Raw genomic sequence first — 72089 nt, forward strand, 5'->3', positions numbered from 1 at the left:
CAAGAACAGTCTGCTTACCTCCGCGCGGAAAACGAGAGGACCTATATTCAATTGTTGATGATCTTTAGTAACAATTAAAAGAAGATGAATCGACACCAACATTTACATCAAAGAGAAGTTATCCCCTTAAATGCATTTTGCACTTGTGAATTGAGACAATCTAAGAATTTGAGAAGGAATAAAGAAAGCATCATAAACGAAGAAAGAATGCTTTGGAAAAAAAAAAAACTTAAGACTGAAGTAAATAACATAATTAAATCTGCATTTTATTTGTCTTGATTTGGGATGGGGAGGCAGTCTACTTGACACATTTACATTTTACCAAAATCACCAGAAAGCCAAAAAGCATGATATTATGTTTAATTGAAAAGAAAGATACAACAATGTCTACAACGCTGCTGAAGTTACATAAAAGAAGGAAGCAACTTATTAAGACTGCATTTACTCTTTGTTTAGAACTTTGGGAACTTTGATATAAGGTTCTTCATAGCTTGGAATAGCTGCGACCGCAGCTTCCCTGTTCAAAGCACAATAGAAATTAACTTTATACCTAATTTTATTTCAGGAAACAATTCATAATCACTAATCCTTCCTTGCCTTTTCTCGTATGGTTGGGGAATATCATCACGCAAGTTCTCACCTTCGGTATCTGTAAATTCAACAATGCAACTTTGCATGACTAAAATAGCAAAAAGTTTAATGCCCATTTATATAATTGAACTGAAGTTAATTATTCAAGCAATATAAAGATTGATAATTTAAATTTTGAAGATGAATTAAATAAACCTTAACAAATGCATATTTTTAAAGATTGCTTATGCAATTGGAGCTGAAGTCAATTATTTAAGCAATATAAGAGTTGATAGTTTAAATCGATTTTTCTAATAGATACAAATATGCTCTAGTTGAGGTTTATTTAATGCACTTCAAAAGAAAATTACAATTTTAATAATAAATGGATCTTGCTAATATGAAAAATAAGCATTTGTTATTAAAATTGTAGTTTCCTACTAACATATTAATCTTATAGGTGCATTAAATGAACTTTAATAGGTGTAAAGGATGTAATATATTAATCTTTTGTTTTTTTAAATAAGGGATGGAGGATTGCAAATTCAACCTTGAACCAGGCCAAAGTTCAACTTAATGCACTTATCACCAAGCCAAATCCGTGAGTGCACGTATAATATTAATTTTAACAAATCCATAATTGCATTTATTAAAAAAACTAAATTTAAATAAATATTTACTATTTTATCAACCAACAAAAAATACTCACAAATGTGATTGGAGGCTTTCCTATTATGAGTGCATATCAATGGCCAAAGTAGGTTCTCATTAAATTTTCAATGTTCGATCCCATCTCCCTGTTCAATTCAAAAACCCATACCCACTGTGCTCTATAACCAACAAACGAAAAATTACTGAATAAATATGGAGGGATCGTTCTAAAGAACCTGCTCGAATTGCAGGATCAACACTACTAAGATCAACCGCTTGAAGTTGTCCAAACCTAGCAAATGAAGAATTGATAATCAACCACCCAACAAAAAAAAAATATTAAAATTAAAAAAATAGCTGCATTGAGAGAGAAGCAAATACCAATCAATGACTTGTCGAATTTTGGGAGCGAATTCTTCAACCTGAATAGTTCTCAGAAAGCAAATGGGATAAGAGAAGAAAACTAATAAATAAAGTTCTATATGGGATTTCCAAAATAGGATAGTAAGACCTCATCTGGGGTAAGAGAAATTCGAGCAGTTTCAGCCAAACGAGGCAAATTTGGGGGTTCAAGAGAGGATCCATATGTTGCTTTCGTGAAGCATCTTCGAGTCCTATAACAATTGTAACGACTGAGTAGCTCTGAAGCAGAGCTCAATTTTCTGTTGTTGAAAGATGAGAGCGGCCTCGCTGGTGCTGGTAATTTGAGCAGTAACAGTGCTCTGCTTCCCATTTTGATTCTGCTTCTTCAATCAAAATCGCCTCCTCAGTCCTTTCCTCCTCCTATCCTCAAATACTAGAAACAGACTTCAATATTAACTGCGGCCCGCCACTGTATGGCAATACCTCTACTGCTGCCATCACTTGCGGTTTTGAAATAATTAAGAGCAAATATAAAAAGTAAATCATAAAAAATACAAATTTTGATAAACACATCCAATAAATCTCGGAAATCAACACAAAAATCTCAGAAATCTCAGGAACACATTCAGTATATAATATATCAACACAAAAACAAATTTCAACACACAAATCTCAGAAATCAATTTTTAATAAAAGCATCAGTAAATCCTAACACAGCATCCATGAAAAAATATATCAACACAGATCTCAGATCTCATTCCAGATACTAACAATATATCAACAATACACACAGATAAGCATGTGCAATATATAAACAATATATCAAAAAAATACTAACAAAAGAAACACTGTCAACAAAAGAAACAATGTAGTACCAGATTCTGGAGGTGAACGGCTGGAGACGAAGACGGCAGAAAGCAGCAACGCGGAGTTCTGAGGATGGGACGAGAGAGAGGCGGCGGCTGTGTAAGTTATCGGCTTTCAAATGTTCTCTTTTTGTTTAAAAAGGTGTGGATAAGGTTTTGAATATCTTTTTCTATTTAAGAAAATTATTCTTTTATTTTTATAGCATTAAAAATATTCTATATGAGATGTGTATTAATTTACTAAATTTTATATATAATAAAATTATTTATGGTTTTAATATTTATAATAAATAAAAATTTATTAATCTTGTGGATATGAATATATTAAAGTATTTTTAAAATAATTTTTTAAAATAAAAAATTAATCAAATCATTTAACCTCAAATAAATGGCCAAAGAACATTACCTTTATCGGCAACTTTTTCGATCTGCGATGGATCCTCAATCTCGATAATGGTGTGATCTTCAAAGTTTTTACCTGTATCTTGCGGTGTTTCCAGTGCAACTAGAGAAGCCACGTTGAGTTCAGTTTTTTATTTAATTTAATTTAATTTTTAATTTTAAAAATTTTAATTATATCTATTTGATTTAATTTTAAATAAAAAAATTAAATCATAATTAATATATTATTTTTAATAATATAAAGTGATTAAATTATATTAAAATTAAAAATATTTTAATTAAATTTTAAAATATTAAAAATAAAATATAAAAAAAAAAAATTATTAAAAATTCAAATTAATTAAATCGAATCAAATTAAACCGAATCAATCTAATTTAATTTAATTTAATTTTTGATCAAAATCAATTCATTTTATAAACACTAAAATTTTAATTTTTAAATTTATTTAATTCAATTTAATTTTAAATTCGATTCAATTTTAAATTAAATCACCAAATGCTCACGTTTTACCAAACAGGTTTACAAGCTGCTCTTGCCCTGGATCTGAGTTTCTTTAGGGCTTTTTGATAAAGTTTTAGGCAAACATTTATTCCGCCATAAATAAAAGTCTGGAAAGAATTCAATCATGCATACCTAAACAGGAGAAGATTAATTACATTTTTTCTATTTACAGAACTTGCTACAGACTAGCAAATTCAATCATGTATCCAATTGCTTTCCTTCTAACAAAATCTCTTTTGGAAATAATACACAAGACATTTTCTACAACAAATTTGTTCAATTTCTAGCCGTTCGGTCAGCCCCTGTTCTGATCTTCTCCATGCACTGTGGAACTCCTTTCAGCAAGTGTGGCATTAACAGGGTTTAGCTGAGAAGAAGCAACCAAGTTCTTTTGGTTTTCACCAGAAGTTGGTGAAGGATTTGTGCTTTGCGTGTTCTCGTTCTCGGACAACGAGACAGATGTCGTTACTGACATAGGAGCTGTTGTCAAAACAGTATCTGGTTCGATGCCTCCACCGTGATTTGCGCCGTCTTTCGCACTACCTACAGCCCATATAAATAAACCATCAACATGCGCAAGCATGAGAAACCCATCAATTTCTCAATAAGAAAGGTGAATAGATAATTAGGAAGAACAACCTGTATGAACTGCAGCAGTAGCAGGCGAACTAGTATTTGAAGGCGTGGATGAAGTTGAAGCTCCCTTTTTCATCTTTGACTGCAAAACACATCCACAATCCCATGATGCAACAATCAAACTTTGATTTTACAGTCAATCAATGATCAGCAGATGAATGTTTTCCTTCTTTACAAGAAAAACACAAGTTTTTTGTTGTTTGTGATTTTCTTTTCATGCGAAAATGACTGCTAGAGATCTTAAAGAATGAACAGTGTATTTTGGCAGTGTCAATGGGCCTTCGATCGGTCAAGGGACATTAAAAATGAAAATTTAGACAAGTCATGACATAACAGCTATTGTTTCTTTATCAAGAAAGCTATCCACAGCTATTGTTTGTTTTTCAAGAAAGCAACTAGAACTTGTTTTTTGCAAGCCAGGCAATCCTTCACTTTTGATGAAAGTTTCATACCTTGATATTTTCTTCACAATGTTTCAGTACCACAGAGATGTTCGCATAACGGCCATGCAATAGCGTGTAAGCCCATAAGAGGAGCTTCCTTGGAATGCTCAGATCGAGAATTTCAACCCCATTTATGAGAGGCTGAAGTTGTGTTTCCTTAGATAGCCGAGTTGGCACCAAATACAAGTTGAGACCAGATGGAAGCAAAACACAGGAACTCTCCCGGAAGAAATTATAAGAGCTTCTAAGCAAGGAATTGGCTGTCTCAAAATTTTCATCTGAAGCCCTTTCTACAATGATGTTCTTAATTTTACCCAACACTGGATTCCATTTTGTTTCAAGATTTTCCAAATGGATAGAATCCTCAAATGCTGAATTCCAGAACTCATTTGTTTTCAGATCAACACAAAGCAAGGGGTTAGTTTCCAGACTGTTATCTGATGGGTTAAGGCTCGGCATCTCAATTGGAGTTCCAGGTCGTAATGGACTGATCAATGCTAAATTAATTACAAGAGAACGACACCAAGCAACAGACGCATGCCTGCAAACTTTTGCACAGTTACTATTTGACAACTTGGGATTCTTAAAACGCTTCCGGATCTTCTCATTTATTGCTTCAAGTGTCTCCAGCTTGCCATTTCTTTCTAGTGATGCAATATATCTGTGGAGGTAGCTGCAACAAGCAGCGAATGTTTGGACATAAACAACTGGAGGAGTAAAAAACAGGCAACGCATGTGCTTAACATATATGCAAAAACAAGAATGACTTTTAAATCTTTCCATGAATTAGCACACTGGCATTTCAGGATTGAGACATTAAAGTTATAAAAAATAAAAGATTTAAGAATTTGATAAAGGTTTCACGAACTAGTTGGCCTTCAACTGAAAGTTTCAGAACTTAATAAAAAGGAATTTTAGAGAAGAGGAAGTTGCTTAATTTAAATTAGTGGAAAAAGGCATATAATGCCAAGCTTATGCAATTCATAATAAGATACTTCCACAAGTAATTGCCTAATTGGAAACAAAATTTTCATGGATGACTCACAAGCATATTTAAAAATTTGGCCACTCAAGTAGTTTGGACTTTGGAGGGGGAGGGGTGGTTTCAGTAGACATCTAAATTTTGAACTGTAGTGCTCTCATTTGTATGATGAAAATAGATGATGATGATATCTCCATATATCAAAATGTAATACTAAAGTTGAATGGAATTTACGTGTACAAGCTTGCTTCTGATATTTCTGGGCTTCTGATCTCAGGCAAGGTGAATATTTCTGGCCATAAGTTTCCCTGTTCCATGAATAACGAGAACATCTTCTCCAGTTGATGCTCAGAGCTGCCCAGTGCACCAGAGCCAGCTTGATGCATGGATGATACAAGGGCCTTGATGAACCTCCCCAGGGCAACTGGTACAAGATCCTCAATGCACAATGAAAACTGGATTAAAATTGAAGTTAGATCAAAACTGTATACCAGAAAGTTGGATGAGTGGCAAGAGAAATTGACATAATAATGGATAGACATATCGAGTCAGCATAAAGTAACATTAGAGGCTTATGCACATCCCTCTTTGCAATAAATAAATGTACTACCTGTCAGTGAGAATTCCTTTTCAATCACCCAACACCATCAAAAGTGGGGGAAAACAAAGATTAAACAGTGGAAAACAATTAATTACAGTTGACTTATTTGCTAATCCTAACTTATTCTAGGAATATGATTTGATTTGAATTGGTTAGGATCCTTAATTATCTATATAATTATTATTTGATTATTTGCTTCTTATTTAGATATAATTCTTTGTGTATAAATAGTTATATAAATCAATTGTAAAGATTAAGAGTGAAATACAAGAATTCTCTAAATTTTCTCAAAATTCATCATGGTATCAGAGCCTTTTCCTGATTTTAGGGTTCAAATTTAATTTTTTCCTCTTTAAGGGTTTCAAAACCCTAGATCTACCTTTTTTGGTACTAACCTATCTAAGAGCCTTTCCTCCTCTCACCGCCGGCACCAGGACTGTTGCCGGTCGATCGCCCAGCTCCGACGCCGAAAAAGCCCGCACGTGAGGCTCACGCGCCTCCCTTTCCCGGCTCGTGACCAATCGCCTGATGTTGCTTCGCAGCTTCGATCACTTCGGCGACGATTCTGACCATCTTTCCGGCCTTCCCATGCCGCTACCCGGTCTTTTGGTGAATCGACTGGGCTCTCTTGTATGTACAACCTTGGGTACCTCCTATTCTTTCACGGTTTACAAATCTTTACCATGGCAGAAGGTAAAACGGTCTCGATTCCTAACTCTGATTCCTCGTCCTCCGGTGCTATATCTAACTTTGTAAAGTCAGGTAATGCTTCCTCTCTTAATAATGTTCCATGGATTATCAATTCTGGTGCGAATAGACACATGACAGGCTCTTCTAAAGGCTTTCTCAATTATTTTCCTTCTCTAACCAAAGATAGTGTCAGAATTGCTGATGGCTCTTTTACTCCCATATCCGGAACAGGTTCTTTTATTTGCACATCCAACATTAAATTATCATCTATCCTTCATGTTCCCCACTTTTCTATCAACTTTTTATCTGTCAGTACTATTACCAATGCCCTTAATTGTAAAATTGAATTCTTTCCTGATCATTGTGTTATTCAGGATCTTCACACAGGAAAAAGGATTGACAATGGTAGGCTGCATAATGGCTTATATATGTTGGAGGGTGATCCAGGTTCTTCGATATTTCAAACCTGTTTTAGAGAAAATAAGGATGTCAATCAGGAAATAATACAATGGCACAGACGGTTAGGGCATCCATCATTTTTTGCCTTAGAAAAACTTTATCCTAATTTGTTTGCTAGAAGTCAGTTTGATTCTCTATTTTGTGATGCTTGTGAGTATGCTAAACACACTAGAACATCCTATCCTTTGAGTCATAATAAAAGTCAAATTCCTTTTGTAACTATTCATTCTGATGTTTGGGGGCCTACTCAAACTGTTTCCTTGTCTAGTAATCGATGGTTTGCCACCTTTATTGATTGTTGCACTCAAATGACTTGAGTCTATTTCATTAAAGCTAAAAGTGATGTATTTTCTTGTTTTCAATTCTTTCATAAGATGGTTTGTACTTAATTTGATACTAAGGTGAAAATTTTGAAAATGGACAATGAAAGAGAATACATGAATAGTAGCTTTTCTGCTTATTTGAAGAGTAATGGGATAGTACACCAGACTAGTTATCCTTATACTAGTGCTCAAACTGGCGTTGTTGAGAGGAAAAATAGGCATCTATTGGAGGTAGCTCGATCTCTTATGTTCACCATGAATCTACCCAAAGCATATTGGGGAAATGCAATCTCAAGACCCTTGATTTTATGAGTCTTTTGGCGGTTCTACAAGGGAAGAATTCATACGTTGTTCCACCAAAAGTATTTGGGTGTGTTTGCTTTGTCCATACTAGGACGGCAGGAAAATTGGATCCCAAGGCCCTTAAATGTGTGTTTGTTGGGTATTCTCCAACACAGAAAGGATACAAGTGTTATTATCCTCCCTCTAGGAAATACTTAGTCAGTATGGATGTTACCTTCTGAGAAACTGAACCCTACTTCAGTACCACCCACTCACCTCTTCAGAGGGAGAATAATGAGCAAGAATAGGTGATCCCGAATTCTGTGATTCTGATTGATATGGTTCAACTAGAAAGTTTGAGTTCTAGTAGACAGGGGGAGATGTCCAATCAGGAAGAGAGAACTGGTTGTTTGGACAAGCCAGATTTGAGAAGGTATTCGAGGAGAACTAAGGCAGAAGAAGCCATTATGCAGTCTACTCAGAGTTAAGAATCTTCTCCTGGTGAGTTACCCAGTCATGAATCTTCTTCTGGTGAGTTACCCACAACTCTTTCTTCTGGTGAGTTACCCACAACTCTTAAATGTTTCAATGACTTAGATAAACCTATTGCACAAAGAAAATGGGTCAGATCTTGTACTAAACACCATATTTCTAACTTTGTTTCTTATGAATCTTTATCTCCTTCCTATAGAGCCTTTGCCTTGTCTATTTCCTCTGTGTCTATTCTACAGGATTGGAAGAAAGCTCTTGCAGATCCTAAATGGAAGAAAGCAATGATTGAAGAGATGAAAGCATTGGCTAAAAATGAGACTTGGGAGCTTGTCACTCTCCCACCTGGGAAAAAACTCGTTGGCTATAAATGAGTGTTCACAGTGAAACACAAAGCTGATGGCACAATTGAACGGTTTAAGGCCATATTGGTTGCTAAAGGATTCACCCAAACCTATGGAGTGGATTACCAAAAGACATTTGCCCCAGTTGCAAAAATGAACTCAATCAGAATTTTGTTATCCTGCGCAGCCAACTTGGACTGGGACTTACAACAGTTTGATGTGAAGAATGCTTTCCTCCATGGAGATTTAGAGGAAGAAGTGTTCATGGAAATTCCTCCTGGGTTCGCTGATGAGAAGATACAAGGAAAGGTGTGCAGGTTAAAAAAGACTTTGTATGGGCTAAAACAATCTCCTAGTGCTTGGTTTGACAGGTTTAGCAGAGCCATGATATCCTTTGGTTACCAACAAAGCAATGCTAGCACACTCTGTTTATCAAACATCACAAGGGTAATATCACCCTTCTTATTGTTTATGTTGATGATATGGTGGTGACAGGCAATGACAAAGAGGAAATGACTCAACTAAAGAGATTGTTAGCTTAGGAATTTGAAATCAAAGATCTAGGAAAACTGCAATATTTCCTAGGTATTGAGGTGGCTAGATCAGAAAAATGAATTTTCATCTCCCAAAGAAAGTACATTCTAGATCTGTTGGAAGAAGGAACTGGTGAGTCCGTGGATATTAGAAGATACCAGAGATTGGTAGGAATATTGATTTATCTCTCACACACTCGACCGGATATAGTTTATGCTGTTAGCTTAGTCAGCCAATTCATGTATGGCCCTCGCGAGACTCATATGCAAGCTATACTTCGCATCTTAAGATACCTAAAGTCTGCGCCAGGGAAAGGGCTTCTTTACTCCAAACATGGTCACCTCCGAGTTGAAACTTTTACAGATGCAGATTGAGCAGGATCTCTTGATGACAGGAAATCCACCTCTGGCTAATGCACAGTTGTGGGAGGAAACCCTGTCACCTGGAGAAGCAAAAAACAAAGTGTTGTTGCTCGGTCAAGTGTTGAAGCAGAATACAGAGCAATGACCCAAGGTGTGTGTGAACTCTTATGGTTACAGAAGTTATTGGAGGAGTTGAGATTGCTCGAGAGAGACAAGATAACTTTATATTGTGACAATAAAACTGCTATAAGTATAGCACAAAATCCAGTCCAACATGACCGGACGAAGCACATTGAAATTGATCAGCACTTCATTAAAGAAAAATTAACCGACGGTATCTTGAGCCTAGTTCATGTGACTTCTACCGGGCAACTTGCGGATGTGTTTACTAAAGGGCTCAACAACAAGATCTACCATAATCTGATTTGCAAGTTGGGCATGTGCGACATCTTTGCACTAACTTGAGGGGGAGTGTTGACTTATTTGCTAATTCTAACTGATTCTAGGGATATGATTTGATCTGATTTGATTAGGATCCTTAATTATCTCTGTAATTATTATTTGATTATTTGCTTCCTATTTAGATATAATTCTTTGTGTTCATATAAATCAATTGTAAAGATCAAGAGTGAAATACAAAAATTCTCTAAATTTTCCCAAAATTCTTCAATTACTATATGAAAGCATATCCAAATCTGCTCATTTAGATCAATTGAAGCATGAACAACTTGCTAGGAAGTGACAGTGGAAATTTAGATTCAGCAAAAATTAAATAATTCCCTCATGCTTATGTACTGATTAAAATGAAGCTAGGCTCTAGAGGATCATTATAAACAATTTTTAATGTCCAAGGATTTGAGACTTTACCCTTTTGTCTGCCCGAAGAGATATAAATGCACGATCCAGGGTACAAATATCTCCGGTTTCCTCCAATAATTTCAAGTAGAACAACACATACTTCCGAATGCAAGTGATAAATTTTCGAGAACTTTCTGGTAAGTTAATTTCAAGGATCTTTTTGTTTCCAGGGAAATTTGATGTTTTCCGCCTGACATACATATAAGAAAAATTAAATTCAAATATAATATGACAAATAATATAACTTTAAAGGAAGCAAGTTACACAGAAATGTTGAGACCTCCCAAGATAGCAGCAATAAAATGACTCTTGTTATAAGGACTCTTGTTATAATGTACACTTGGAACATTTCAACAAGGTCACATGCATGTGGCAGCGTTAGGAGTTCAAACACATTCAGAAACCAACTTCAGAAATGACATTCATCTTTCTTTGAATTTTCCATGTTAAAATTGGATGTCGCTATAAGTCCAATGAAATAAATATATATATAACATAAAATCTGAACCTCTTAGGATATAAGGCCACATTTTCTGCCACGTGATAACCCATCAAAGATCGTGAGAATTAGTAATAGACAGGAATTAGTCATACCTCCCTTTTTTAACCATGCTATCGATCTCCCACATATTTATAGTGAAGGATGAGCGGGATGATTTAAAACAAAAAGAAAGTTCATCCTTGGCCCTCTCCAAATCACCCTTCAAACCCCTTCTATATAGTCCTTGAGCAAGCATATATCTGGCTTTATGAAAATGTTTGAGATCCCCATCAACACAAATTTCCAGAGCAGAAATGCAATCATTGTAAAGCATATTCCACACTTCTTCAATGCGAATAAATTCCTCGTGCTTTCTCTGCAGGGAATCTTCTTGAGTGCTTCTGTCCTTCGTATCATCCGGCAAATGTGGCATTTCAAGAGCTAATTCACCAAGGATTTTCATAGCAGCTTCCTTTATTGATAGATTAAAGGAATATCCAGATAGGACCTGGATAAAAGAAAACTACAATATATCATGACATACATAAATATATCAATTATATAAATTTGTGACTGCAAAAACCCTCATGCTTTATTTGGATATGTGGAAAAGAGGAGGATAGAAAATAAACCGAGGAAAATACCAAGGGAAAACACTTTTCACTGTTTGGAAAGGTGGTGGAAAATAAACTAAGGAAGGAAAATACATGTTATTTTCCATCAGTTATTTTCTCTCCCAAACTGAGAGAAAGTAGGAAAATCAAAGTGAAAACTGTCTTGTTACTTGTGAAATGACATGCATATCCCTTAATTTTTTTTTTTATTATTTTTTCAAATTCTATGCCTTTACTTGTAGCTGTCTGAGTATAGAGATTTTAGCTCGATAATATATTAATAGATTTGCATTATTAAAAAATAAAAAATATGTCTTAAAAATTTTATGAATGTTATTATTACATGGTTAATTTTATAGCAACTTTTTTATTTTGGTTATACAATAAAAATATAATTTATAAAATTTTGATGGATTTGAGAATATGTTATTATTTTATAATAATTTTGTCCTATAGTGATTTTTATTATATGAATTTTGTGGTACAATAAAAAAAATCTACAAAGGTGATAAGTGTAAAATGATAATTTTAATAAGGTATTATTATTTTATTGTTATCATACTTTTCTCATGTCTTATTTTATTTTCTATCCATCCAAACAAATGGATGGAAAATAAAGGGTGTAAAATAAAAAATATTTTCCTTTTGTTTATTTTCCTTCCTCTCCAATGATTTATCCAAACATGCTGTAAGATGATAAATGTCAAAACACAAGGTTATTAAGGGGGTCACAAACATGCCACGTCAAAATTATAACGTGATATGTAAAGGAAGTTCAAACTAATAAACAAATATTGAGCAATTATAAAGAGATTCCTGTTCTTTTTCTTTAATTTGTATGTGGTTAGAGCAGGGAAGGGAAACCTTTAAAAGGGCCAGATTCTGCTTTCCATAGAAGCAAAGTAACTTCAAGCGTGAAGCATGCATCCTATAGACAGGATCCACGGCCGATGGATTCAAAGCAATAGCCTTATCATAATATGATAATGATGTCCCATATGAGTATCCAAGCTTCTCACAGAGTTTTCCCATATAGAATGCATGTGACCAGTCCTGCCTGTAACATAAATAAGCAATGTGTATTTTTCATCTGTTAAAGCATAAAAGAAGAATATCAATTAAGAACAGCAAGCATACTTGTGCAAGGAAGCTTTTCTAAAATATCAATTAAGAACAGCAAGCATACTTGTGCAAGGAAGCTTTTCTAAAATGCTTCAGTGAGTTCTCACAATGTGCAACCCATGCTGCATCCTTCGCAGGCACAACAGATCGCTGGTCATAAAATGGTACCACATTCTGAAGGCTGTCATAGTATACCAATGCCAGTAACTCGTGTATCTCACACTACAGCCACAGAGATTTTCACACTTGATATGAAGTTATCATACAAATATAAATGCTGAAAGCAGGAAAAATCACACAATTGGTGCTCCTTCATAACCACAATCATTCCAAGGAGGAAAGAAAAGCTAAAGTCACTACTATTGAGTCTATTAAAAAAGGACACAATGTTAATGAAAATAATAGTCTAAGGGCTCAATGCAGCACAATAGAAATACAGGGGCCTAACTGAAAAAACCTGATAAGTAGAGGGCCTCCTGATGCTTTTAGCCTAAAAAAAAGTATCTGAAACTATTCATACAGTTACTAAATCGATCTAGTCATCCTTGGATGATTCCAATAAAGAAACGCCCAGTAGGAACTTGTACTGTTTGACACCTTCTTTCTAGCAAGCTACCTTTACCAGAACTAAGGTGCTTTATATATTATCATGGGATGAGATTTAAAATACGCCCCAGACTAACCTAAGGAAATAGTACCAGTCCAAATGAAACCAAAAAGGAAAAAAAAGAAAAGAAAAAAACCAGATCCACATGTCACACAGATAAAAGAAGAAAAGATGAACCTGCTGAACTGATGTCTTCGCCAAAGCCAAACTCACTAATAGACAACGCCTGCTCCTCCTTCGACTTGTCTCAACTCTCTGAGGCAAAGTAGTATTCTTTCTCCATCCTGCTACATTTATGTGCTTACTTCCATCATTTAACAACAAATCAACCTCCTGTTTCAATGAAACCAAAAGAAAAAAATTCTGATGAAGTCAAGCATGGTCAGAAAAAATTCGCAAACCTCAGCAAAGTAAGGATGTCTTAATTTCTATAGCACTGTAGTTGTAAATGGCGGACAAAATAAAATAAATCTTACCTCATCATAAATATTTGCAAGCCGTTGCCAACTCTCAAACCGTAAAGGGTTGTACAGAAGATCGTACTTGAAGAGATTTGCATTCTGCTGTACAAACTCTTCACCTTCCTTGGTAAGTACAAAGCCTGGCCACTTATCAGTTGCACTCATTTCCTCTGACAGAGCTAGAAAATAATATAAGTTGCAATATACATCCAAATATGGCTCAGAGCTGCAACAAGTAAATTATTCGTACTGTGAGCTTATTCCTAAAGAACTTAAATATCAACAATCTCAGTCACCAATCAAAAGAAATGAAATAGATTATGTAACAAATAAAATACCTTCCAACCATCATTGACCTATGCTGTTTGACAGTTTCCACATCAGGAAATACCATCTTTGTTATGGTCTCAAGATACCCTTCGGAACCTGCTTCCTCTGAGAGTTTGTCTTCACATAAATTAAGATCATCTAAGAACCTATCAATTGCATTTCCAATCAAAACATCTTCAGGTGGTTGTGGAAAGTGTTTGCGAATGGCTCTTAACACTCTGCGAAGTTTTACCAATCCAGTTCTCTGAAATTTACAATGTGTGGCCAAGTCAAAAGGAAGTAGAAATTCATTCACAGACACACACACACACACACATGGGTGAGACAGACAGAAAGCACTCACAGAAGAAGCCTTTGCATAGGGCAATATATATTGAAAAACATCAGCACATTGTTCCTTGGTCTGATAATCTCCACGACTAGTATTTTTGTGCATGGCTAGGTCATCCTCATAGGATGAATCAGATCTAATATTGAGACCATATAAGCAGAAAAAGCATTGATCCAGAGCACCATCGATTATTAACTCAAGTTCCTCCCCTTCATCTTCAGTAAGTTCATTTCTAGATTCCGTAGATCGTTCAGTGGTTTTTCCTCCTTTGTTCTTGTCCTCATCACTGACTTGCATTTCACATCCTACACCTGCATTGTCTTTCTCTGGGCCAAAAAGAGAATGAATGCTTGCAGAAGTAATTCCTCCCACAGCATCATTCCCTACAGCACTTGTTTCATCAATTTCAGTCCCCCCCATCACCACATCCAGCGTATCAGATTTTAATTCCTTTTTAGATATTTTGTTTTGAGAGTGAGGGGAAAGCTGCTTATCATGCTGAGTTGATTCTCTGCTTGATGAGTTTAGATTGGACTTGAGCTTCATGTCCAGGGCTAAGAGGTGCTTTATTGCAAATCTAAGAAATGTTCCTTCCTCCCCTTTGCCCCCCTCACCCACACAGCATAGTCCATACTCAGCAAGCAAGTCATGGATTGCCACAATTAATGCAACCTAAGATCAGAAATCATAAACTGTTAGAAATCTATGAGACCAGATCATATCCAAAATCCGCTTTCCTCGATGGACGGGTAAGACTCACTTGGGTTTTGACAGGGACAGTAGGGATGAGATGTTGAAGTTTGCAGAATGCAATACCGGCATCAACAAAGCAGAATTCTTGCTTTTGTTCACTTTCATCAGCAGAAGATCTCTTACAGAGGCAGTTTATTGCAACATGGCACATGACTGCCAGGAGCAAAGTTTGAATATCTGTGATGATGCCCATTGGAGTTACTACACAATTCTGCAAGCACAAAATATTCACATCCTTTATTGCTAATATGGTATTTAAGAGTATGTTGAAGAAAAAGGATTGAAAAGAAGTAATATTGCATGCAGTAAACCTATCGATCACAAGCTTCATTAACATCTGAAAGGTGAGCAAATGAGTTAAACTACTTCTAGGCTGCATGAGCTTGACTTGCAAACTTCTTGGATTTGACAGTAATTAAGGTGAACAGGATCTCAAGAGTAACTCATATAAGGAATCAATTCCAGCTTGAGTATTACAACACTTAACTCACATAGCTTGTAACCCTACTTGACCATTAAATATTATATATATAATTATACATCATGTTGAAACAATAACTTAAGGAATTTATTTGAGTTTAGTTGGACTTAATTCCTGGTCAGTTAAAAACTGGAATTCAATTTGTTACAGTAATTGAGTCGAGTCATACTCAGCTCACGCAAGTACTGTATTGAAGCATGTTTGAGCATTAAAAAAAAGAGTTCAATCGAGGGTGACCTTCAACCCTTGAGTTTTTAGTTGATTTAGTTTAATGGTGCATTATATTGACTTCATTTAGCTTGATTATACACAAGTAAGACACAAACTATCTGCACATTACAACAACCAAAAAAAAAAGTCTATTGAATAAAATAATCCAATGTTTATGTTAATTCACATTTACATTCAAAACTCTAAATTTTGGATAATAACGCCAATTTTTTCAATTTGTCACAATTATAGCCAAGAGGATTAAAGTAAATCTAAAAAATTTAATGGTAAATTACAATATTACAATATAGTCTCTAAAGTTTTATATTAATAAAACATATAATCCTTTAATTTAAATTTTGTATTAAAAGTAAATATATTTTATATTTATCATATGTAATCTTAAATATATTATATTAAATAAATATTTATTACAAATAAATTCCAATTACATAAAATATCACATATAAGTATTATATATTAAAGTATTTCATTAAATGCTTATGCTCAACATTATAAATTACATGCATATTTTTTATATATGGAAAACTCTAGTTCATATTAATAATATTAAATAAAATGAAATATATATTTAGCCTATAAAGTTTTATTTTTCACATTTTAAATTTTTATTAATCTATATATAGAGAGAGAAGTGGGAATGAGAGTAAACAATGGGATTGACAAAAAAAAATACATTATTCAAATAAAAATATATATTTTAAAGACTATTTATTAGTCAAAAAAACTTTAGAGACTATATTGTAATTTACTGATAATTTTCAAATTTTAATTCAGTACTCTGGTAATCGTGACAAATTAAAAAAGTTTGATTTTATTATCCAAAATTTAAAATTTTGATATAAATGTAAATTACCTCAAATGTTCGGATTTTTTTTACCCAATAGGCCAAAAAAAAGCCTATCCATGCTTTATAAATTCATGATGTATTGATGTAGCAGAAGTTTTATCTTTAACCTAAAATATAAGCATAAATAACATTCAATTTTTAAAATCTACAAGGACTCACAGAATTAAGTGAAGAATCCATCTTCAATTGTGACACACAATGTGAAATTGCTTTCACCTCCTCCATCACCAACTCCAACCCATGATTTCCTGGATTTTCTTTTGGGGTGATATCAGAGGCAGAAAGTGCATTTAACCCATATTTCTGACGGAGAGTTCCATATTCATCAATACCAGCTGCTTGCATTAGTATTTGCAGCTTTCTCCGGTGGCAATTCAAATGTACCTCAATGTCCATTGGCTTTGTCTTTTCACATGCTTGAATTAATAAATCTATTGCTGATAATTCAATGCATGCAAGTCCTTCACCTTTACTATTAGAAGCATGTGACGGTAGTACATCAACGTGAACATTTTCTGTAGAAAATAGAAGTGGAGCAAGCAAGTTTATGCACTCCACGTACATTTCTTTCTCAATCATCTCGCCTACAGTCTTCTCAAGCAAGAAATCAACCTTTAATAAATTAATTTCATGAAGAATCCTGTTTACAGTTAACTCTTTATTGAGCTTCAGGTGTGGAAGTTGAACTGAACAGGGAGCATCATTCACTTTTTCTTTCTTCACCAAAAGGGACAAAGAAATACAGAACTCTTCATGAGCTTTAGACTTGTTGCCGTCATAGATAGACAATTTTCCACTCAACCAGAAGTATCGAACCCAAAAGGAACTTTTATCATTCACTAACAAATTATTAAAAAATGAATCCTGTAAACTAGAGTCTTTGGCAAACATTTCACTATTTTCTTGAGAATTCTTCAGAAAAGAGCAGCTTTCATTACCAGATATATGGTTCGAGTGAAAAGGATAATCCAAAGCAACTGATTCTATTATTTTGCAAAGATGATACGATACCTCTGACATGAATTCTGGCAACTTCAGAGAATTTGAAGGCAGAGACCCTAGGTCATGATATAATTCAGCAAGAAAAAGACTACATTCAGGGGTCCTATCCTGGCCCCAATGCCTTGTCAGCCTCTCCAACTCCAGAAATTTGATAAATGCATCTTGATATGCAAAACTCCGAGTTGCAGCATGGTCTAAAAGCAAGTGGCACATATGATATGCACCATAATTTGTTGAAGTTTCTTCTACAAATGTGGAAACATCCTTATATTCTGTATCCAAAGTAGGCTGATGAGGACATGATACAGAACAACTAGCTTCTTGATCAGAACCTTTACTTCTAAGCCTGCAGACAATAAAAGGTTCTAGTAACTGAAGTACACCTTTGGCCAGATCCTTGCTGGCAGCAAAATCCAATTCTTCTTTTCCTGGTTTACGACTCCTAAGCCTCTCAAGGCGAGTGCTCCGCCTCTCATGAGGGTGTTCTTCAAAAGTATTTGCTTCTCTTTCTTTAACAAGGTTGGATCTTTCAGAGTTATAATCAGCAGCACACAGACTTTCACTAGATATTGGATTCAGCACTTTATTTTCATTAGAAGACATAACAACATCCAAATGAGAAGGTAAACGGACAGTTAAAGTAACATCCCCAGATCTATAGTCTTTCTCAGACCTCGTCTCAGAAACACCACCTTTTAATGGAAGTAAAATTTCCAGAAGAGCATCAGCAAGAGCAGCCCATGAAGACTCAGGCAGGCATAATTCTATATTCTTCTTCAACTTCTTACAGGAAATACCCTTGCCTTCATCAATATTTTCATCTGTTGCTTTTCTCTTGTCAAGGAATTTAAGCCGCACATGCTTAGGTTCCAGCTTGTCTATACCTCTAGGAGCAAATGGAACTAGCTCAGACTCTTCAATAGTACTTTTGACAAGCAAAGCACGGGAATGTGAAGGCCAGTGGCTCAAAATCAACTCTGCAACAGAGAGACAGGCAACCTCATCACGAATGGCAATAAGAACTTCCAAAAGTTTCTCCATGCAATTCCCTGCATGCATTAAACACAGAGAAAATAAAATTTGTGTACCATAAAAAGATATATATTATAAAGCTTCTAAAGGAGGCAATATTACACAAAGCCCAGTAAGGTTTTGCACAAACATAACTATGCAAAGGAGCACCAATTAAGTAACTGAATAAGTTGGTGTATACTTAAATTAGATAATAAAAGCTTACAATTATTAGGGCTGCAAAGAAGCCCCTGCTCAAATGCCCAACGGGAAATACTTAGCAACCCCATCGAGCATGATAATGTTCCCAGCTGATTCCAGATAACTGAATCTTTTGTATCAATCTCTACAGCTTGAAGATAACAGTGAAGAGCATTCTCATAATGAGTTGAACCTTGTTGAAGGAAAACAGTGGCAAGGTTTTTCAGTGCCAGAAATCTGCCCCAAAAAGAAAAAGAAACTAAGTATGACATTGACTAAAATCTTAGAATGAGGATCTAGGTATGAAGTCCCTAAGTTCGTTAATTAATCATTTTAAGTTCATATTGGCAAACTTAGTGGTGGGTCTAATCAAGTTGAAGGTGAAGAAAAACTCATTCAATCTAAACAAGAACGTTGTAATTAATCACTTTAAATATAAGAATCATTCAAACAAAGATGTATAGCAATATCGTCCACATCTGACAATCATTTTTACTATAGAGTTGAATTATTTTTCATTTAAAAGAAGAAAAATAAAATTGAAAAGCTGATGAAAAGTAAAACAACAAAATGGGATAAGAATTAAGAAACCCTATAGAGTTGGCACAAAATTAAAGAAAATTAAGAATGTTATTAGTGGCATTAACAACTAAAATATGAATTTAGGTAGTGAGAAATTAGAAAACTACAAATGCAGACCTGAGCTGCTGAAGATGGCCATCGCTGGCATTACTATCCACCTAAAATAACAAACGCAAACAGAGAATTATATCAGCAAACTACATTAATGAGCAGCAGAAACAAGCAACCCAAACCCAGAAATTAAAAAAGGGAGATACTTGAACATTTGATAATAGAGGATCTTTTAGCACAGATTCTAACAATTGGCGAGCCTTATCATACTCTTTAGCTTGCAACTTGAGAAGCCCATCGTGGTAAGTTTGTGTAAGATGAAATTCCTGAAATTACCATATATAAAACCAACATTACATATCTGCAAACGATACACAAGAAGATTGGCTCTCAATGTCAATAGTATATAAAGAGAAGGAAGAAGAATCTTGCCTGGGCTTCTTTCGTGGGAGCTAAAGGTTCCCATTGCTCTCTAGAGTCAGTATCGTTAATAGCTGCAATTGCAAACTAAAAACGAGGGGAAAAAAATCAAATAAATTTTCACAAAAAATGACTCGTTTAATAACAGCACGTAATGAATCTGAAATCATCCTTACCATTTTTCTCAAACTCCCTAACTAGGGTATCGATTCTTCAATTTCTGGGTGTCAGTTAAGGTTAAGGGCAAGGTTCAGCTTTCAAGCGTTTTTTTATTATTGTTTATTTTCATAGTTTTCCTTTTTTCGGTCGGAAGTTTATTGTTTTTAGGCCGTTGGGGGTTTGGGAAAGGGGGTATACGTGTGCAGAGTGTTAGGGTAGTAGAACTAGGAAGGGAAAGGGATTTTTAATTTTAATTTTAATTTTTACCCTGCAAAATGAATTGCATTAAAAGGTTCAACTTGGCTGCAACTACAAAGCCCATCAAGGACAGAAATACAAAGAAATCAAACCAGCTAAGAGCCCAACCCAAACCAAAATGAAAGCCCAAACCCCACCTTTTAACTTTTTATTTGGGAGAGAATTTTTTAAGATAATAAGAGATTTTTCAAGATTTAAATGCATTTGGACTCGTGTTTGTAGGGGTAAAATTTTTAAAACAAGATTTTTTGAGATTTTTTTTGTTAGAAAGAAAAAAAGCTTAAAGCTTAGTTCATCCATCCTCTGACAAATTCCAACCAACACTGTATCATCGTCAGTGAGGAGTCCAAATTGTGCACTTCCTAAGGGAAAGTTGCAGCTAACTTTGTTAATCTATCAGTGCAAAAATTAGTCTCGCGGTAGACGTGCTTAACACTGATGCTTAGGTTAGGTCTTATCATGCTTCGAATAGACAAAATGAGTTCTCGAAAAATTAGAGGAACAATCTTCTTTCCTTTAACAATTTCAACAATCTCTCTACTGTCACTTTCCACACTCAACTTCCTTATGTCCATAGAGCTTTAGTCCCTCAAAAATGGCTTCTAATTCGGCCCGAATACAGGTATGCAATGAACCCACAAACCACCTCTACAAACCTTTAATTTCAACCCACTAAATTGATGGATTAAGAAGATTTTCTCTTGAAAATCTCTAAATACCTTAAATAACATTATCCTCTTCCTAAATTAAAAAAATAAGATTATTAAGATTTATAAACTATAAAAAATTTATTTTATAAAAGAAAAAAATTACATTTTCGTCTTTGAGATATAGCATAATTAACGGATTTATTCCTCTATTTTTAGAATTCAACACTTTAGTCCCTAAAATTTAATTTCATCAAAATTAAAGGTCTCTATATCCAATAATTTTGTTAAGTTAATGATTTCAGTTTGATCAAAAGAAAGAGACTAAAATATAATTCCAAAAATAACCTTATCAATGATAAAAATTACTTCTACCCTTCCAAATTTCCAAATCCTCTTCATTCATTTTCAAATCCCTGAATCATCTTCATTTTCTTCAAATTTTCAAAAAAATCGATGGCCCAAAAAATCACGGCAAGTGGTGGTCGACGACTAGCAACGAGCAACGGCCAGCGACTCTGAGCGAGCAATGGCCAATGACTAACAACATGAGATGGTGAGCATAGTGCCATGACGATTGACCAAGCTGTATGCGATGGCAACCGACCAAGTCGTGCGAGATGACGATCAATGTGAGCAATGAGAGATGCAAGTGGCAAGTAACGCTGCTCGGCGAGAGATGCAAGCGACAGGCGACACTAAATAGTGGCAAGCAATGGGCGAAAGTGAGCAGTGGCAAGTGGAAAACGACGTAAGTGGCAGGCGATATGAGCGATAGGCAGAGCAATGCAAGCGGTGGAACGACATGAGCAATAGGCAATGGATCGACCAACAAAAGGCAGCAGTGAGCGACAACGAGATTCAGGTGATGGATCAGTCAATAATACACGAAGTAGGCAACAGAAGCAGCAATTATTCTGTTGGGTTTTGATTTTTTGATTTTTGATAATTTGAATTTTACCTATTTTGATTTTTGTTAGATTATTGAGTTTGAATCTTAAATTTTAATTAAGTTTGAGATTTCAGTTGTTGCTTTAATTTGTGAAAGGATTTTTGTTCTATGTTCTTTAACTATGAAAATATGAACATATTAAGTGTAAAGAGAAAGAAGAATAAAAGGATACTTGGATCATTTCTTCATTCACTAACTGTATTTTTTACGGAGAAACTATGGATTTTGATGAAATTAAATTTGGCGGATAAAGTGTTGGGCCTAAAATAAAGGGACAAATCTATTAATTATGCTATACCTTAGGGATGAAAAAATAATTGTCTTTATAAAATCATACTTAAAAAACAAAAGACCTCACTATACTCTACCTCCTATCAAACAGAGTATAAGTCATCTAGAAGCATGTTACTAGAAAATAACATTGAGAACATCATGAAACTAGGGTCATAAAACTACCTAATTGCATCACACCAAAGAAGATGACCAACGTCCAAAAACATGCATGGCACCACTCTGAATAAAACCTAAAGGGATTGTTCAATCTCTTGTATTGCAATGCGGGAACCCTTGTCTATATGTGATACTATGTTGGCCAGTATAGAAGGTTCCTATTTAGGAGGATTTAGAGTTTTGGGATCCTAATTATGCTTGATTATAGTGATTTGATTTTTCTACCTTTATTGTAGATATTCCTAATTAGATGTGTTGTAAATATTTCTAAATTAGATTGATTCTTTATATATAAATACTCAAACTTTATAAAGATCAATTCAATTGGAATAGAATTAAAAAAAAATCCTCCTAAAATTCTTCATAATAGGGAGAAACCCGCCGAACCTGTCTGTGAGGCAAGCCTTTCGACTGCCGAAGCCTGCCCCCAAAAATGAACTTTCGTCTCTGGAGGGCACTTTCGGCCGCCGAAGGTGCCGCCGAACCTGCATGACTTTCGGCTCTGGAGGGACTTTCGGCCGCCGAACCTGTTGCCGAAAGTGCCCTGTTCAGCCCTCCTTTGCATGATTTATGTGATTGTTTTAAGGTGTTTTAGGGGGTTTTTGGGGAGTATTTTAGAGTCATGTTATGTATGTTAGGTCCCTCATTTGAGTCCACCTGTGTAGGTTCGGACCCGAGGAACCGAGGACCCCAGCAGTGAGTTCAGCTGCTTCTGAGTCTGTTAAAGCTTCAGCCAGAGGTGAGTGGAATACCTTATTTCATTTCAAAGTAAATAAATAAATTCTGAGCATGATACACGCATCATGAATGCCATGAGATATACTAGGGTGCTTGCATTAGAATTCACGAATATGTTGCATTGCATATTATGTTGTTGATGTGGATGAATGTTGAATGATCCATTAGCCCTCACACGTTATGACATGATGTTATGATATGGAAGTCCAGGCGTGCCTGCACTACACCCCTGGCACTATGTAAGAGAAAGACCGGGTGAGCCTGCACTACGCCCCCGGCACTATTGGATATGTATGTTATGCTACGGAAGTCCAGGCGTGCCTGCACTACGCCCCTGGCATGGTTAGACTGTATGGAGGGCTAAATGGTGACAAGTTCATCCTTGATGTGAATTGTTTGTGATATGTTGCATTTTATGAAAGCATGAAATTTAAATTGAATAATTAATTATTCTGCTCACTAGGCTTTATAGCTCACCCCTCTCCCTTAACCCCCAGGCTTGCAGGAACAGGGTAGACCAGGAGGTCAGCAGGAGTAGAGTTATGTTGTATGCAATAACTAGATGTGGACATGAATGTGATGTAATGTAAAAGTATAGTATAGAAATGAAATGTAATGATGTCTATTGAGGTTTATAGTTGTGCTTGACCCTAGTATGTTGTTAATCCCTTTGAGTACATGATTTTAATGATGCTTATGTGACCAAACTCAATACATGTTATATCACCCCATTGGGGCATTGATGAGACTCCTAAGAGGGGTTAATGTTTATGATTATGTTATGTATAGTGCATGCACAGGTTGAGTTTGGTGAATGAATGAAAGAATGAATGAATGTAAGGAAAAGTTCAAAATTTTTATGTATGTTGTTGATCATGTATGGGATTAAACAGGTTCACAGGATGAATGTTTGGCTTGCTACGGGTCCCGGCGGTCTTAAGCCGATCTGGATCCTAGCGCCGGTAGCGGTCTGATTTTTGGGTCGTTACAATAATATCAAAGCTTTTGCCTGATTTAGAGTTCCAATTCAATTTTGGACTTTCAAAATCCTTGGCAATCAAATTTGATACTCACCTATCTAGTCCCATTTTTCTTCATAACTGTCTACCCCATTGGAGTTGCAGCCCCTTCACTGGCCATTTACCAACCTCCGATGACCGAGATCTCGGCGCGTGTGACTCGAGTGCCACTCTCTCTCGATGCGTGAGCTTATTTCCCAGCGTAGATCTTCACGCCCAAACCTCATTGTTGCCTTTGGACCTCTCTTTCTGGCTTGTTCTTGCTCTTCCTTGCTAGATTTGGTGTTGATTGGGTGTTTTGTTGGTATGAGCGACTTCCTGTTATAGTTGTTTGGGTGTTCCTTTATAAATAGAATGTTGATTGGGTGTTTGTTTTAGTTGGGCAATCTTTTTTCATTATTGTGTTCACTTTATTGCTATCTTCTAACATGTCATCTCCATGGATTATTGATTCTAGTGTAATCGACCCATGACATGCTCTTCTAAAAACTTTCTTAATTATCTTCTGTCTACAAAAAGATAGTAGATGGATCTTTCACTCCTATCTCTGTAACTGGTTCTATTGTTTGTACTCTAAATATCAAGTTATCTTCTATTCTTTATGTTCTGTTCTTCGTGTTCCTTATTTTCCTGCTAATCTTTTATCTGTTAATGCTCTCACCAAAACACTTAACTATAAAATTAAATTTTTTTTCTAACCATTGTGTTATTCAGAAGCTTCAAATTGGAAAGAGGATTAGCAATGGTAGACTGTATGATAAATTATATATATTGAAAGGGAATCTAAGTTTGAATTTACCTCGGGCTCTTTTTGGAAGAAATTAGGAAGCAAATCATACAGTGATATCGACGATTAGGACACTCATCCTTTTTTGTTTTAGAGAAATTTTATCTTGATTTATTTTCTAAGACTCAATGTGATTCTTTAGTTTGTGATACTTATGAGTATACTAAGCATACAAGAACCTCTTATCTCTCAAGTAACAATAGGAGTACAATCCATTTTGTGACGATCCATTCTGACGTTTGGGGATCTACTTTAACTGTCTCACTATAGTAATTGTTGGTTTGTTACTTTTATTGATTGTTGCACTTGTATCACTTGAGTTTATTTGATAAAGGTAAAGAGTAATGTGTTTTATTACTTTCAATCTTTTCACAAGATGGTTTGTACTCAATTTGATGTTAAAATAAAAATTTTGAGAACTAATAATAGCACAGATGGATGCTCATTTTTCTTCTTATCTGGAGTCTAATGGGATACTATATCAAACTACTTATCCTTACACTAGTGCCCAAAATGTTGTTACTGAAAAAAAAGGCACCTGTTGGAAGTAGTCAGATCTCTCATTTTCACCATGAATTTTCCATAAATCTATTGGGAAGATGCAGTCTTGGTCACAACTTATCTCATTAATAGAGTGACTCTTAAAATTCTTACATTCAAAAGTTATTTAGAGGTGCTACAACGGAAAAATACTTATATTGTTCCACCAAAGGTGTTTGGGTGCACAATGTTTTGTTTATATTAGGATAGGTGGAAAACTTGATTTGATTGCTCTTAAATGTGTATTTATTGGATACTCTCTCACATAAAAGGAATATAAGTATTATCACCCTCCATCTAGAAATAGGGCTGTAAATGAACCAAACTATTCGTGAGTTATTCGAAAATCGACTCTATAAAAACTCGATCGAACTCAATTCGATTTCTAAACGAGCCGAACTCGAGCTTAATTTTTAGACTCTTTTATTAAACGAGCCAAACTTGAGCTCCGTAGTATTCGGCTTGTTAATATTCGTGAGCTGACTCGTTAAGAGGCTCGTGAACAGACTCGTTAAGAGGCTCGTGAATAGACTTGTTAAGATACTCGTCGAGCAGGCTCGTTAAAATACTCATCGAGCAAGCTCGTTAAGAGATTCAACTCGATTCGATTCGATTACACTCCTGCCACTTAATCTATTTACCATATATATTGTTAATTTTTATATTTCTATTCCTTAATTATATAACTATATTATTAATTTATATATTAATTTTTCACTATATATCTTTCTAAATAGACACTTTTTTTAAACTGTTAAAATTTTTAATAAATGATTATTATTATTATTACTTTCATATGTTTATATATATATTTGTATGATTATTTTTCTACTTAATATTATTCACTTAATTTTATAAATTAAATTTTTTATATAATTTAAATATAAATCAATATGATTTTATTGATTATATTTATATTAATATATTTATTTTATATAATATTTTATATTTATATTAAATGTATAGTATTTATTATACAATAAAATAATTTAATATAAATTATATATTTAAATAAAAATAAATAATGATATATAAATAATGAAATGATAACATATAAATAATCAATGATAATATATTAATAAATTTTATATAAAAATATCTATTGATATTAACAATAAAATTATATAAATTTAATTTAAATTATATAATTTAAAAAGAAACTATCTTTAAAATTATACAAATTTAATTAAAATTATGTAATTTAAAAAGAAACTCTCTCTATCACCTATATAGACTATTTATATATATATTTATATATTTATTATATATTTTTTAATTAATTTTTTTTAATATAAATATTTAAAAAAATAATTATTAAATTTAGTATTATATCATTAATCTTATATTAAATATATTTTGTATAATTAATTAAAATTTTATAATTAGTATTTGAATAATAAATATTATTTAATGTTATAAATAAATAAATAAATATTTAAATATTAAAACCTAAATAATAAAAAAATAAAATATTTAAATATTAAAATCTAAATAATAAAAAGAAAAAATTTAACATTTTTTGTTGATTGGAACATAAATCAAAACTTTTGAAAAATCATCTTTTATTAACCACTGGACCACAAACTCATTTTCGTAAATCAATACGCGTTATTTTACATATGAGGTTTCAAAAATTATTGAAACAATATCCCCTATCCCGCCTCGGAAGAAAATTACTGAAACAATATCTCTTATCCCACATCGGAAATTTATAGAGATGGAAGGATAAAACTCCTCTATAAATAAATATTTCACTTTCTATTGTATTTTAAATTAAGGATTTGGTTATAATAGATTTTAATTAAATTATATTTTATTTTATTAAAGTCTCTTTTGATCTTTTAGTTTAAAATTTTAATATTTAAAAATTTAAATTAATTAAGTTTTTAATCGAGCTTTCGAGCTCGATCTTGAATTATACTCTTTATTAGTTTAAACGAACTTTTTAATCGAGCTTTCGAACTCAACTTCAATTAGACTCGTTATTAATTTAAATGAGTTTTTTAATCGAGTTTTCTAGCTCGAGCTTTAATTAGGCTTGTTATTAGTTTAAACGAGTTTTTCACTAGCGGAGCTCGAATCGAGCTTGATTATAGTATTAATTTTTGCGTCGAACTCGAGCTAAATATTAGAGCTCGAGCTCGAACTTATAAAATTTTTTAATAAACGAGCCTGAACTTTACAAAACTTGGCTCGATTTGATTACACCCCTATATAGAAAATACTTTATCATTGTAGATATTACATTTAGAGAGACTGAATTTTACTTCAGTACTACCACATCACCTCTTTAAGGGAAGGATAGTGAGAGAGAAGAAATGATTGCTAGTCCTATAACTCTAGAGTTTTTACTCAAGAGGAGACTACTATATAGAAGAAAACTACTGGTGATCAAAAAAAAAAAATTGGGCGTTTGGATGACCCAAATTTAAGGAGATACATAAGAAGAGACAAAACAGAAGTAAAAAAGTCATTGTGCAGCCTACTCATTATCATGAATCTTTCATTTCTCTATCTGGTGAGTTAACTCTAAACCTTGAACCCTTTTATGATCTAAATAAACCAATTGCTTAAAAAAAGGAGTTAGGTCTTGCACAAACACTTTATTTCTAACTTTCTCTCTTATGAGTTTTTATCACCATCCTATAGAGTCTTTACTTTGTCTATTTCTTTTGCGTCTATCTCATAGGATTCGAAGGAAACTCTCAAAAACTCTAATTGGAAGGGAGCAATGATTGAAGAAATGAAAGTCTCGGCTAAAAATGAGACTTGGAAGTAAGTGACTCTTTCACCTAAAAAAAACCAGTTGGATGCAAATAGATGTTCACTATGAAATACAAAATAGATAGATCAATTGAAAGATTCAAGGTCAAACTAGTTACTAGGGATACACTCAAACCTATAGAATGGATTATCAGGAGATATTTGCTCCTATTGCCAAAATGAATTTAATTAGAGTTTTGCTATCTCGTGTTACTAATCTTGACTGGAATTTACAACAATTTAATGTGAAAAATGTATTTCTCCATGGAGACTTAGAGGAGGAAATATACATGGACATTCCTCGTAGATTTGCTGATGAAAAAAAATGAAGGAAAGGTGTGCAAGCTAAAAAAGGTGTTGTATGGATTGAAATAGTCACTTAGAACTTAGTTTGACCGATTTAACAGAGCCATGGTTTCCTTGGCTATCAACAGAGCAATGCTAATCATACCCTATTTATCAAACATCATAGGAGTAAAATTAATCTTCTCATTGTTTATGTTGACGACATAGTAATAATAGGAGATGACAAAGAAAAAATGGCTCAATTAAAGGAGCTTCTAAATCAAGAATTTGAAATTAAAGATCTAGAAAAACTTTAATATTTCCTAAGAATTGAGGTTTCTCAATCGAAGAAGGAAATTTTTATCTCTCAGAGAAAATACATTCTGAATCTCTTGGAAGAAATTGGTATATAAGGTTGCAAACCAGCAGAAACTCCTATAGAGAGCAATCACAAGTTGCAAGTAGGGACTGGTAAACCAGTGGATATTGGTAGATATCAAAAATTGGTAGGAAGATTAATTTATCTCTCACATACTCGAGCAGATATAATATATGCAGTCAGTCAATTTATGCATAATTCTCATGAACCTCACATGCGAGTTGTCTTTTGCAATTTTACGATACTTGAAGTCTACCCCTGGAAAAGGCCTCTTATTCTCCAAATATGGCCATCTCCAAAGAAATGCATTTGCAGATGCAGATTGAGCTGGATCCCTTGATGATAGAAAGTCAACTAGTGGTTAATGCACACTTGTGGGAGACAATCTTGTCACTTGGAGAAGCAAGAAGCAAAATGTTGTTGCTCAATCAAGTGCTGAAGCGGAATATAGAGCGATGACACAAGATGTTTGTGAATTCCTATGGTTGCAAAAATTGTTGGAGGAATTGAAACTGTTGGATAGGGACAAATTGCTCTTGTATTGTGACAACAAAGCTGTTATCAGTATAACTCACAATCCAGTTCAACATTACCAAACGAAACACATAGAGATTGATCGTCACTTCATTAAAAAAAGTTAATAAATTGTGTCTTGAGATTAGATCATATTACTTCCGATAAACAATTAACTGTTGTATTTACCAAAGGGTTCAGCAATAAGACCTATCACACATTGATATGCAAGTTGGGCATGTGTGATATTTATACACCAACTTGAGGGGAAGTGTTGACCAACATAGAAGGTTTCAAATTAGAAGAATTCAGATATTTGAGTTCCTAATTATACTTGATTATAGAGATTTTATTTTTTTTACCTTTATTGTAAATATTTCTAATTAGGTGTATTGTAAATATTTTTAAATTAAGTTGATTTTTTGTGTATACATATTCAAATTTTGTAAAAATCAATTCAATTAGAATAAGATTAAAAAAATTTTTCTCAAAATTCTTTAAATGTTAAAAAAATTATTGTTTAGTCGAGTTGGTTGAGTTTTTATGAATAATTCGTTGGATTAAATTTTAAAAGGAGGGATTTAGATAATATATTTAATTTGGATTTGAAGTTCATAAATATTATATGGGTTGAATTTAAATTTTGTGTATTTAAATATTCATTATTTGAGCTCGGTTTTTCTGAATAAATAATTATTTTATAATAATATTTATCTTTTTACATATATTAACAAAATACTCGTGCATTCACGATACTAATATATAATTTTATTTTTTAATTTAATGTTTTACTTTTAATTTAAACTTTATTCTTAAATTAATTGCGTAAGCTCATAATAGTTTCTAATATAAAAAAATTGTAAAAATTTCTTCTATTTTTGAATTATTAAAATTTATTCTCCATGAGATCTTTTGAAAATTATTTTCTATTTATAAATACAAGTATTTCCATTGTTATACAAACTTAAAAAAATTCTAATTCTATGTATCGATAAATTATTCTTAAATATCAATCATAATCAAATTTATAGGGACACTTATTTGAAAATTTCAAGCAAATATAAAAAAAAATATTTTACAATATAAATATATTAAATTTATACTTGTAATGAAAATTTATTAATAATTTTAAAATACTTAATTAATTTCAAAAAAAATTTATAAATAGTATTAGTAAATAATCTAAATTGTGTATTTTTATTTCTAATTAAATGAAAATAACAATAAATAAGCAAATATCAATTTTCCTAATTTTAAACATGATATATTGTATAGTATTTTAGTTACAATAACAATCAGAAGACTTTCAAATTTGAAAGAACTGAATCTCTTGAGCAATGACTTATTTGAAATTGTCCCTGGAGCACACTAGAAACCCAATGAAGCAGCACTAACTTCACAAATTCAGGCAACATATAGATGATACTAGGCCTGATTCTGAGTGCAAACGAAGAGTCCATGAAACCCATAAGGCACCCTCTGCGGCAGTGTTACAACAGCAGTTGGTTCACTTTCAAATTTGCTTGCATCTACTATGTAAGCCTGCAAGAATGGAAAACTTAGGAAAGCAAACGAAATGCCTAATTCCCACCTATATCCACCGGATGTGTTAACTTACTTGAGACATATTGCTCTCTTCATTGTGAACGTAAGTGATAATCCAGCCATCATCTTCTTTAGAACCTTTCACTTTTGGAACAAAGGCCATTCCTGTGCAGAAAACATTTTCTTCAAACTTGTGATACTCTATTTTTATGGCTTGCTCACTGTTTCCTTCCATCTGATGATTTGCCAAAGGTTCTTCATCAAAGTATAATTTAGCTAGAGCTCCATATTTAGTCATACCTGAGATCGGAACGACAACAAAAATATGATCAACTTGAGAAATACAAGTATAGTTCAGAAAGAAGGAATGATCTTCTCTTTACCAGCAGAAGAGCTTTCTTTGGAATCAATTACTTGGGTGTAACCAAACTTGTGTTTTAAACCAATGAAGTCTCCATTAACTAAAGGAAAATCCATGGAGAAGTGAGTTCCACTAAGATTTTGCTCATGTACTTGTCCAGTTACCATGTTCAATCTCCATTCATGCACATGGTGAAAGAGATACCCATATTCTTCTGAAGTCTGAGCATTGTTTTGAAAATTAAATCCTCTTGAGAACCACTGGAACTTGTTTTCACCCAACTCTGGACAAGCTAAAATAGCTGCAGGAGCTTTGCATCCTCTCACTACAACCTATTCTTGGCTTGCAAATTAATAACAATCAATTATCTTTTGGTTGCATAAACTGAGAGGTATGAAGGTTGAAATTATTAAATTTAGATTATTGTTATAATAGGAACATTTTAGTTAATTACCTCTTCACCTTCTTCGAAACAATTGAGCAAGTGGAATGTGCAATATGATTCTACCTCAAACCACTTGACAGAATCTGCATCACCATAACGAGGCATTACTCCAATCCTTGCAGGCCCTCCCTTCTCAAAATCTAATAATCTGAATACAAAAATATATAAATATTTGTATATATGCTTAATAATAATAATAATAATAATAATAATAATAATAATAATAAAATAATTTTGTTTTTTTTTTTTCAAAAAAGAAAGAATCCAAATTGAATAACTTTACTCACGAACCACCCTTGTAGAGTCTGCTGATGTCAATTGTTATGGGATGATCCAGGATTATATTGTACCTGATAACAAAAAGAATGAAATATAACAAATTAAGGGCATTTATACCCCAATTTTTATGATTTATTCAAAACCATAATTTAGACCTAATTCTTATAAAGAAACAATCTAATGCTATTAACGATGGATCCTAGTGATTGAAATGTGTGTCCATGAAAAAGAAAAGATTCATATCAGTCCGTTCGGTTCGATCATTCACAAAAAAACCATCCGTCATAGAATATAAATCTAATTATTTTCAAACTCACTGACACACGAAACACACGGTTGACTTCATTAAATCACGCAGATACTCAATAAGGTCATTATTGGATGTGTAATGAGACATGAGTGATGGATAGGGTATGAGGAAAGCACTGAGTATTTATCTGCCGACTATCTATCAGAATACTCTACTGTCACATGGAATAATATGATTCCTCAGAACACACCAAAACCATCAAAATATTAATTCCCATAAACTAATTATATAAAGAGATAGATTTTACAAAATCCAAATGCTAAAAACTCTCAATTTGTTTCAAAAATTCTCAATAACCTTAAAATCGAAATACCAATTTGATTCTCTATCTATTCTCAACCACCTAATAATATCTATTAACTTTACGGTAAATCAAACCCTCGCCTATGTGTTATAATCTGCTTATTCCACTAAATCTCAGACTTATCAATCCATAAAATTTTATTTTATTTAATAAAATAATCATACTGGTAACAATTTTTTTTAAAAGTTGACTGTTATATTATAACAATTTAGGCATAAAAAATACTTCTTTTTATAATTATTTTATTTTTATATATTTAATATCTATATAATTAATATATTATAATATAAATATAATTTTGGATGAACTTATGTAATTTTTGATAGATTAATTTAATATAAAAACTATTTTATTAATTTAAAAAATCATACCCATTAAATTATTTCTTATTAGATAACAGAGAGAAATTACATTTTTTTATAAATCTTAAAAACCACATTATGAATAACTGTAAAATTAATGTTTAGAAAATTCTGCAAAGCCTCCCAGTTCTTGTAAGGCTTTGATTTTTTTAGTAAATATGGTCACAAGAGGTTCTTACAGAAAGTAATTTCAGCATAGGCCAATTCTTGCAAATTAAAAAAAAAAAAAAAAAAAAAAAAAAGAAAAGAAAAACTCACTTCTGGGTAACTCCTATTTCATGGGTCAGAATGCTTCTTTTGAACTTGAGATCAGCCTTATGCAACAGTTTCTTCCCGTCGGCTACAATAATTAAGCATATATAAATGTATCCATTCAAATCATTTCAGCCCCAATAAAAAATAATAATAACAAAAGGAATTATTAATTAGACGACGTCTAAATCAGCCATAACTTATGTCTAGTATTGATTTAATAATTATAATTTATTAGCCTTATTATTAAATAAGTTTTGGATAATAATTAATAAAATTATTAGTTTTGAACTATTTAAGTAATTAATTATATTAATCATGACCATTTGAGTTTGAATTTGAATTCGTAGGCTTAATACATGATCTAAAAGCAACCCAAGTTAACAAGTCTGATAAACGAGATAAATATAAATTAAAGATCGAATATAATATAAATTTTAAAAATTAGAGAGAAATCTTTCAATATAATCAATAATAAGGTCAAAAGAGAAATGCAATAATAATTGATGAAAGACATCATAATTATCGGTCCAAGAGAAGTGGTTTAATATGTGAAAAAAATAACGGGGAATTCATTCTAAAAATTCAAATTTTTTCGGGCGATTTTGTATTTTAATTAAAATTTTTTTGATATAATAATTTAAATTTTAAAAATATTTTATAATTTCATTTAATATTAAATTTCATATGAATTAGAGTGTCTAATTTGGTGATATGGCATGCTTTTTTTTTTTAAATAATATTTGATGGGATCCATAAGACTGTAGGATACCATTTAGAGTCGTGGAACCTCTTGATCTCGAAAGCAAAACTAAATCTGAACTCACGAGTCTGCTCGAGGAAGAAGAGTTGACGGACACAGATGAGCATGAATTAGATAACAACAACTCTCTTCCAATTAGCTTTTTGCAGGTATCATACTCAAATAATCGGGCACTAATCCAGCTAAGAGACCCTCCAAGGACTGCCATACTAAGGTAGAGGATCGTGGCTGTAGGATCCATATGCTTGCTACACTGCTGCTAGGATTTTTCAACTGACACGAGAGCTGGAGCACAAGTCAAATAGCGAAACCATCCGATGGTTTCTGGAGTATGCGGAGCCCACTATTATAGAAGCTACTAGTATGGGAACCATCCCTGTTATTTCAGTGTCTATTAATGAAACCCTCAAAATGCCAACTACTTCCCTAGCAAGACCCGACAGTAATGACTTGCTGCCGAGAAAAAGGTGGAAGAGAGCTTCAATCAACGATTTTATTGACGTCGTAAAACTTCCCTTTTAGGGATTTTTATTGAAATTAGAAATTTTTACAACCTAAGTTAAAATTAACTAAGAGTTATTTATCACAAATGACATTCTATATTTTTTTGTGATTTTATCAAAAATTATTTTAAAAAGAATATAATACATGCCACGTTATCAAATGACACACGTTTACTGGTCTGAAATTTAAAATTGAATAAAGTTATAAAATATTTTCAATATTTGAGTTATTATGTAAAAAAAAGTTAAATTAAAATATAAAAATGCGAAAATATTTAGATTTTTAATGCGAATACTAAAAAATAATGATAAAATTCAAAGAGCTTTCTACATATTCATATTTAAGTCAAAGGGAGGAAAAATTTTTAGAGGGAAGTTTGATTAAGATTTATATGAAATTTGTTTAGTTTCTGAGTTTTAACGTAATTAACAGATCGATTTCTATATTTTTAAAATCGAATACTTAAACTTTTATATGATCATTTCATCCAAATTTAAGATTTTTTTATTCATAATTTTATTAGTCTAACGGTAATGGGAGAATAAACATTTTAAATAACTAAAATATTCTGATGAAAATTTATTTTTTTTTATATAGGTGAAAATTTTATATTATTTAAATTATATTTTGGTCCCTACGTATTACGGTAATTGACAGATCAATTCTTATATTTTCAAAAATAAATTTTTAAATCTCTTAATATTTAATCCGTCTAAAATTACAGTTTTTCTATCTATTATAAACACTAGGTCAAAACTAGTAAATAATCAAACTTTTTCTAAAACGTGCAATTTCTTTCTAAAAGACTTTTTATAAAAATTTATAATCATACTTAAAAGTTATTTGATATCACTTAAAAATAGTTAAAATTGTCTCAAAGTTTTGAAATTATAAGTATTGAAATATTTTAATGAATGAAAATTAAAATATAAAAAGTATTAAAAATTAATTAAATGAGATATTATAGATAAGTTAATGGGACTTAAGTATTTTTTTCAAATAAAAAATAAGAATCAAAATATTTAAATTATAATAGATGAAGACAGACTGAGTATAGAGAGATTTAAGTATATGATTTTAAAAATATAGAGACCGATTTATTAATTATACTAAAACTCAAGAATTTAAATATAGTTTATTCATTTAAAAAAAATAATAAATACATTTTCATACGTTTGAAGGTAAAAATAGATAAAACAACTTCTAATTTGGACGTTATAGAAAGATTTAAGCGTTTAGTTTTAAAAATATAAAGATTAATATATTAATTATATTAAAATTCAAGATCAAAATATAATTTATTTTAATAAAAAATTAAAATTTATTTATAATAATTTTAAACTATTATCAAACTATTTTTTATTAGAATTAAAACAATCATTTTATAACCGCTGTTAAAATAATATTCTTTAAACATTAAAATTAAGACAATCATTTTATAATAGCAGCTAAAATAATATTCTTTAAACATTACATGGTAGTAATAATAGTATAGTAATTTTATATTTCAACAACAATATCCCTGATTTTAAAATTAAAGCTTCTGATTAGGTTGGTTTAGGACAAAAGTAGTCTAAATAATCTATTGGGTCGTGATGATTATAGAAACAAAAGAAAATCCAAAATCCATAGCTGTAGATTAGTGTACGCACCAGATATAACCCCCACTATAAAGTAAGGTTCCAGCGCATCTACTCCAAACACAACCAGCTCACCGGTTCCTGGAGCTTTCTGTATCCATCAATTAAATATGTCGCATATAAATAATCATCTTTCACATTCTATATATAAATTAAAAATTACTATTTACTCTTTATAATATTAAAAAATATATTAATTAATTTTTTATTTTTAAAAATTTATTAAAATATTATTAATTAATTTTAACAGTTAAATATTATAAAAAATATAAAAACTAATTAATAAATATTTTTATAAAATTAAAAAATTAATTAATAGTTTTTCTCATATCATACTATAAAAACTAAATAATAAAAATATTTAAAAATTAAGACGTAACGATTAATTAATAATTCTTTTTAAAATATCAAAAATATTATAATGTATTTTTAAAATTCAAAGTGACCGGTTAATAAAATTTTTGCATATTAATTTTTTCTATATAAAAATGGATTGATTTGCATGAGTGCATGGTAGTTAGCTAGAAGAGAGAAAATAATGGAAATGAATAACCTTTGGATGGCTGGTAAAAGGGCGATCCCAAGCTCCATTAACATCCCAATCCTCCAAACTTAGTAAAGTTGAGACATCAATCTCTTGAGGCAGGTAGTTCTCTGCTATTGCATAAACCTTACCTCCATGCTCAAAAACACTTGTGTTTCGCAAGTGTTTATTAATTTTGCCAAACCTCCACTGCAACCCAACACACAAAAAAAAAAAAATAAAAAAAATTAATATAATATTTTTCAGTATGTGCTATATTTTTATTTAGTAATTTGTATTTGTACCATGTTTAGAACATATGCTGCTAAAACGGCTAAAGAATCTCCTTCAATGGCAGGAAGAAAAGAAGGTTTGTTTAGTTGGGTTTCTAGCTTGAATGTTTCCGACTCAACATATCTGTTGTTATAGTAGATGCTCCATTCTCCATCAGATTTCTTTCTAAAATGCAAAGCATGTAGCATCCCTTCTCCTTCTGCCCAGTTGTGGTCTGATCTTCCAAAGATTGAATAGCACGTCTTCAGACCTCCAAATAGAGGATTTGGACCTGTATTTGTTCACACACATGCATGATGCCAGCCATGCAAGGCAATCAAATCATAGGTCTAGACATATCAATGGAAATTTTTGTCTATACCCAGTTCATCGCTCATCCAAGATATAACATGTATGGTTAAATTAACCCATACCTTGTATCTCAAATCTGTAATGAACTGGGATTTAGCGGTTTAGTAAAGTTATTTACTAGAAAATATATAGAGAGTGGCAGGACCCAAGAGTACCATTTCTTACGTACACGCCCTGAGAAAAATCTGTTGGAATTTTCCCCTTAATGCAATTAACCTCCACAGCTTCTCCAATTTCTTCCACAGGTGCGAAGTTGGCCTACATATGTAATGTGATCAGGTTTATGCACTATAACAAATTGAGTTTTTGTGATTAAATTTTATTAGGAAAAAAACAAGCACTAAAATTTCTACTAAAATTTTTAATATTTTAATTTTTATTGTGATTTAACGAAGAATTTTATTTCGTTATAAATATTTTAGGGGCGAATTTTATAAACTAATTTATGATAGAAAGCACTCGAATGAGCTTCTGCACATATTAACATTCACATACCTGAGATGGAAGCAATGGCTGATCAACAAATCGGAACAGTGAGTCCACAAGAGCGTCCAACGTTCTGCTAGTGGTGTTTCTAATAGTTTGAGAAACATTCACTGCCATTGGCAATTTCTTCAACTCTTCAAAGAAAGTCTGCCCACATAACATCACTTCAAACAAGTTCCTAAATTAAGAAACATGAATTAAGATAGCAGTTTGAACTTCAAAGGGATTGATAAACCTTAAAATTTGATGAGAGTGAGGTTTTGAGCTGATCAAGACTGTGATGAGAATGAGAAGGTCTATGAACAGACCCATGAAGCTGCACCAAAGCAAAACAAGAAACTGCAGCCATTTTTATTAATTTTCTTTCTTTTGTCAATTTATTACTCGACCTTTCCTATATATAGATTGTACATCAGATTAGCAGCGGCTATATGGCTTGAAAAATATTATTGTTCGGATAAGCTTTAAGTGATATACTTGTCATTTGTATTTGCTGTTTATTTAATATATATATTATCGTAATTTATTAATTTTCAATAATTAATCAGGTAGTTACGACAAATTTAAACTTTGAAAAGCACAATCTTTATTAATTAGGAAAACAAATTGAAAATATAAAAAATTATCCACCAAAAAATAATGACCAATCTTCTACTTGGCTTTTTGCCTTTTTTTTTAATGTACATTGCATGTTGTTTTTATTGTACTTTGTCTTGGTTTACCTTTACATATTATTTTTATAAAAAAAAAATTAATTCTTAGTCATTATGACATTCTGTCTATTTGTAGGATTAATATTTAGTTATTGAATTTTAATTCTGTTAAAATTAAATATTATGTGAAAAATATTTTAGAAAGGACCAAACTATCATTTATATTTTTCTACATCTTCCTTCCCTCAATGCATTTTTTCTTTATTTTTTTTACGTAATTTAAGCAAAACAAGACAAATTATAATTTATAATTACACAAGAGAAATTATAATTTATAATTGTATAACAATCCATTACAAAAATAAAATATCTAATAAAAAAAATTATATTTTGAAGAAAATTCAAATCTCAAATTCAATCTCCACAAAATATAAAAATTATAACTATTATATTTTTTTTCTTATCAAATTCAATAGATCTAATAAAAATTCAACTCGATAAATTTAAGTAAAAGATTGAAGGAAAAAGCCACAGAAGATATTGAATAGAGGTGAGGTATACCCATAGAAGATATTGAATAGAGGCGAGACATACACATGGCACATATAATTAAGCCACATAAGCTAGGCATTGACGGCCCAACCAAGGGTGATAGAGGTGAGGTATCGCTGCACAACCATTACCATCAAATGCAAATCTCAACAGCACAAATGCAGTTGCAAGTGAAAAAAACAACATTAGGCAAGAAATCCAAATCATCTTCGCCAGAAGTCCAAAATCAATTAGCCACATCTTGACCAGAAGGATAAGCTGAACTCAAAATCAAATTGAATGTTCACGAATCTAGAAGAAGAGGCAATCTGTGAGACACAAATCATACCCATAAATTCAGATAGAAGAGTGAACAAAGAGAAGTCATTCCTTATATGATACCACTGCTAGAAGGAAAACAAGAAGAAAAAGAAATTGATTGTGCAACAAGCTGAGAGTTAAGGTGGAAAGAATTTGGCTTTAATTTAAATATGAATAATGAAGAGGATGGCAGGGAGAAGTTCTCAGGATTGCAATATAGGTGGGGAAGCAAGAAAGGAAAAGGAAATAGAAAGTTAAATGAATTTAAGTAAAATGAATAGAAATTTAGGAATTTGAAGTGTTTGGGGAAATTTTATCATTGATAAGAGTATATTTCAAATTAAATTTTAGTATTTTTCATTTGATTACTCTTACATTTTTTACTTAATAAAATTATTGGATAGAAAGATATTGAATTTTGATGAAATTAAAACTCAAGAACCAAAATATTTGGTTCTAAAAGCAAATCAACAAATCTATTAATTACACCATACCTCAAAAATTAAAATATAATTTTTTCTTTTTCTTTCTTTATATGATATAATATTATCATAATATATTTTCAATAACTTAATAAATTAAATCATTTATCGTTATAAAATAAAGGAAAAGTACAAAAAGTACCTTATAAATTTATTAATTTTCATTTCAAGATATGTAATTAAATTTATATCAAAATAGTATTTTTGAGTATCGATATCGCACCGTTAATAAATATCGATAATTTTTAGATACCATCAAAAAATATTAGTGTGATAAGTAAAATATAAATTGTTAATTAAAAGAAAAAAATAAAAAAAATATATAAAAAGTATCATATGATCTTATTCATTTTCATTTCAGGATGCGTAGTTCAATTTACATTAAAATAGTATCTCATGATATGATTTTTCATGTCATCATTTTTAAGGATATCTAAAATTTATTATTGTTTACTAATAATGCGATACCAAATATAAATTTAACCACGTAGTCTGAAATAAAAAATTAATAAAACTATATAATACTTTTTTTTATATTTTTTCCTAAATTAAATCAACAGATATACAAGTTCTTTGTATTTTAGAAAAAGAATAACTAAACATTTAAACTTTAAAAGTAAGTTAGAATAATATGTGATAACATAAAAAAAATTATAAAATTATTCGAGTTAAGTAACGAGTCCTACCAAAGTATATACCAATATATTCTCAGATCTCTTAAAAAAATGTGTTAGGTAAAATATAGGGAGCTTTTTTTAATCCAACAGACCTTAATAGATGAGCCTCAGGGCAAAACTAAAAAAATATTTTAGGGGTGCCAATAAAAATAATAGCATAAATTATTATATATTTATCTCAGATGTGGAGTTTTAATTTTTTTAAAAATATCATATATTATTAAACTAAAATTTAGAAAAAAGTGAAAATTTAGCTAAGTGTAATTAAACCCAAGTCACATGTAATCAAACATGCAAATTAAAATCCAAATATTAAGTAAAAATAATCTGTAAATGTATCAACAAGTACAAATAACTAACAAATAAGATAATACTTATGAGGAAAGTAAAATATAAAAATTAGAAATCATAAATATATATATATATATATATTTCTCAAACACTATGCGGAATTTATCTATGATCTTGTTTTTATTAAATATTTCAGCAATTTTTCTTTTGATGTAAACAATAAAATATTAAAATATAAGTTTTAATATAAAGTGTTGAAATAGACAATTTTCTAAAACATATGAGTGAATGATTAATCGATAAGTGAATAAAGTGATGGTCTAATAAGCAAGAGACTTTCAATTGATAAGAAAAATCATTGTAATTATTTTACAATCTTTTTATTAAAATGATGGCGAGCGAAATTCAAAAAATTTGTATTCGTTTAAGAGAAAAAATTAATAGTTATATTAATAAAATATTCTTTATAAAAACATGAAGTGATAAAATTATTAAAGAAAAAATATAAATAAGTACTCTGTAGTTTTATTCATTTTCACTTTAGAGTTTATAGTACAATTTGTATCAAAATAATATCAGAATAATCTTCATGAACCCCTATTAGGGGAAAAGCCAGAAATTATGAAATAGAAGGTTTGAGATTTTTGAAGAATCGGAATGTACTAGGGTTGATCCATTTGACGTTGGTGAGAAACGTTGCCTTCAATATCGTTAAGGAGACAACGACTGCAGGATTTGTTGATAGCTCTGGTGAACATGTATGAGAAATCGTCAGCCATTAACAAGGTATAACTGATGTGTCATTTGTTTAATTTAGAGATGTCTGAAAGTGGATCTGTTACGGATCATATTAATGAATTTATATGATCATCAGTCAACTAAGCTATGTCAAGATTAATTTTGATGATGAATAAGAGCCCTAATTTTGTTATTCTCTCTACCTGAGTCGTGGGATACTGTTATTTATGCAATTAGCAGTTCACGTGGGTCTGAGAAGTTAAAGTTTGATGAAGTCCGGGATGTTTTCATGAGCGAGAGCATTTGCAAAAGGAAAATCGGGGATTCATCTGGTAATGCACTCAGTGTCGAGGGTAGAGGCAGGAGCAAGGTGAAAAGAGGCCATAGTAAACATGGTCGATCGAAATCAAAGGGGCAGGGGAAATCTCATAGCAGAAATAAGGTTTTCTATTCGGGCTGTGGTGAAAAGGGACAATTTAAAAAGGACTGCCTTAAACCTAAAATGAAGAAAGACCAAAAGAACAAGTCTCATGAAGATGAAGGTTCTGAATATTCTGCAGATGACATCAGTGATGCTTTAATTCTTGGTGTGGATAGTCAGATTAACTCATGGATATTAGATTTGGGTGCATCATTTCATTCTTCTCTGAGCAGACAGTTACACCATAATTTCAAATCTGGAAATTATGGGAAGGTGTATCTTGCTGATAATAAAGTCTTGAAGATTGCTGGAAAAGGGGATATATGTATCCAAACCTCAGGTGGGGGTAAGTAGAAGTTACAGAATGTCAGATATATTCCTGACTTGAAAAAGAATCTGATCTTTATTGGCTAGCTAGACAGTACGGGTTACAAAACAGCGTTTGAAGAGAGTTCCTGGAAAATTGTGAAAGGAGCTATGGTGATAGCACGGGGCACAAAATCTGAAACTTTATACACTACTGTAGGGTGTTCGAATATGGTTGCTGCAATTAACAGTACATCAAGCTCAAGTCTGTAGCACAACAGGCTTAGACACATGAGCGAGAAGGGGATGAAGATGCTAGCTTCGAAAGGGTATTTGCAAGGGTTGAAATCTATTAATATGGGTTTATGCGAGAGTTGTGTTCTGGAAAAGCAGAAATGGGTCAGTTTCACAAAGGCTATCAGAGAACCAAAGGCAGAATGGTTAGAACTAGTACATACAGACGTGTGGGGGCTATCCCCAATTTCCTCTCTTGGTGGTTCGAGATACTATATTACCTTCATTGATGACTTCAGTAGGAGGGTATTAGTTTACTTTCTGAAATACAAATAAAATGTGTTTTCCATTTTCCACTTTTAAGAGATGGACGGCTGAAGTTGAAAATCAGATTGGATTGAAGATCAAATGCCTAAGGTCTAATAATGAAGTAGAGTATGATTCTACAAAATTCAAGAAGTTCTGTGCTGATGAGGGAATCAGGTGCACCATGACAATTCTTGACAAGGCAAGATAGAATGGAATTGCTGAAAGGATGAATAGAACGTTGAATGAGCAAGCAAGAAGCATGAGACTACATGTTAGGCTGCCAAAAATATTTTGGGCAGATGCAGTGAGCACAATAACATATTTGATAAATAGAGGATCTTTAGTTCCTTTGGGTTTCAAGATTCCAGAAGAAGTTTGGTCAGGTAAAGAGGTCAAGTCATTTGCGGACTTCTGGGTGTGCTGTCTATGTTCACATTGATCCAGAAAAGAGAGACAAGCTTGATGCAAAGACTTGGAAGTGTTATTTCATTGGGTATGGTTCAAATCAGTTTGGATACATATTTTAGGATGACAAAAATAGGAAGATCTTGAGACACTGTGATGTGATATTTGATGAGGATGTCCTGTATAAGGACAAATCTGGGGTGCAATCTCAAGATGCAAAAAAAATGGGAGTTGAAGTTGAGTTGCAAGAAATTTCACCTAATGATGTTGTAGTAAGACCACAGGAGAATCCAGAAAACATTATTGCAGAACCAGAAAAGTAGCCAACCATACCTGCACTAGTATTGAGGAGATCTACCAGAGCTACCAAGTCACCAAAAAGGTATTTACCTTTCTTGTATTATTTGTAACGACCCGAAAATCGGACCGCTACCGGCGCTAGGATCCAGGTCGGCTTAAGGCCGCCGGGACCCGTAGCAAGCCTGACATAACCTATAAACCTGTATAATCCCATACATGATCGACAACATGCATAAAAATTTAAACTTTTCTTTCATCATCCAACTCAACCTGAACATACATGCATAACCATAATCATGACCCCTCTGTGGGATCTCAACAATGCCTCAAAGAGCACTATAACGTGAGATGAGTTGGCTTACATCTGTATCATCAATTGTCTAAGATCATGCATCAACAAGGGATTACAATACTCATAGGGTCAAGCACATCTATAACCTCAATATATCTCATTACATAACATACTGAATCTCTTACATTACATAATACAATTGTCATGTCCACAATCTAACTATTACATCAACATACTACAAAAACTCTGGCTAACCTTCTGGTCTACCCTGTACCTGCACAACTGGGGTTAGGGGAGAGGGGTGAGCTACAAAGCCCAGTGAGCAGAATAGTAAAACATTTAAAACATATGATAACATGAAATGCATCACATCACAGCTAATCACATCAAGGATGAACTTGTCACCAATAGTCCCCTACATGGACCAACTGTGCCAGGGGCGTAGAATGGGCCTCACTGGTCTTTCTCTTACATAACATAACATAACATGGTCCAACTGTGCCAGGGGAGTAGAATGGGCCTCACTGGTCTTTCTCTCACATAGTGCCAGGGGGCGTAGAATGGGCCTCACTGGTCTTCCATATCGTATCATCATCATCATAGCATAGGGGGACTAATGGATCATTCAACATCCATCCACATCATCAAACATAATATGCAATGCACATATTCGTGGATACTAATGCAAACAACCTACTATATCTCATGGCATTCATGATGCATGGATCATGCTCAAAATTCATATTTCATTTATTTTAAAACTTAAAGTTTATTCCACTCACCTCTGGCTAGCTCTGACAAACTCTGTAGCAGCTGGCTCACTGCTGGGGTCCTCGGTTCCTCGGGTCCGAACCTACACAGGTGGACTCCAATGAGGGACCAAACATACATAAACATAACTCTAACATACTCCCCAAAAACCCCCTAAAACACCATGAAACAATCACATAAAAACATGTAAGAAATGGCTGAACAGGGCACTTTCGGCGGCAGGGTCGGCGGCCGAAAGTCCCTCCAGAGCCGAAAGTCAGGCAGGTTCGGCGGCACCTTCGGCGGCCGAAACTCCCAGACAGAGGCGAAACTCATGCATGTTCGGCGGCCGAAAGTCCCAGACAGAGACGAAAGTCTCTTTTCGGGGGCAACTTCGGCAGCCGAAAGGCCTGCCTCACCAGCCATGTTCGGCGGCCAAAAGTGCCTTCGGCTGCCGAACCTGGTTTCTGCCAAAGGGCAGAAACTTGGCTCCTTTGTGCATTTTCGCCTCCAAACTCACCAATCATGCATATACCTCAGTTAAATCATGCATACAAGTTCCTAGGGGCCTCAAAACATCAAATACCCCAACTACAACACTTCAAGCATACTCAAACATGCCACATTGTTCAAGAATCACATAAAACCTAACATTTGCTTAAAAACTCATACAACCCTATACATGCCATTCTACCCCATAAAATCACTTAAAACTTACTTAAAACACATGAGGAGCTTAAGATCGGCTCTTACCTCTTGAAGATCGAGAGGGAGACGACCTAAACTTGGAGATCCACGAAAATGAGCTCCTGAGTTCCCAAAGCTCCAAAACTTGTTTCAACAGTTCAAAACCTTCAGTGCAAGCTTAAAACTCAAGAAAAATGGTGGGGATTTGGAGGAAAAACACTAGATTTGCAAAGGGAAGGTCGGAAGCTTGCTGTGGCCGAAAATGGGAGAAAGCTCGCCCATTTCGGCTAAGTGCCCCTTTTATAGGCGGCTGGCCAGGCCACGTTCGGGGGCCGAATGTGCCTCCACATCCATGAAATGTTCGGCGGCCGAACTTGACTTTCGGCGGCCGAACCTGGACTGCCCTCACTCATGCTTTCGGGGGCCTAACGTGCCTCCAAAACGCATGCACGTTCGGCGGCCGAACTTGACTTTCGGCGGCCGAACCTGGGTTTTCCTCCAAAGACTTTTCAGGCAAAAACTCATTTAATTTCATACTTAAAACTATTAAAACATGAAAACATTTTTATAAAACATGATTCTACCCTTCTAGAGATCTCCGACATCCGAGATTCCACCGGACGGTAGGAATTCCGATACCGGAGTCTAGCCGGGTATTACATTATTTGCTATTAACTGATGGAGGGGAACCAGAATCCTTTGATGAAACTTTGCAGGTGAAGGATTCAAGTGGGAACAAGCCATGAATGATGAGATATGGTCACTTAAGAAGAATGATACTTGGGAATTAACTAAGTTGCCTGTAGGGAAGAAAGCTTTGTTGAACAAGTAGATTTATAGGATCAAGAATAAAACTAATGGTAAAATTAGGTTTAAGGCTCGATTGGTGGTCAAGGAGTATTCATAAAGAAAAGATATTGATTACACTGAAATATTCTCTCCTGTTGTGAAGTTAACCACAATCAGAATTTTGCTAAGTATTGTTGTAGTAGAAAACTTGCACCTTGAGCAAATGGATGTAAAAATAACATTTTTACATGGGGTCTGGAGGAAGAGATATACATGCAGCAACCATAGGGATATGAGGTTCCTAGTAAGGAACACATAGTGTGCAAGTTCAAGAGGAGTTTGTATGGGTTGAAGCAGGCTCCAAGACAGTGGTATAAGAAATTTAACTTTTTCATGTATGGAAACAATTTTCATAGGAGTGAAAAGGATCCGTGTTATTATTTTACTCTACAATTATAAAATGGTGGATAACAAAAAATAAATGTTATTTTTAACCGGCTTGGATAATCGCACAGTCACTTACGAGCACTTGTCAACTTGCCTTTGAGCTCTATTAAGGCACTAAGAAGCTGCAAAGAAGAAGAAGAGATTAGAGAACTGATCGAGATAATTGTTATGAGGAAAACATAAAGAAACATACTAGGAAGACTTGTTTCTTGGAGGCAGGAAAGAGGTCTTCCTCTACTCTTGAGCTAAAGGTAATAAATTACTCGCTAGACTTAATGATATAGCAGAGGGTATGCACCAGTCGATGATTAGTGAGATTGGGAGATGTCCCAAATACATGGTTATTAAGTAGCTTGACTATGGAAGTGGGTGTAGACTCGGGGTTCAGCTAGAAGTGGAACCCTGACTCATGAGGTACCAGGGCGGTAGGAAGCTCACCGCTGACGCCAAGTGATGAGTCCCTTTTGCCTCAACTCACAAAGTCTAGAGTAGGTCCCTTTTTAGAAGAGGGAGAAGTGTTGCCTTTCTTGGAAGCAGCCAAGTGAGCCTCACAGATGGTGCAAAGCCCAATAATAGCATATAGCTTCGAAGGTGCTTTTGAAAAAAAAATAGAATTGGGAGTCAACATTCTAATGGTAACCTTATAAAATTTAAAAACAGACTAAAAAAAATTAGTGAGGGGAAAGGATAGCTCATATGCGTATTGTTTTAAATAAAACACCAGTTTTCTCCCTTGTTAGGTATCAACCAGATTAGTAGGAGGTGGGGAACAAAACAAAGCGATTCTCTCATTGGGATAAGTTGTCCTTATATAATATGTATTGGTTGAGAGAAACCTCCTAGAAGTGAATCGAGAAAGATTGAAAGGGGTGACAATGGAGGTTATTCTCTTAACCCTAGGGAAATTCAAAGGAGCCATAGCAGAGAGAGCATCGTACCTGGAACTAGAGATTTCATAGAGAAAGAAAAATGAAAGAGATGAAAGACACTCGAAGCAAAGTAAAATCTTAGAAATGAAATGATTAAAGGTAAAAATGAAAGAATTGCATGATGATTTATAGCCACCCAAAACATGGGAAACATTTTTGGCATGTCTTCGAAGACCATAATGGAGGTGGTGCATTTTGTCATGCTATCTCATGATCAACGACTGTCAATAAATATGAAAGAGTTGATTATCAGAATAGTCATAATAAAGGGGCATTTGATAATATATAAAACATAATTCATTTGAGATCAAGACACATGTACTATATTATAACACTCAAACTTAATTAAGTCCAATCTATTTTTAAAGAAGGATAAGGAACCCAGACTGCAATCTATAAGAGTTCAGAGGAAATTAGGGGTGAGCATTCGGTCGGTTCGGTTCAAAACCGAACCGAACCGAATAAACCGAAAATCGAAATTTTAGTTTTTATGAAAACCGAACCGAACCGATTTTGGTTAGAAACCGAATCGAACCGAACCGGTCTGATTCGGTTCGGTTCGGTTCGGTTTGATCGGTTTCGATTTTTAATATTTTTTTAATTTTTTACTCTTTATTTTTAGTATTTTAAAATTTAATTAAAATATTTTAATTTTAATATAATTTAATTTCTCTATATTATTGAAAAAATATATTATTATCCCTAATCGGTTCGGTTCGGTTTTTTCGGTTTTTTTCTGATCAAAACCGAACCGAACCGAAATAACCGGAATTTCTGAAATTTAAAACCGAACCGAACCGAAATGTATAAAAAACCGAACCAAATTTTCAAATCGGTTCGGTTCGGTCGGTTTTTTCGGTTTGAACTGGATTCTGCTCAGCCCTAGAGGAAATTAAAATGGTTCGAGCCCCTAATTTCCTAGCTATCAATATTCAGGTACTTTGCTCCTCGGATGCCTATACAATACTTTAAATGCACGTGCTCTAATTACCCTGACGTAGAGTGTGTCAAGTATAGAATGGCCTCACCTGGATAAGTATCACAGAATATTGTCAGTCGGCTAAGTATCAATTCAGCTAACTGTCCACCATTAATAAGCCAACTGAAAGATATTTATTGAAAATAATACGATTAATCTGAATGAATATATGCCAAGCGTAATTTATATGAATGTGTATATAAATACCCCTTCCATCATCAAGAATACAACTTTCATCATGTCTTCTTCAACCTCATAACTCTTAGCAATCCAAAAATCTTAGACCTCCAAAATACCTTTTATCCAAAACTATTACTACCCTTGTTTATTAAACCAATTCATTTACTATTCCAAAAGCATTTGTTGAACCATGTGTCTCATTATATTTATCTTTGGATCTCAGATTCCAAATATTCTATCATTTTTCCAGCATCAACGAGGATCATTTGAAGAGTATATGGAATTGTTTATTCTATTGGTTGGCGAGCTTTGTATCTTATGCTTGGATTGAGCTATTGGAATATGCTTGCTTCACAATCCATTAATTATAAATAATCTTAATAATTAGACATAAAAAGCATATTGCTTGTATCGAAGGACTGAAAGTGACTGGAGTTGCTTAATTCCCATATAAAGACATATTCATGCAGGATCTTTCCATGTTCCATTTTATCAAATCAGCTTAGATGCTAATTTGTCATTTCTCTATGCTTTCCTGGGTTTTTTAATTAATTAATTAATTAATTAATCAATTGTTCTTGTAAAGCCCACGTTTCTTTTTCTTTTTGATCGACTTAATAACTTTTATTTTTATTACGAATTTCATTTTATAAAATAAAAAAAAAAGTTTACATAACAGTATTTCAATCATATTCATTTTATTTACAAAATGGTATTTAATTAACTTTAAGCAATTAATAGTATTAAATTAATTTTAACATTAAATTCAATAAAAATTACTAAAAAAATAAAAAATAACAACAAAATTTATCAATTAAATTATAAAAAATAATTATTAAAATAAAATATTGACAGTTTAACGATTATATAAAATCTCGGTAATTGAATTACCGATCAATTATTTTAATTTTTTACAATAGACCATTTAATAGGTAAAAAAAAAAAGGTGCTTCCATTCTTTATCCATCAAGAAGGATATATTTTTTTATTCTCAAATTGAAAAAAAAGGGATTTTTTTATAATAAAAATGAAATTCATTGAAAGTATTATATATTACTTATTCTATATACATCAAGTCAACATAGTGGGTGGAATGCCCAAAGAAAATTTATTTTTAGAGATTAGAGCTAATTCAAGGGAATTATAAGAAAAGAAATAATAATAATAATAATAATAATAATAATAATAATAATAATAAATAAATAAATAAAGAATATACTTGAAATAGTTAACTGTCTTATAATTTTTTTTTGAAATAAAAATTAAAAATTAAGAGAATAAAATCTGAAATCTCTCAGATTTATTTAAATATATTTACTACTAAATTAAGACTCAATACTAAATTATTTTAGTTAAAAGATAATATTTATCCAATTTTTTAATCTTTACACTGTTATATTTTTGAGTTAGACAAAAGTACAAAGCAGTAGTTCTGAAATTATTATTTTAATATTATTAAAGTAATAATTTAAAATTAAAAAATTAATTTTTTATTATATATAATAACATATATTAATAAAAAATTAATTTTTTATTAAATAAAATTATAATTTTAAATGTACTTTTTATCTATTACGAATAAATAAAAAAACCATTCTCTTATGGTACAATAATGAAAGGAGATACACCAATTCTAAAATTATTATTAATAATTTATAAATACAATTAAAATATTTAAGAAAATAATTTGCAGTCGTTATTTTATACCAGTTTTTATATTAGTATTATTTAAGATGCCTTAATGTGCCTAGCAATATCATGCCAATTTTTTATAGAATAATCCCACCAGACAATGATTCTATTGGGCAAAAATTTTTTGGGTATGTTACTGCATGAATACTTTTTCAGATCATTTTGAAAATTTTAGTTAAAATTGAAAAAAAAAATTGGCTAAAAGAGCTAAAAGATATAGTTTACCTTTGTTAATATGACTCATAGAGTAACATATACATTAATCATGATGGATATTGTATATGTACCATCATCATTAATAGTTAAAATTTGGAAATGATTGTAATATATAGAGAAAAACTTTCCAGCATTTTAATCCTTAGTTTTATTCTTTAACTAAAAAAAAGTTGAATATGCAGAGAGACTGACGAAGCATTCAATAAGTAAATTCTAAATAAATTTAGAGAAAAATATATAATTCTGAATAGAAAATAAGTTGTCCCTTAAAATATAATGCTAATTTTAAATAGGCATAAAAAAAATTTTAAAATATTAACAAAAAAAATTTCAGAAGTCATTTTGAAACCTTACACAATATTTTTAAGTCTCACGGGCGATTACATAGTTAAAAACAGATTATTACAAACATAGATGTCTGAACGAATTTTTCGAATTAAGATTTTAATAATAATTTTGATACTCATATCAAAACTAGTTAAAACGTTTTTTTCCATTTAAGAATTACATTTGAGTTGGTTCACTAATCTAAATATCAGAGTCCATCTCATCCGCATCAAATTCGCTAGGCTTGCTCAGGCGGCATGGAAATAAAGATTCCATGAAAACCATAGGGTACCCTATTGGGGAGATTTATAGTGGCAATTGGCTGACTTTCAAACTTCTTAGCATCAATTATTAAAACCTGCAAGAACAACACCAGTATTAGAACTTCTGCATGTCAAGAAATGAAACTTCATAGGAAAATAGATAGAAAATAATTAAGAAAAAAACATTTTCGCCAAATAAATATGTGCTTGTATAGAGAAGGAATACTAAACTCACCTGTGAAACATTACTCATTTCATTGTGCACATGAGTCACAATAAAACCATCATCTTCTTCATCACCCCCACTTTTAGGGACAAACGCAGCTCCTGTGCAAAATACATTCTCTTCCAGTTTATGATATTCTACTTTTATTTGTCCCCCACAAGTTTTCTCTCCCTGCAAGGTTACTAAATTCTTGAAATCTCTGTAGCACCCTCAACTTTAGAAATGTTATATAATACACTTAAATTATTTAAAAATATAATTAAGATAATCTTACGATCTTATAACATGAACCACAAACGTTCAAATCGGTATAAAAATTCTATAGTAAATTCACGCATTTTCACAGTTACATGTTCGCATCAGTTAATATTGTCACCTCAGGTACTGTGGATCTTTGCCCTTCTTCAAAGCATAATTTGGCTAAACGTCCAAATTTAGTCACTCCTGCCATGCATAAAGAAAAATGTATCTATCTCAGCTTTATATAATAAAAATATGGAATCCTTTAAAGATGAATTTTGTTTACCAGAGGTAGAGCTTGCTAGTGAATCAATGACTTGGGTGTAGCCATACTTGTGTTTTAGACCAGTGAATGCTCCATTAATGAAGGGGAAATCCATGGAGAACTCAGTTCCAGTTAGAGATTTCTCGTCGACTGTGCCAGTCGCCATGTTTAATCTCCATTCATGTACTTGATGAAAGAGATACCCATTTTCTTCTGAATCATCAGCATCATACTCGGTGAATTTCGAAAAGTTAAAACCTCTTGAAAACCATTCAAATTTGTCTTCACCCCAGTCCGGACCAGGTATGATGGATGTGGAAGCCCTACATCCCCTCACTACTACAACCTGTGATTGCACTTTTGATCAATATGAAATTGAGCCCATTGATCCGGTTGATCTCCTTTAATTTTTAATAGAGAAATCTACTTGTTTGTATTTGGAGTCTATACTAAACGGTTCTCGGTAAGTTTTTTTCTTTTTTTTTTTTTCCTTTGGTTTATCAATTAATCTCCAAGGATAAAAAGTTTCTTACCTCATCACCATCCTCGAAGCAATTCACTAGGTGGAAGGTGCAATTTGGTTCAACCTCAAACCACTTGATTGAATTTTTATCTCCATAACGAGGCATCACTCCTATCCTGGATTTCCCTTTGCTGTCATATTTTAATAATCTGCATGTAATTTAGTGGGTATATATATTATAGCAGGTAAGACTTACATGGTGTTATTTCTATAAATTAATCATAGACACATTCCAAGTTTGAGCTATATATACTCACTGGTCTCCCTTGATGATTCTTGTCAGGTCAAGTACGAGAGGATGATCAATGATCACATTGTAGCTGATTCAAAAAGATGATCAATGATTTTCCTTAATATTTTTTATTACCAATTTGTACTTAATTAAAACAAAAAGATGATGCTTATGCTGAACTTACTTCTGGGTAACCCCTATTTCATGGCTAAGGACACCTCTATTGAACCCAATATCAACCTTGTGTAATAGTTTCCTTCCATCAACTGAAATCCATATATTGGGATAATTACTCTCAAATAATAGGAAGAATACAAAACTTTAACATAGTTAACTCTTTTAATATAGGACTACGTCCACAGATTCTACAAATTTTTATATATATTTATATATAATAATTTAATTATATCAATTAATCTCTCACAATAAAATATTCATAGCATTAATTAGTCTTTTTTATCATCATCTAATTAACATAATACAATATATTTATACATATTTATCTAAAGCTAGATTAAAAAATAAGCTAAAAAAAAAATTTAACAAGTATTATATTTAAGTTTGTATACTTGTGACTAGTGCCGTGCAATCGGTCGGTTCGGTTTTGAATCGAACCGAACTGAACTGAAAAAACTAAAATTGAATTGTAAAAATAATAAAAATCGAAAAAATCGATTATAAAAATATAATTAAATCGAATTGATAAAAATCGGTTCGATTCGATTCAAATCGAAATCTGTAATTTTTTTTTAATTTTCTGCTTTTAATTTTAGTAAAATAATTTAATAAATATTTCACATAAATTTATCAATAAATATTTTCTGAATATATAATGATAATACTTAAAAAATCCATAAAAATCTATGTAAAATTTAAAAATACATATAAAATCAATATTTTACATAATAAAAGTATGTATAAAATCGGTTATTTGGTTTTTCGATTATTTAACACGTTTAAACCGAACCGAACCGAACCGAAAATCGAATAAACTGAAAAATACTAATCGAACAGAATATTTCAATTAACCGAACCATTAAACCAAAATCAATCGATTTAATTCAATTTTTCGATTCAAACCGATTTATGCTCTCCCGTACTTGTGACAAATAACACACTACGTTTGTATATTTTTCTCAAGTGGTACACTTAAATTTAATAAATTATATTTTTATTTTTAAATTATATTTTTATATTTAATATTATGATTAATATTTTCAAAATAAATATAATTTATTATTTTTTTATTATTATTTGTATATGACCTTTTAATTTCCTACCATTACTATTCACATGTGACTTCTTAATTTTCTACGACTTCTTAATATAATATATTAATCACATTGAAATAAAAAATTTAAGACCGAAAAAAATAATAATCAACTAGTAATTAATTAATAATACATATATTTTCTGTCTTATGTGAAGAATAACAGCAATAAATATAAAAAACTAAAATTTTTTAAAAAAATTATACTCTTTAATTTTAAATATATTATAATTAAAAAATTTTAAAACTACAAAAAATTGACTATATCTTTAAAATGATTAATATAAAAAATTATTACATCTTTATTTTCTGAGGAATAAAATGTGAGAAGTAATATATTTAAATTTTTAATATGCTTATTTAGTTATATTTCTATTATTAATAAATAATAAAATTATTAGATAAAAAAAACTTTATACATCTTTTGATAATAAAAACAAAAGAAAAAAATTTAAACTCTTTTATTCCCATGATATATAATTTAAAATATTATACAATAATTACTTTAAACATTTAAAACCCACTAAAAATTTCAAACAAATTAAAAATTTATAAATTTATAAATAATATATAATTATTATATACAATAATTTATAATTAAAAATGGCTTCTAAACATGGCAAAAACTCACTTATCAATGGATAAGAATTCATCCTACTTAAATCTTATGTTCCTTCTGCGCTTTGGATAATGCATCACCCTTACTATCTCTCCATAGCAGTTAGCTAATCAAAAGCTAAATAATATCTGTATAATACTCTTATTTTTAGAGTTAGACCACTCACTCCATAATTTAAAAATAAAATAATAAAAGTATAATTATAAAAAATTAATTTAACACATTTTTTAAGTAATAATTTAATTTGTGATAAAAAAAAGTTACGTGATTTCACTCTATCAGTGGAGTGAGATTTTTCTTTAATATGTTTAATAAATATTGATATGATATTTAAAATTAAATAAAAATAATTTTTAATTTGAATAAATTATATTTTAATTTTTAAAGTTTTGTAAAATATGTAAATTATAATTTTAATTATAAAATTTTATATTTTAATAAAATAGTCTCTTAGCTATAATTCATTCGTATTCTTATAAATTAGTCTCTAAATATTATAATTATTTATAAATAAATATTTTTATTTTTATAAATTAATCCTGCATATTTATTAAATTTAATATTTTATATTTAAAAATAAACTATTAAAATAAAATTAAGTAAAAATTCTTGGTATAATATGTATCTAAATTTAAGTTCAAAGAAGTCTTCTCGTTTAACTTTTTCCTTCTCAATAATTTATTTATTTTTTATTTGATTAAAACAAAAAGGAAATATCATATTTTTTATTTAATCTTTATTTACTTTTTTTTCATACATAAGAGAATAAAATTTAATAAATAGAAAGATTAATTTGTAAATATAATGACTTTTAAGTAATTACAATATTTAGGGACCAATCTATAAAAATTATATAAATTAATTTTGGTTAAAAATATAAAGTTTACATATTAAAGAATTATTTCATTAATGAAATAAAACTTAAAGGATTAAATTTAAAAATATAAGGACTAGAATGTAACTTTTACTAAATTTCACAAAGTAAATTTTTACCAATTAGGAAAAAGTCTCATTTTGTTAAAAATATGAAATCACATTACTTTTTATTATAAATTAAAGTATAAGATACTGATTAAAAATGCGTTAAATCATAAATTTTTTTTAAAATTATCCTAACAATAAATAAAATAATTACCACGCATAAAATAATATTCGAATTATTGAGAAATATTCTTTTTTAATTAAAAAATAATATTTTTAATTTTATTAGAATTATAAGTCACAAATCTAATTATATTTTACAGGGTAATATTAAAAGAGAAACAATAAAGACCTACCAGACACAACTCCAATGACACAGTAAGGTTTCTGTCCGTCGACGCCCATTGTAACTAGCTCTCCCGAACCAGGAGCTACCTGCAGTCATAGAAACAGATATATCAAACTTTGGCATGGCTTTGAAGTTATATATAAATAAAGGAAATGGGAAATCAATCAACTTTTGGATGGCTAGTGAAGGGTCCCTTCCAAGCTCCATTGAAATCCCAATTGTCCAAGCTTTCCAAGGTATGCATATCAATCTCTAGAGCTGGATAATTGTCAGTAGTTGTATACAGCTTTCCCGAGTGTACGAATGCATTGATATTTTGATAATTTTTAGTAGGAAGGCCATATCTCATCTGCATATGAACACATATAAAATTTGAATTAATTGGACCTATAATACAAACCCAAAATCTATAATTCCACAAGAATAAAAATCAGGCAAAAGATAACCATATTGAGGAGAATCGCTGCCGATACAGCTAAAGAATCTCCTTCCACTGTTGGAAGAAAAGTTGGCTTGTCTCTTTGTCTTTCTTTCTTGTAGCTTTCAGTCTCGACAAATTTGTTCTTGTAGAAGATGCTCCATTTCCCATCAGAGTCCTTTTCGAAGTATAGAGCGTGAAGCATTCCTTCACCCTCTACCCAAACTTGGTTTGATCTTCCAAAAACTGAAACTGCTGATTGCAGGCCTCCAAATAAATTATTTGAACCTGTTTAGACAAAGAATCAAGCCATGTTAGAACACACCATCTGTGAATTTATCTTAACTATATATGTAGTTATGCTGCAGTTTTCATACCATTTCTTACATACACACCCTCTGGGAAATCTGTCGGGATTTTTCCTTCAATCCATGTAACCTCAACGGCTTCTCCAATCTCTTCAACTGGTGCAAAGTTGCTCTGCAATATTTTCATCAAGCTAATAAAAGTTTTAATTCTTTTTTTTCTGGGGACGAATGATTGAAGATTTTCTTCAATTTGCCATACTTGATGTTATATGAATATACAAGAATTTCCTTTATACCTGAGATGGGAGCCATGGTTGATCAACAAATTCAAACATGGAATCTACAAATGTTTCTAACATTCTCACACTGATGTTTTTTATCATGGTCTTAGGAAGATTCATCTTCATTGGCAACTTCTGCAACTCCTTGTAGAAAGGCTGATCCCACTATAAGAGATTAGTCCTCGTGGAGATAAAAATCACTTCCACTAAAATATTTAGCGACACATGTACATTTACATACCTTAAATGTTGAGGATAATGAGGTTTTGAGTTGATGAAAGCTGGGGGAGGAGAAAGGCTTGAAGGCTGAACCATTTACTTGTAAAGCAACAGGGGAGAATGCCATTTTACTCTTCTTAATTTCCTCCCCTACTATTTAATTTTCTGTGTAGCAGCGACTGGCATTCATGAAAGCTTATCTATTTATGAGATTTATAGGAAAGATTAAGGTGTGAGTTCTTTCTTGGACATGTCCTATCACATAACTGCAATAATAATAATAATAATAATAATAATTATTATTATTATTATAATAATAATAATTATAATAATAATCAAATTGAGGATGAAAAAAAAAAAAAACTTCTAAGAGTATTTTATTTAATTTTTAGACAGTTAATATGGCAGAGTTGAAAGAGAATATTCGAGCAGCTCGAGTGAAGTTGGACCAGCGGAAAAAGATGAAATTGCAATCTTCAATTTGATTATTTATTTATTTATTTATTAGAATACATTTTATTTAAAAATTTTCAATTAGCTCTCCCTTTGACTTTCATTTAAGCCTGAGATTAAAAAATCTAAAATTTTAATTCAATTAAAAAACTCTTAAATTTAATATTATTTTTTAGTTTTAGCAATTAGATATATTTAAATTTAAAATTACTAAAATTAATTTGAGATTTTTAATTTTATAAAATCTTTTATTATATATATAGAGCCTTTCGATAAGTTATAAATATTTTATGTTAAAAAAATTGATGTATTGTTATTTGTTAATTGATTTAATTAATATAAATCAAAACAATTAATTAATAATTAAATAGTAAAATTAAATTGATAAAATATTTTAAAAGATAAAATTAAAATAAAATGCATTAATAGCTTAATGTTTTTAATTATTAAGTGTTTATTTAGATTTCATTTGAAATTATAAATTTTTTAAAAAATAATTTAAATAAATTTTTATAAAATCATACATAATTTTAATTTTATTTACAAATAAAATTTTAATTAAAAAATAAAATTTTAACTTTAAATCATAAGAAAATTAATAAAAAGAATAACTAAATTAAATTTTTAATTCATTAATTATTGATATTGATGGATATTTTATCACATGAATGGCATGTGATACTTAATATATTTTTATTTTATCATATGAAGACATGGATGGAACACCAATTGAACAATAATAACTTCGAGAAAAAAAATATTTTTCATTTATTAATTTTTTAAATATTAAAAAATATAAAAAATATTTCCAAAAAATATCTTTCGTGACACGAAGGCAGTCTAGTTGTTATAAATATTGATTATAAAATGACGAAAGATAAGCTAAGCAGATAATGATCCAAGGACTTGAGTTAGTATCTTTAATTGATTCTCCACAACAGCGATCTAAACAAGGGTATCAAACCTTGGTCATTACCATCAGCATAAAGACAAATGTGGCTAAATATGTAATTAATCTTAAAATTATACCGTATTAAACATTTTACCTTTTAAAACATTATGCTTGTTTTTAGCAACGGATTCATGTCGTGGTTAATAGGTTTAACATTAGTTATTGTAAAATTCGTTGTCTACTATCCCTTGTTTGGAAAGAAATATTGTTAAAGTAATCAGAGGTTTATGTGGATTGAAAAAAAAATTAAATAAATTTTTAATAAATTTATAAAATGAAAAATTTTAAATTAAACAGAATTAATTTTTTTATTTTAAATAAGAGAATTATTAAAAATAAATAAATTATGAAAATTTTAATTTCAAATAAAAAATTTAATATTTAAAAATCTAGAACTAATATTTAAGAGATATTAATGTTTCTTAAAATAAATTTTTAGAAAATTTTTAAAAATTTTTAAAATCTCTATCTTCACTCTATCAAAACTTCTAAATATCTCCAGAATATACATTTCTAAAAAATAAAAGTAAAAAGTTTGAAAAAACTGAGTAAAATTTTATGGTAGAAAAGTTTATTTTACTATAACTCATGAAAAAATAAAATTTGATTAGAGAATATTACGCATTGCAGCTAAATATCATTCACAAATATATTTGTTAGAAAGAATATATAAAAGATAAATTATCTGTTGTTTTATTGAAATCAAATTATGAACTGCTATAATATAAGATAATAGAATGTTTATAGAATTTTAATTCCATTAATTAGAATAGAAATACAACTCTATAATTTAGAAAGATAATTCATATTAAAATAGAAATAAACTAATCCTAATTAATGGGGGATTTACAAAATAGCTTCCTAAATAACATAAAATCTCTTAAACTAATCTAAAAGTAGTAGAAAAATTTAAATAGAAATTTCAAATAACATATGAATTTCAGAAAAGATAGAAATAGAACAAGAAAGGATTATGGTCAAAATAGAAGACAAAAAATTTCAGTTAAAATAGGAGAGGGCTGCTTTTAGTTCTCCATATCATATTAGTATTCTCTGTTGAATTCTATATTGGTTTGGAATAGGGATAATGTGATAGGTTTAGGCACTTCTCTCCAAAATGACTAATCAATTTAATATTACCTCCTAACCACTTATATTCACCTTTATATTTTTAATAACCCAACACATGCTTAATTGTACAGCCTTATAGGCAGTTGAAACTCACAATCCGAACCAAGCTCTGATACTATATTAAATTTGGATTAGATCTAATTCACTCCAAAAACTAGTTCAAGAGGGAGGAGTGCCTAAAACCCTCCTTATACGGGGTACATTATCCCTATCCCAAACCGATGTGGGATTCAACATCCTCCACTTAAGAACAACTCAATCTCGAGTTGAAATCATTAGTAGGATACAAAAGCTCATTCATAGAATGAAAAAGATATAAATCAACAATATTGAAGGTTTGAGATTCTCAAACTTTTCAGCAAATCAACAACATAAGCATTGTCATTGATCTTGTGAACAATCACATAAATAGTTTTTTGGTTTCAACTTATGATAAGTGCTCACAGAAAATCTCTTCTACCTTAGAAACACCATTACCTTGTCCCCAACTTCAAATAATTGTTCGAAATAAAATTCTTTATTATAGGTGCTCCACTTTCTCCTAATATCACTTAGCTTTTCACTTAAGTATAGTATCTTCTTTTGAGATAAAACAATACCTATTTCCAACCCTACTTGCAACACAATTTACTTCAAGTAGCTTCTCAAAGCAAGGTAGAGATAACACAGGTATGGTGCATAGCTTTTTCTTAAGGATGTTAAAGCTACTTGTGGTTTCTTCAATTTATTAAAACTTCCATTTCCTCAAGCATTTAGTCATGGGTGCTGCAATGGTGCTAAAGTCTCTAATAAAGTGTCTTTAGAAAGTGGCCAGCCTATGGCAACTCTGAACAACCAACCCATTAGTTGGGATTGGCTATTCTTTTGTTGCTTTTATTTTTGCTTCGTCAATATGAATGCTTCTGTACTTATAACATACTCCAAGAATAGTAGTATGTTGGTTAGGAAACCACACTACTTGAAGTTGATGTATAGTTGTTTTTATGCAAGGCTATCATAACCTTTTTCAAGTGCTAAAATGTTCATCTTTCGAGTTGCTATAAGACAAGATATCATCAAAATATACAACTACAAACTACTCATCAAAGGGTTTAATACCTAATTTATTAACCTCATGTAGGTGCTTGGTACATTGGATAATCTAAATGGCACAATAACCCATTCATAAAGCCCCTCCATTTTAAATGTTGTTTTCCACTCATCTTCAAGTTTTATTTGAATTTGATGGTAACCATTCTTCAAGTCAAGCTTGGTAAAGCAATTAGTACCATGTAGTTGCTTTAACATGCTGTTTAATTTAGGAATTGAAAATTTATAATCCACTGTAATCTTGTTGATGGCACAACTACCTCCAACTCCCATCCTTCTTAGGTGTTAGTAATGCAGGGACAATGCATGGATTCATGCACTCTTTGATCAGTTCCTTCCATAAGAGCTCCTCCACTTTCTCTTTGAGTATCTGACTCTCCTTCGAACTTGCACGATAATGTGGTAATTTTGGCAAACTTGAATGAGAATAAGGTTAATTTGATATTGAATACCTCGCATGGGAGATAATTTATCCGATATGTCTTCCAACATCAACTCTTCAAATTCTTTCAATAATGGTCGAACAAGTTTAGAAGGCTCCTTTACTTATGGATTTAATTGCTCCAGTAGTACTTGTTTCACCACTAGCATATAGACTTACTTTGTACTTTTGACCTCCATCACAAAGCCTTTGGCGATTATCAAGAAAGTACGAGCTTCCTTCTTTTGCGCCTTGCTTTTTTATGATAGCAAGGCATATTTTACCCCTTTCTTTTCAATGCAATAAGTATTGATTCTCTCAATGTTGTTAGTGTATTTGCTCTAGGCCATTATCTTAGACCTTTTTGTCTGTCGTTTTGGTTATTAATAAAAGAGGTTTTTATTATCATTATTATGTGTTTGCATGTTACATAATAATGATTAATATCCCTGGTTACTTATTATTATGTTGATAATAATAAAATATAACTAGTATGATTATGTATATGTTGATATAATTCAAAAATCATAGATATTTGTTAGAGAACAAAGTATTGGATGTACCCGCACTGAGATCACTACATGAGTTATTGTCATAAGTGAATCTCAAAGTAGTTATGGCTTAATCCCTTAATTTGAGATTGTCATAGTGTCCGACATAAGGACTGCTATATTTTGACATAACCAAACATTGTCTTTAATCGGACAATCATAAAGGTTATGATTAAGCATAATAGAAATTATGTAGAGGATATTGAACAATCAATATAGAATTTGTCCCTCTCTTTGAGAGAGATATCTTCTGGACCCCTCAATAAGTGAGACTGAGAAATGTATAGTCGTGTTTGATCAAACATAATTTAGCAACATTTTTATTATCTTTATTACTGTCTAATTACACATTTTTTCAGCTTAATTTATATTTTTGTGACGTTTTTGTAGAAAAGGAAGAAAATGGAAAGTTGGAGAAAAAGTGTAGAAAAAGCTGGAAATTTGATTGGGTTGAAGTGATTTGGCCAAATCACTCGTAGGAAGCTGAAGCAGGAAACTGGGACTGACTTGCAGGAATGATCTGGGCAAGCGATTTGGGCAAATCACTGCCCAAATCAAACTGACGCAGACAAAGACAGCAGCGCGGGAAAAGGGCAAAATCAGAATTTCAAAAGTGGAGTTCTATCCTACTTCAAACACCACAAGACCAATCCTATGACATCTCTAAGAGTCACTCCTAAGAAAGACTTTCTCCAAAAATAAGATTTATTCATGATTAAATACAAAGGCAAAGAAGGAATAAAAGATTACAAAAGACCAAGTCAAATTAGGATTCCAAATCCTAATTGGACTAGGACTCTTCACTTATAAAAGAAGACAGCCACAAACCAGTAGGGGGGCATCGGAAATACTGCAGAAATTCAACAGTAGCACAACAGCCTCTTCTTCTATTCTTCTTCCTTCTTTTTGTGTATTTTTGTCCACCATGAGTGGCTAAAACACCTTCTTTTCTAGTTAAAGTTGGAAAATTTCAGTTTTGTGATGAATTGGGAGATTTAAAACTCCATTGTTAAGCTCTTATTTTTCAATATTTATGCAATTTGATCTTCATGCTATTATTGCTTTGTTATTAGAATCAATTAAGGCCTGTTGCTTTTAATTGCATAAGTGATAAATTGTTAGTTTAAATAATTTAAGTCCTTAATTGCTTAGATTGTTTGAACACAAGCACACTTGGTTGCATAAGCTAAACTTGACCACGCGATTGGCAATGTTAGAATTAGGTTTCTCTAAGTCTTAATGCAGTTAACAGTTGAAAAGTAAAAAACCCCAAGGACGTTCCTTGGCAACTTGTTAACTAGTGTTTGATTAGCGAACGTTTCCTAGTCAAACTAAAACTAAGGAGGAATTTAGTTGTGAGAAGCGTCTTCCACAACCTAAACTAATTTATTGAAATAAATAGGAGTATCAAAGAATCAATGATCAATTCTAAACAACTGAAATAGATCCATACTTCAACTAGAGTTTTTCTCCCATTGATTTACTCATCTTTTTAAATTATTACTTTCTCTTGCTGTTTAGTTTTAATTCATTATCATCAAAACAAACCCCCCTATTTTATTTTTTTTATTTACTTGTCCAAGTCATAATTAGGAAGATCTTTAGTGTCAAATACATGTGGTTCGACCCTATTATCACTATCTACAAATTAATTTGTTGATTGATAATAAGTTTATTTTTTACGGCTTCGACAACCGCTATCAGTGCTCAAATGAATTGATAGTGTGATCAATATTATTTGAATTTATCAGTCTACTTAGAGATTGAGAAATCATAAGTTTGAACATTATAAGTTTGAACATTATAAGTTTGACATTGACTATGACTTATGTTTAAACTAGATATCGTGTGACAAAGGGATTAATACATAATCTATTTATTAGGTTTTATCGGACTATCAATCCTCATATTAATTGGGTAGTCATAATGTATTGTTAGAGCCGCTTATGATTTATGGGCCTTGTGGGACTGGGCCTATTGCCAATTAATATTAGCCTATTGGGTCACACACAAAAGAACGTTGTTGATGTGTTATATTAATGGGCTAAAAGCCCATTAGTATAATTAATAATAATAAAGATGTCATTATTATTAATATTAATTATTATTATGAGATAACAATATTTAAAAGATCTGCAGTCTATCTGTAACTATTACAGATAAAAGATTTTTCGGTTTTCCTTATCAAAATAAACTATCACGTAACATATTAGAGTATCTGTGAGATTGTGATCGTGGGTTATGCACACAACTCTTTTACGAAAAGAAGTGTAAGAAAACTGAAAGACTTAAAAACGTATATAACTCCTACTGCGAATTGTGGGGGACACGTTTTGAGAATTCGTTTTGAAGCTGCAGATTGAAACACAGCATATCTATCAGAGAGAGCTAGCACTCTAGAAGGATAAGAGACGTTCGTGTGGATACCATAGCGGATGTTCGTTGAAAAAGTAGTACCTTGAGTCTGGGATTGTATCTTCTCGTAGTATCTAGCAAGTTAGTAGCTTATCCTTCCTTTCGAATTAAACGAAGCACACAGATCCCGAGAATGAAATTAGAGATTTTATTTTTTCCACTGCGTGTTTGGGTTGCGGTAAATCTTTGATTTCCTAACAAAAGTATTATGCACTATCATCATATTGCCATCGCTTTGCAAACAATAGGTAGCATACATCTATCTCCATCACATCACAATAGACCTCGTCTTTGTATTGGCCAATGGAAAGAGGGACTTTGCATTTCTCATTTAGCTCAATGGAACCCACTTCTATTTTAATCCATCCCAAACTGTATGGATTGGGATTTTTTTTATTAGTAGTTTCAAACTTTTCAAGGTCTCCCTTTTTATAATATTTTCACAACTTCTACTATCAATAATAATACATTTTTTTTTTAATTGCACATCTGGTATGAAATAGTTGGTGGCGTTGTATTTGATCTTCTATTTTTAAGGCTAGTATTATCCTTCTCAATACATAATTCCGCTCTTCATCAAGCTCCTCATCATAATCATCTTCTTCTCCTTCAGCTTCACAGCAAATTTTAACATCATTTTCTTTTTCTCTAGCAACGACATTCACTATTTCCTTAAAGGATAGTCACTAGAACGATATTCTTATTAATTGCATTTAAAACACTTCCTATAGATTGATCTAACATAAGAATTGGTAGCCTTTGGCATCTCTTTCTCCTTTCTTTCATTCATGGGCCACTTTCTAGCAAATTTTTCTTCTTAAACGTATTATTTGGTATTTCAGTTGTAACCATATCCCTGATTGGACCTACCATAGTCATTTGTTTTGGCTTTAGCACTGGTGTTTACTATTTTGTAGGGATCAAAGCTCATTCCTTGCATCATCTTGATTTTCAGGGCAACATTTTTAGCTTTGGATAAGGTCCTCAACATTTAAACTCCAATTATATCCCTTAAAACTGATTTTAATCCATTCAGGTACCTTGCAACTTTTACTATAACCCTTCATTTGCTGCATGTAACATTTCATACAACTTTTGTACCTCGGCATTTGGTGCCTCCTCTATGTATTCAATTTGAGATGGTTAACCAAACTCTTCAAAGTATCATTTCATGGTATCAACTATTAGCCTTAGTTTGGAAATCATTTTCTATGATAGTTTTAGACAATTGCACACTAGTGGTTCATTGATTATCCCAAGATTCACCATGGGATGTCCACCTGTAGTAATTAGGGACAAAAGCTTTTTTCATCACATGATATCGTACATAATCCATAGGTAGAAATTTGCGATTCAAACACCGTCTCATACTACAAGGACATCTTATATTCAAATCATCCATATGTTTAGGATGGTTTAAAGCACATTGTATGAACTTCTCTAAATCGTTTAAAAATTCGATATTCAACAACCCATCCTTGAACCTATTATACATCTACTGTCTATTGGCATTCATATTCCTATATATATATATATATATATATATATATATATGTAAAAGTGAGAAAAATGAGTGGAGGAATTTAAAAAAAATGTAATAGTAAAACATTCACTGTTAATAATAAAGGTGTTAATGTTTTAGATTGAATGTGATGAGTAGAAGAATGGGATAAGTAAAAGACATATGTAGGAAAGTTCTTATTAAGTCATTGTGTTAAAGTTTTAGGTTGAATGTGTAGTTATGCTATCCTCTTGCTGTCCTTCTTAATTTTTAGCTAGCTTATCTTGTCTTGGTTGAACTATTAAGTCTGTACAAGATTGGGTTTATGTGGTTATCAAATATAATTTGATGTAGATTTTACCATTTTCTTAGTTTTTGGAGCCCAAGGATTTAGATGATCTACAATGCTTTTTCTTAATTTAAATAAAAAGATATTAATATCTTAGATAACTAATGAAAAAATGTATATATTTAATCAGTAAATATCACTAATCCATATTTTTTCAAGCCTTCCGGTGCATATCATCCTCTTTACAATATCTCACATGCTAAAAAAAAAGAACATGATATATCATTATTCAGTTATATCCATATGACAGTTTATAGCTACTTTATAATCTATTACCAATAAAGCAAAACAAGAATTTATACCAAGTATCATTTTATTCATATGGGACTGTTTTAGTATCATATAAATTTCTATATGGTTTAAAATAAAATTATTATTCAAATTCAAAGAAAACATACAATAATATTATTTTTCAAAGCTAATATATATACAACATACCCAAATTCAAATTCAACTAATATTATTATTCGCGGCCAATATACATAGAGTAAAACAAAGGCTGACAGCCACCTCCAGAAGATTGTGGATCTTGAGAGTGCCATAACCCATGTATAAAATTAGTTCAAAATAAGTAAAAATAATTAAATAAATTATTTTAAATTATTACGGTAGGTGCGATTGTGATTAGGTTTGAGATTGAGATATAGATAATAAAATAACTTGTTTGTTTCTCAGGAAAATTTTAGGTAGGGAGAGTTTTGTTTCTCAGAAAAATCTTAGGTAGGGAGAGTTGGAGAGAGAAAACGGAGAGGAAATGGAAAGGAGATGAAGGAAGGAGAAGAAAAAAAAAAAAGCAATCCTACAACGACGATTTTGCCAATAACTTCTAGTAAAACAAGGCCACATATACAGTAAAACAAGGCCAAATATACAGTAAAACAAGGCCAATACATTATTTGGATACAGAAGTCCAACAAAGATGAATCTATTTGGCCGACGAATCAATGTGAACTAAAGATCAATAAATGGAAGCGACGGCAGTGAATCACTGGTGAAGGACCACAGCAATGCGAACCACAATAGATATCTTCTTCACTAGAAACAAATGGCACGAAACAATTGAAAATGAAGAATAAGGAAAGAAAAGAACATTGATGATTAAGTTTGAGTATCTCCCAATAATTGAAAACAACATCGTTTTACTCACTCCCAATAAATGAAAATGGCGTAAGTTTGGTCAAGACAATAATAAATAACTTATATATTAAAACAATTTAAAAACCTTAAATTATAAGTCAGCAATAAAAAATTCATCGCTAATTTGTCGCTAATTAATCGCTATCTAAAACCAACGATGTAGTCTTACTCATGTACATGCGGGAAAAAAAATCGTTTAGCGACCACATATTAATCGTTGATTCATCACTATTGTTGTTGCAAATTTAGTGACCACAAAATTGATTGCTACTTAAAAATGACATCGTTTTAGCTTAACAATCATATTTTAGCTGCTGATTGACTACTAATATTTGATCACTATTTCATCATTATCCACAGCAACAATGTCATTTTACTCATATATATGAAAGGAAAGAAAATTTTGTTAGCGATCATACGTTAGTTATTGATTCTTCACTAAGACTGTTGCAAAATAAACATTAAATTGTCACAATTTATGGCACCATATTCGTGCCATAAAGTATCACAAATTGATCTCTAAATTCGTCGCTGTTGCTTTCCATCACTTTGTCCTGTCATAATTAGCGACCATCTAAAATTTAGTGGTTGATTGGCGATTATCCAGCAACCAATATTTGGTCGCTATGTATTTTTTTAAATACAAAACTCATTTTATTTGCATAGTAGCGAAATAGTTACAAACTGGTCGCTAGAGTTGCTCGCTAAATTTAGTCATTATTTCTCTATTTTTCTTATAGTGAATCGTACTGAAGCATTTGATAAAGCAAAGTATATTCCCAAGTTAAAGATGAACTTAATTTCTTTCGGTAAGTTAGATCTTTGGGTTATGAATTTTCTATTCAAGATCGAGTAATAATGAGAGTTAAAGATGAACTTAATTTCTTTCGATAAGTTAGATCTTTGGGTTATGAATTTTCTATTCAAGATCGAGTAATAATGAGAGTGAGCCGATGTAATCTTTTAAACATAAAGGTCATAAAACTTGAGGCAAATAATTTCTACACATTAGAAGAAATCAATTTAATTAGATTGCGAGTTAAAGCAAAAAATAACATCGATAATCAAGAGTGTAAAGAAGTACCCAATAAAACATTGATTTGAAATCTAATTCTATCCTAACTGAAAGTGAAAGTTGTTAAAATTTCAAGTCAAATAAAATTAGTAGTCCAAAATAAATAGAAAGTCTATTATTATTAGAATTTTATTTAGAAAATTTTAACTAGAATTTTTATCAGAAAGAAAAGTATGATAAAAGAGTCTAATTTAAATTTTTATTCGGTTAGTGGCCTAATTATAAAAAGACAAGAATCTCCTGAATGAGCTCAGTAAGGATTATTGGAGTGTTAGTAATGTGAGTGATTTATGAGAGAGAATAAAAAAGATAATTAATAGTATTAAATTTCTTTTGGAATAAATTTACGCTAAATTATATTAAATTTTATATATTTTTTTTATTATTTATGAGTGATTATCAGTACACAATCTATATTTGATTTATTAATTCTAAATTTTTGTAATTTATATTTATAATCAAAATTTTAAAATTTTAATAATAAAGTAAACTATTTTCATATATAATAATTATAATAAGAGAATACAACTGAACCAAAACTTCAAAACTTGATAATAAATTGTTGTTTTATATTACAGTAATAGAGATATATACAACAATTTTAAACAATTGCTGGTAATTTATAATAATAATAATAATTAAAATATATATAAAAAAAATTTACGGCCATTATTTAGACCGATTTTTATATTAGTGTTATTTAAGCTGCTTTTAATTTGTAAATAAGTGTAATTTCAACCTGGGTTGGTGCCAAGTTTTTACTATATGTATAATCCCACTCAAAAATGATTTCATTGGACTAAAATGTTTTTGGTAAGTTACTTTATGAATACGATTTGATTCAGATAAATCTGAAAATTTTAATTAAAATTGATAAAAGATTAGCTAAAATTGTAAAATAAAATAATGGTTAAAATATATATAGTTTAACTTTGATAATGTGGATTTCATATTAAAAAATTATTTTTTTCTGACCAATCAGCCACATCAATATATTTTATTCTCCATTTAACTTTGGCTAAAATGGTAATTAAACCTTTTAATTAGGCTGTTTGCAAAAAAAAAAAAAAGAATTGATATTAAAATTATAAAATCACATATATATTTAGTTAAAAAATATAATTTATTTCAATTTTAAACTGTTATCTTAATATTATTAAAATAATAATTTCACACCCGTTAGCTAAATATTGTTGCTTTCTCTAAAATACTGTAATATATAGAGAATCACTTTCCTAGATCTTAACTCTTAGTTTTATTCTTAACTTTTAGAGAAAAAAAAAAAAAAAAAAAGGACAACTATGCTAGGCTTGGTCATGCCGCATGGAAATAAAGGTTCCATGAAAACCATAGGGCACCCTATTGGGAAGAGTTATTGTGGCAATTGGCTGACTTTTAAACTTCTTTGCATCGATTATTAAAACCTGCAAGAACAACACTGAACATGAGAACTCATGCATGTCAAGAAATGAAACTTCATGGAGAAGGGACACTAAACTCACCTGTGAAATACTACTCACTTCATCGTGCACATAACTCACAATAAAACCATCATCTTCTTCACCACCTCCACTTTTAGAGACAAAGGTAGCTCCTGAGCAAAATACATTCTCTTCTAATTTATGATATTCCACCTTTATTTTTCCCTCAGGATTCAGGAATCGTGGACCTTGGTCCTTCTTCAAAGTATAATTTGGCTAAACGTCCATATTTAGTCATGCCTGCCATGCATAAAGAAAAATGTTTCTATATAAGCTTTATATAATAAAAATATGGAGGCGATATTAATTAATTTATGCAAATCCTTTAAAGATGAAATTTTTTACCAGAGGTAGAGCTTGCTAGTGAATCAATGACTTGTGTGTAACCATACTTGTGTTTTAGACCAGTGAATTCTCCATTGATGAAGGGAAAATCCATGGAGAAGTCAGTTCCAGTTAGAGATTTCTCATCGACTGTGCCAGTCACCATGTTTAATCTCCATTCATGTACTCGATGAAAGAGACACCCATTTTCTTCTGAATTATCAGCATCATTCTCAGTAGATTTCGAAAAGTTAAAGCCTTTTGAAAACCATTCAAATTTGTCTTCACCCCAGTCCGGACCAGGTATGATGGATGTGGAAGCCCTACATCCCCTCACTACTAAAACCTGTGATTGCACTTTTGATCAATAAGAAATGGAGCCCATTGATGGTTTTCCATTGAGCGAAGTTTTTAGATGGATCCGGTTTCCATAGACTTTGTATTTTGAGTCCACCACGACTCCAGGTAAGTTTTTTTTCTTTTTTTCGTTTCGTTTATCAATTAATCTCCAAGGATGAAAAGTTTCTTACCTCATCACCATCCTCGAAGCAATTCACTAGGTGGAAGGTGCAATTTGGTTCAACCTCAAACCACTTGACTGAATTTTTATCTCCATAACGAGGCATCACTCCTATCCTGGATTTCCCTTTGCTGTCATATTTTAGTAATCTGCATATAATTTAGTGGGTGTATATATATAGCAGGTAAGACTTACATGGTGTTATTTCTATAAATTTATCATAGAAAAGTTCCAAGTTTGAGATATATATACTCACTGGCCTCCCTTGATGATGCTTGTCAGGTCAAGTAGAAGAGGATGATCAATGATCACATTGTAGCTGATACAAAGAGATGAACAATGACCAATGGTCTTTCTTAATATTTTTCATTACCAATTTGTACTTAATTGAAACAAAAAGATGATGCTTATGCTGAGCTTACTTTTGGGTAACCCCTATTTCATGGCTAAGGACACTTCTACTGAACTCCAAATCAACCTTATGTAGTAATAGCTTCCTTCCATCATATGATATATATTGTGACAATTAACATAAATAATAAAACGAACACAAAATTTTAATGTAGTTAACCCTTTTAATATAGGGCCACATTCACGGGCATACTTCTTTTCATTAATCTTTAACAAAATCATTTAATTACTATCAAAAAGTTATCTATATACGGATTAAACTGTTAATAGAATTATTTAGTCTCTTTCATTTTCTTCTATGAATAACTCTATATATTTACTATAACTATTAGATAGGTTTTCTTTAACTATATGCTCAAAATATGTTATCAATAGACAAGAATACCTCATAGGATTGCGCAACTTAAATTTTATGCTTCTTTCTCCACTTTAAGACAAAGCCTCTCTTTCTCTACCTTCTCATGAGATTGCACGAGGAAAAATCAAATAGTCTCTCTATAATACTCCTATTTATGGTGTAAAATTATTCGATCACAACTTAATTATGAATTTCACTCAATTTAGAAATAACATAATAAATAGGAGATTTATTCTATCTAGAAAATAATATTCTACCGGTTCAAAAATATTTCTCCCTCTTCAATTATATAAGGAAGATTTACCATTTAGTTTCTGAGTATTACCATTATTAACAAGTCAGTTCCTGCATTTTCAAAAATATATTAAAACGCTCTTATTTTTTTTCTCCGTCAACAAAATAGTCTTTCTGTCTCTTTTTCGTTAAAAATAGATGAGGGATAAAAGAGAAAATTTTTAAAATCTAATTTTATCCTCAAATAAAACCCCTTATTTAGTCCCTGGTATTGCCATTATTGACAAGTCAGTCCCTATATTTTCATAAATCTATTAAAATATCCTTATCTTTTTTTCAGATCTATTAAAACGTCCTTATATTTTCTCAGATCTATTAAAACGTTTTTATTGTTTCTCTCCGTCAACTAAATAGTCCCTCATCCTCCTCAAAAAAGAAGAAGAAGAAAAAGAAAAAGAAAAAGAAGAAGAAGATGAAGAAAAAAAAAAAGAAGAAGAAGAGAAAGAAAAAGGAGAAGAAGATGATGATAACGAAGAAGAAGAATTGTCTCCTTTTCCTCCTCCTTAAAGAAGAAAAAAAAATTGAAAAAGAATCGAAGAAGAAGAGGAAGAATCAAAGAAGAATAAGAAGGAGAAGAGGGAGGAGAAGAGGGAGGGTAATTTGATCTTTTGTAGAAACTGATTTGTTAATAATGGTAATAATAAAAACTAAATTATAAATTTTCTATTATATAATAATATTTTCAATCTTACGAATTACGAATTTAATTACATACATGCCGGCGTAGTTGGCGTAGTTTGGGT

At 31.4% G+C, this 72089-nt stretch overlaps 4 protein-coding genes and 1 pseudogene across 10 annotated transcripts; all 5 read right to left on the reverse strand.

Annotated features, from left to right (window-relative positions):
• Nucleotides 1-241: 241 nt before the first annotated feature.
• On the reverse strand, nucleotides 242-2621 carry LOC110612222 (glutamyl-tRNA(Gln) amidotransferase subunit C, chloroplastic/mitochondrial). Of its 4 annotated transcripts, none has more exons than XM_021752935.2 (6): nucleotides 2460-2621; nucleotides 1733-2075; nucleotides 1603-1643; nucleotides 1458-1513; nucleotides 598-649; nucleotides 242-517 (listed from the first exon to the last, which is right to left on the reverse strand). In XM_021752935.2, exons 2-6 carry the CDS (start codon nucleotides 1952-1954, stop codon nucleotides 442-444), a joined length of 447 nt encoding a protein of 148 aa, XP_021608627.1. In that variant the 5' UTR covers nucleotides 1955-2075; nucleotides 2460-2621; the 3' UTR covers nucleotides 242-441. The 4 variants fall into 4 exon arrangements, with proteins under 4 accessions (XP_021608627.1, XP_021608626.1, XP_021608629.1 ...); XM_021752934.2 differs by having other exon boundaries at nucleotides 1733-2084; nucleotides 2460-2620; XM_021752937.2 differs by having other exon boundaries at nucleotides 1733-2017; nucleotides 2460-2615.
• Nucleotides 2622-3483: 862 nt separating this feature from the next.
• LOC110611048 (calcineurin-binding protein 1) lies at nucleotides 3484-20276 on the reverse strand. 4 transcript variants are annotated; one of them, XM_043954728.1, is made up of 19 exons: nucleotides 20062-20276; nucleotides 19898-19972; nucleotides 19678-19791; nucleotides 19532-19572; nucleotides 18858-19069; nucleotides 16778-18669; nucleotides 15064-15267; nucleotides 14316-14975; nucleotides 13981-14216; nucleotides 13658-13868; nucleotides 13359-13514; nucleotides 12639-12796; nucleotides 12317-12509; nucleotides 10952-11361; nucleotides 10367-10547; nucleotides 5650-5870; nucleotides 4443-5106; nucleotides 3994-4072; nucleotides 3484-3897 (listed from the first exon to the last, which is right to left on the reverse strand). In XM_043954728.1, exons 1-19 carry the CDS (start codon nucleotides 20062-20064, stop codon nucleotides 3650-3652), a joined length of 5958 nt encoding a protein of 1985 aa, XP_043810663.1. In that variant the 5' UTR covers nucleotides 20065-20276; the 3' UTR covers nucleotides 3484-3649. The 4 variants fall into 4 exon arrangements, with proteins under 4 accessions (XP_043810663.1, XP_043810664.1, XP_043810662.1 ...); XM_043954729.1 differs by having other exon boundaries at nucleotides 4443-5094; nucleotides 19672-19791; XM_043954727.1 differs by having other exon boundaries at nucleotides 19672-19791.
• Nucleotides 20277-30700: 10424 nt separating this feature from the next.
• LOC110610416 (carotenoid 9,10(9',10')-cleavage dioxygenase 1) lies at nucleotides 30701-37927 on the reverse strand. Its single transcript, XM_021750329.2, has 11 exons — nucleotides 37804-37927; nucleotides 37464-37566; nucleotides 36969-37228; nucleotides 36694-36873; nucleotides 36153-36231; nucleotides 33240-33321; nucleotides 32014-32076; nucleotides 31736-31874; nucleotides 31304-31613; nucleotides 30994-31220; nucleotides 30701-30917 (listed from the first exon to the last, which is right to left on the reverse strand). The coding sequence occupies exons 1-11, from the start codon at nucleotides 37909-37911 to the stop codon at nucleotides 30801-30803; spliced, it is 1668 nt and encodes a 555-aa protein (XP_021606021.1). The 5' UTR covers nucleotides 37912-37927; the 3' UTR covers nucleotides 30701-30800.
• A 13052-nt stretch (nucleotides 37928-50979) lies between these two features.
• LOC110611180 (carotenoid 9,10(9',10')-cleavage dioxygenase 1) lies at nucleotides 50980-57087 on the reverse strand. Its single transcript, XM_021751345.2, has 13 exons — nucleotides 56907-57087; nucleotides 56681-56821; nucleotides 56454-56556; nucleotides 56105-56364; nucleotides 55828-56007; nucleotides 55666-55744; nucleotides 52684-52765; nucleotides 52525-52587; nucleotides 52278-52416; nucleotides 51766-52090; nucleotides 51616-51683; nucleotides 51249-51410; nucleotides 50980-51108 (listed from the first exon to the last, which is right to left on the reverse strand). The coding sequence occupies exons 1-13, from the start codon at nucleotides 57009-57011 to the stop codon at nucleotides 50989-50991; spliced, it is 1827 nt and encodes a 608-aa protein (XP_021607037.2). The 5' UTR covers nucleotides 57012-57087; the 3' UTR covers nucleotides 50980-50988.
• A 12175-nt stretch (nucleotides 57088-69262) lies between these two features.
• Nucleotides 69263-72089, reverse strand: part of LOC110611182 — a 3213-nt pseudogene continuing 386 nt past the window's right edge.

Source organism: Manihot esculenta, chromosome 3, assembly GCF_001659605.2.
Source record: "Manihot esculenta cultivar AM560-2 chromosome 3, M.esculenta_v8, whole genome shotgun sequence".
Lineage (NCBI taxonomy): Eukaryota > Viridiplantae > Streptophyta > Magnoliopsida > Malpighiales > Euphorbiaceae > Manihot > Manihot esculenta.

Excerpts from the sequence above, each read along its gene's own strand:
- LOC110612222 (XM_021752935.2), bottom strand. The coding sequence starts at position 1,954 with ATGGGAAGCAGAGCACTGTTACTGCTCAAATTACCAGCACCAGCGAGG. Across the intron at positions 1,514-1,602 it reads ATTCGACAAGTCATTGATTG|GTTTGGACAACTTCAAGCGG; the intron begins GTATTTGCTTCT and ends TTCATTTGCTAG. Across the intron at positions 650-1,457 it reads TGATCCTGCAATTCGAGCAG|ATACCGAAGGTGAGAACTTG; the intron begins GTTCTTTAGAAC and ends TTGAATTTACAG.
- LOC110611180 (XM_021751345.2), bottom strand. The coding sequence starts at position 57,011 with ATGGCATTCTCCCCTGTTGCTTTACAAGTAAATGGTTCAGCCTTCAAG. Across the intron at positions 56,822-56,906 it reads CATTATCCTCAACATTTAAG|CCTTTCTACAAGGAGTTGCA; the intron begins GTATGTAAATGT and ends TAGTGGGATCAG. Across the intron at positions 56,365-56,453 it reads GGGTGTGTATGTAAGAAATG|GTTCAAATAATTTATTTGGA; the intron begins GTATGAAAACTG and ends TTGTCTAAACAG.
- LOC110610416 (XM_021750329.2), bottom strand. The coding sequence starts at position 37,911 with ATGGCAGTGAATGTTTCTCAAACTATTAGAAACACCACTAGCAGAACG. Across the intron at positions 37,229-37,463 it reads GGGCGTGTACGTAAGAAATG|GTCCAAATCCTCTATTTGGA; the intron begins GTACTCTTGGGT and ends GAACAAATACAG. Across the intron at positions 36,874-36,968 it reads CAGCATATGTTCTAAACATG|TGGAGGTTTGGCAAAATTAA; the intron begins GTACAAATACAA and ends GTTGGGTTGCAG.
- LOC110611048 (XM_043954727.1), bottom strand. Across the intron at positions 13,515-13,657 it reads TTGCAAATATTTATGATGAG|GAGGTTGATTTGTTGTTAAA; the intron begins GTAAGATTTATT and ends TCATTGAAACAG. Across the intron at positions 4,073-4,442 it reads ATTGTGAAGAAAATATCAAG|TCAAAGATGAAAAAGGGAGC; the intron begins GTATGAAACTTT and ends TGTGTTTTGCAG.